The sequence below is a fragment of the Triturus cristatus genome, chromosome 7 (genome assembly GCF_964204655.1).
Source record: "Triturus cristatus chromosome 7, aTriCri1.1, whole genome shotgun sequence".
Classification (NCBI taxonomy): Eukaryota; Metazoa; Chordata; class Amphibia; order Caudata; family Salamandridae; genus Triturus; species Triturus cristatus.
In genome coordinates, this window is record NC_140590.1 from 135,874,688 (window position 1) to 135,946,776 (window position 72,089).

Genomic DNA, 72,089 nt, shown 5'->3' on the forward strand with positions numbered 1-72,089 from the left:
GATGAAATGAGAGATTGGGTGAAAGCAGGTTGTGCACCTAGAGAAAAGGATCATGTGTGGGTCTATAGGGATGGAAGACCAGTCATGCCAAACAGCATGTTGTCAACAATGGCAAGGATGTATCATGGCCAAGGACACCTGGGGAGGGATGCCATGATAAGAGCCTTTAAGCAAACCTGGTACAGTCCAAAGTTCAGACTGATAGCAGAAAGTCTCTGCCAGAGATGTCTGATATGTCAGCAATTCAATCCTGGAAAGAAAACAGTAGTAAGCCTAGGAACAATAGGCAGGGAAGGAGGACCCTTCACAAGAATGCAGATAGACTTCATTGAAATGCCCCCAGTCAACAGGTTGAGGTATGTCCTGGTGGTGGTCTGTTTGTTCTCAAGGTGGGTGGAGGCGTACCCAACAAGAAGAAATGATGGGATAACAGTGGCCAAATTACTGTTAAGAGAGTTCATCCCAAGGTACGGGTTCCCAGTAACCATTGAATCAGACAGAGGAGGACATTTTTATAATGAAATTATGGGTCTAATTTGTGAAGCATTGAGTGTACAGCAGAAGTTGCATTGTGCCTACCGACCAGAGGCTTCTGGGGTAGTTGAGCAGATGAATGGTACTAGCAAAAACAGAATTGGCAAAATGTGCTTAGCCACAGGAATGAAACGGCCCGATGTCTTGCCTCTAGTCCTGATGACCATTAGGTCTACTCCAGACAGAACAACAGGTTTGAGTCCACATGAAATTATCATGGGACGTGCTATGAGGCATGCATATGTACCAGTGAACAAGCTGATGACTATAACTGATGACATGATTTTGTATTACTGCAAAGGCCTGGCTGACGCAGTTCATTCTGTGTTTCACCAGGTTGGAGAAGACGCCACCACACTTGAAAAGAAACCAGCCCATGATCTGATCCCAGGGGACTGGGTAAGAATAAAAGTCCACAGAAGAAGGAATTGCCTGGTTCCAAGGTGGGGAAGGCCAAGACAAGTCATCTTGACCACAACGAATGCTGTGAAGTGCGCTGGTGTGAAAAATTGGATACATGCAAGCCACACACTGAGACTTCCAAATCCAAGAGAGGGTACTGGAAAAGAATACTTTGAAGAATCAGATTCCAGTGATGATGCAGACAGTGAGGCAGTAAGAAGGAGAAGAATCCTGAAAGTGGGGAAAGTGAGTCAAGAGAAGCTTTCATCCCACCAGAAGAGGTTCTGAAGAGAACAGTGCAAACTGCAGAAGTGAGCTCAGACTCAGAAGAATTGCCTGAGGTTCCAATTGACAGTGACCAACACAAAAAGAAAGAAAGAAAAGAAAAGAACATTCCAACAGAAGAGACACCTGAGTCACATGAAGGAATTGGACAAATTCCAGTTGAGATAAATATTGAAGAAAAAGGGACAGACAAAGACAGAGAGGGACAGATTGCGGAAAAACCCCGAGGAGGAGTAGGGAATATCTACAACAAGCTAGGTGAAGGGACAAGTAGACAGCAAGAAGATTGCGTGTCGGAGACCCGAGGAGGGACAGAATTAGGGAAATCTCAATTGGTGGAAAAAGAGACTGTTGGAGAAAAAGAAGTTGTTGGAGAAAAGAAAGCTGTTGATGAACAAGAAGCCATTGAAACAGAGTCTGATGAAAGTGACAATGAAATTCATGGAGGACGAGTTCTGAGAAAGAGAACTTGGCTTGGAGAAAGAAACAATAAAGAAGGAAAGCAAAAGAGAAATGCTAAAGGAGATCTTTGGCCAAATAAGATAAAGAGACTAAGGTACAGACTGACACAAGTTAACTCTTCGAAAGCTGAACAAGTGAACGAAGTGTCAAGTCAGAATCCTACCAAGGAAGAAGAAACAGAGATACCTGAGAGAACTAAAAGAGTAAGAAAACCAAACCAAAGATACAAGTCACCGGAATGGACGTATGTGGCACTGCCTGAAGAAGGAGAAGAGGCGGACAGCCAAGGAAGTCCAGAGGAGGCTTTACTGAAAGAGGTTGCTGAAGAAGAAGCTGTGGGAATCCTGAGAGTTATCTTGTCCGATATTGGAGAAGAGACGGATGTTCAGGACCTGATACAGTTTGATGATGATGAAGAGACAGTGAAAAGTGATGAAAATCCAAATTGAGCAAATCCAAGGAAAATCACTTGGAGAAGAGAAGGTACTTGCTGCCCTTAAAAGTTCCGTAGAAGAGTAGAAGAGGCTAAGTCAAAAGACACGGTCAAATTAACGAAATGGCTAACACTGAGAATAAAAGTAGATGTACCTTTCTGAAAAGATGGTGTAAAATGTGCTGCTGCTGTACAGGTTTATTAATGCTGCTTTGGAGCGTGCTTGCTCTACTGATTTCATTTAGAGTCACTATAGACACTTTAGAAGGTCATACTGAGAACAAGACTAATATAGGGAAGAGTCCATTAAAAATAGTTCCAACTAGAACTAGTAATATACATATACATAAAGATAGGTCAATTAACGATTTTTCTAGCAATGTTTTTTCTAAATTGTTGTACGAATACGTAAAGACAATGGAAGTAAGGGATTGCTACGTTTGCATGCAGTTACCTGCCTCTGTTTCGGAAGGAGTGACTTATCATCATCTTCCGGCTACGTATGGAATTTCCTGTAGTGTGTTGATTAGTATATTTTACCAGTTAGGAAAATTAGATTATAATGTGTCTAATGTAGATAATATTCTTGGGCAGTTGCCTATGAATAAAGCACTGAATCCTGCAAAAGAAGCTAACACTTTAGGAGAGATTTTTTTAGAAACCAAAGAATTAACATTAGAATATGTTTTTAGAAATAATTTAACTTGCAGTTTGAAAGGAGAAGAGAAGAATTTTCTAGACATGGTTGAGAGAAGAAGGTTGAACATGCACAAGAAAGCAGAAGGGCATAAAATGAGTGACACAATGTGGGATATTGAGAAAGAAAAGGAGTTGAAAAATGGAGCCAGTCCAACTATGGCTATAGATGCCCCACAGAAAGGAAAACTGTGCATTACCAGAAAGAGATCCCAATATGATTATTATTTCATAGGGACTAGTGAGTGCCATGATACATACTTTATTGCAACCGGATGGGGATTTAGAGGAGGAGAAGATCCAGTTTTCCCGGGAGTGTATTATACTTGTGGGAACAAGGCTTATTACCGTTTGCCTGACCATTGGTTTGGTACATGTTATGTTGGCCTGGTCTTTCCAAAGATTTTCCACATGGATAGAGTAGATGATGCTGAACATTCTAACACATTAACACGTTATAGAAGAGAAACATGGACAGAAATTGTAGGAGATATTTTTGGAGCTTTAATTCCAGCAGTGGGAATTTCTTTGAATGCATTTGGCATTCGGAAGCTGTCCACAGTGGTAGATCGCTAGTCAACAAGCACCGCTGGAGGCTTTCTTTTGGTTAATACAGAAATGGTTGCTTTGCGTGCTATGGCGATGCAAAATCGACTTGCCCTTGATATTCTTTTGGCAAAAGAGGGTGGAGTCTGCGGAATGCTGAAAGTTCAACATTGTTGCACTTACATTCCTGACGAAAGTAAAGATCTAAAAGTTTATATCAAAAATATTACTGATTTGCATGAAGAATTAGTAACTCTGGAAGCTGAAAGTATCTGGACTAAAATGGCTAATAAGATGATTGCTATTAAAAACTTTGTAGCTAAATTAGGTAGTACCATATTTGGTAAGATATTATTTCCATTAACTTGTGTAATAGTTGCATTATTGATCCTTAGATTAGGATGTATGTGTTGTAGATATAGAAGAAATAAAAAGAAAATCATAAAAGAAAATGTTAAAAAGAGACAAATGAAATCAGAAAGAGATCCACAAGAAATAGAACTAGAAGAGCTAAGAGAAAGCATGTATATAGAAACTAAAAAGGAAGATGAGATGGAAACTAGGGTCTAAAAGCAAGAACAAGAAGATATTTAAAATTCTTCCAAAAGGGGGAAACTAAATTGATTTTTGGGGTTTTGATTTTTGTGGTGATTATATATCACCAAATTGGGGATTGATGGAGCAGGGTTTTTACTCTAAAACCGAATATCTGTTTCATTTTCGCATGTTATGACTAAAAGTACTACTGATTAATTATTAAGTATTAAGAGTTTGTCAAATGTTGTCTAATCAACCTTATTAACAAGAGAATTACACGTGGGAATGCTATTGCATGGCTACAATAATAAGTAAACTAAGTTGGTGAGCAAATTGACAGAAATCGATGTTGCTTATGTGATGTTATTGTGTTTGCGCTTATAATTAATATGCATTAATGGCTTTTTGATGTCGCAAATGGCTAGATAAATACACACACATAAGGGTATTAGCAGGGGAATAACACTGTATAATCATTTCCGTGCAGTAATTCTGTTTTTTGTTTATTTTTGCTTAAGTTGTCCATTGTGGCCTGCCACAAAATGGCCACCACCCGCAGCCTGCATTGGAGTTGCTGGAAATTTACAGAAAGGCTTCGCTCTGCCTGTGACCTTGCACCTCCGATGAACTGAAAAGCCATAAGCATGATGACAAGTCTGGGACATTTGCCAAAAGCCCCTGAAAGACGGAAAAGTTGATACGAACTCAATGTGAACCCATTTTTGAAACAAATTCACCTAGTAGAGACATCCGAAAAAGTAGCAAATTAGTCATGGACGTTCAATTCTGCTATTCATTATTTGGGACAATCTATGCGTGAGAACATCCCGTAGAATATCGAAAAAGTACCAAGATGACATTATTTCCGCCATTCATCCGCTCTAATTAAAGAAATGTTACTTTATAGAATGTAAATTTTAGTATAAATAATAGTAGACTAGAGAGGTCTAGCGCCACTTCTTCCCGAGCTGATGATGCGAGGTCCCTATGCTGACGGAGAGGACGATGACTCTACATGACGGCAGAAAACTATAATTCTTCTACAGAGGACCGGTTCTGACTTAGGATCTGACATTTAGACAGAATAGGTAAATATGAGAGAAATGAATTTTGCATTTAATTGGCTTTTCTTGAAATTTTAGATAAATGAGCAATCTGTTTGAATTTCTCGGGTGATTATTTCTGGTCATATGTATTGATTTTATTGTGCATTCTTTGAAATGTATTTTGTTAGATCTATAGCAACTAGCTGGTCGCATTGACCTCAAAGTACAGGCAGATTAGATAGAGCATATGTGAAAGGTGTTTCTCCTTTACAGGGCACAGATAGAGTGATTTAGGGTGAATGTTGGTGTAATGGGCCCCACCAGCGTGTGATGTGTGTATGCGTGTGTGACTGTGAAATCATTCAGTCCGTGGAAGTAGAGGTGATTCGGAAACTCTGATCTGCACCAGGGTCATGGCCTGATGTTGGCCCCACTCTCTCTTGGTGCACCAGGGCGCCTCAGTTGCAGGCGCTCCTTTCACTTCCTGGTGCTACTCTTAGTCTGTGGGCAAGCGGTAGTGCAATGCGGGAGGGTCTTGGTGTCCTCTAGGAGGCTCCACGATCACCGCTTATCCCAAACATGAGACCGTTCCGCAGATGACAGCAGTGCTGAGGATGCTGGTATGGGGACGGACAGTGTTGGGGCTTTTCAGCCGTGTTTCTTCTTCCACTTTAACACCTGGGCCTCGGTGTGGGGGCAAGTCGCGGGAGCGCCGACATTCCTCCAATGCCATGCTACATGGTTTCTCCTGGGTGAGATCGCAGGCACTGACCTCCGATCCTTACGGCAGCAGTGTCCACTCCATTGCGCCGCTTGTTGCCTGGAGGGCCACAGTAGCCGTTCTGTTCCTGGCAGGAGACGGACCAGGAAGCATGGTCCCAGGTCTTGTTGCCAGGTCGTGATGCTTCTCTGTGCCAGCCTCCGCCACACACTCGCCCGGCCAGAGTCAGAGAGGGCTGTATAACGTCCTGCTCAGTGGGGTGGGACGGCTCTCCCTGGCGCCGCACGGTGAGGGTCACAGGGCCACTTGACTGCGGCAGTGACAGCCTGAGGGCGGCAGCGGGCACATTGCTGACATCGCCGGGGGCTCTCGCTCTCACCAGAATCGATGGGGCAGGAGACGGCCAGTCTCCGTTCACTCTTCCTTGACGGCAGAGGGTTGCATCACAGTGCCTAGCCGGATACTCTTTGCCCTCGCTGGAGGTTGCCCTGTAGGGAATGTCTTGTCCTTTGGTTAATTTCCTCCCCACAGAGATGAAGGAAGGGCTGTGCGGTGGGCACGTGGGGTCAGACCCACCTCGTCACCATTATGGTGTCTTGCGCCCTACGCCCACATGCTAGATGAAAGGACCACGCAGACACATTAGTAATATACTGGAACAGGCCCAGGGCACGTGCGCCCGGTCCCTTTTATTAACAGGGTCACCTGACTGGTGACGCCTGTGGTGGGTGGGTGTAGAGTGTCTTACATCACAGGCTAAACACTAGAATGTATCCAGCTGCCCGACAACTCTCTTTAGTAACATTGGGTGGGTACACAATAGACACATATTTACTGTTTTCACTTTTATTATTATTCCTTTCCTACTGATGCCCATCACAGCATGATTCTTCTGAGCGCTCAGCTCCCCAACAGTTCTCTTTAATAACATTGGGTGGGCACACACAAACATATTTTCCCTGCTTTCACTTTTATTAATAATCTAGTCCTGCCGATGCACATCACAGCACGAAACAAATCATCACAGAGACACTTTCTCCTCACATGGAAATGACTTCATAAGACCGGAAATATATATTTTCAGCTTGCCAACGTCACTGCCTTACTACCAGTGTGTAGGCAAGCGACCTACCTACATTCCTGAGTCACCTGAGCACTGTACTGGGAGCAGTCATCATTTCTGAAAGCCAGCTTTTAACAATTCATCTCATGGTAGCCATTTTACGGGTTTTCAGTCCAGTTCATTCCTTCACTGGAAACAGCCACCCACTCCTGCAAGCCAGCCATCTGTCTGCCAGGACCATGTGAGAACATTTACATTCATTTTGCCTGAACTACATGTTGTGAAAGAGGAGCTGCTGCTCGTGGGACAGTTGCTCTAAAACTCCATGGACCAGGTCAGAATGAAGAACTGGCAGCAGTTTATACAGAAAGTCAATGGAGTCTCTTCTCATATATGCAATCTCATGTCCAAAGCCTTCTGTCAAATGCAGGCATGAGAGTCTTGCAACTGAGGGAGGAGCTACAAGTTAAACTTGACTTGAGGAGCAGATTCACAACCTAATAAGCTTTACCAGTATTGAAGGCATACGGGGTGGGCTGAAGCAAGAGGGAAGGATAATCTATTTGAATGCCTCATATAATGTCACTATGCCTGTACTTGTGCCAACCAACACACTGCTAGTAAATAAATATGGCATGTGCATTAGGAAACACTAAAGTCACGGGCACATACTCACTTATGATAGCATAGTGATTCATGGGTAATACAAGCCCAAAACTGTAAAACAAAATATAATAAGTAGAACTTGGGATATGAAGTTTTGAAGATTAAACTGCAATATAGTGCTCAGAGTCATGAAGGGCCAGATGTATCAAGTGTTGTTCCCATTTGCAATTTGGCCAATTCGCAGAATCGGCCCATTTGCGAACAGGAAAAAGCCTTTTGGGACGTATCATCCCAAAAGGCATTCGCAAATTGGGAATCGCAAAAATTGCGATTTCCTATTTTGCGAATGCATTTAAGGAATCGCAATTTGCGATTCCTAAATGAAATTCAAGAAGCCAAAAAATGTTTCAACCTGACCTTAAGGAATCGCAAATTACCACCAACTTCAAGTTGGTGTTAATATGCGAATTCCATGAAAAATGCACTATTTTGCATTTTTCATGGTGCCATGTGGCGTACATACTTGCCCTTAGGGCATGTATGTACACCACATGTTCACACATGCATATTCCAGGGGTGCAACAGGGTGTCCATTTGGCACCCTTGCACCCTTGAAATTGCATGCGCAATTTGAGAATACCTATTGGGTACTCGCAAATTGCGCATGCAATTCCCATTCATTCCTATGGGCCTCTAGGGCCATGGAAATTAATGGGAAGCCATTCCTTATTTGTGACTCACAATTTGAGAGTCACAAATAAGGAATATGTAGAAATCGCAAATTTTTCACCGAAACCTTCATACAAAGCATTTTGCGATTCTGTTATAGCGAATCAGTAAAATTCACTATTATAGAATCGCAAAAGCAATTCTTGATACATCTGGCCCAAAGTGCCAACCGGGGACATCTGGGGGCCCTATAATGTATAGGGCACACTTTCCCTGTTTGCGCCCTTGCGCACGTTAAAGCAGGTGCACCGGGCGCAAACAGGGAAAGTGTGCCCTATTACATAGAATGCGCTGCCCCTGGGGAAAGCACATTCAAGTGACATATGGTGCGTCTTTGGAGCTGCTGCTCCGTGCTTCACTGTGCAGGCGGCAACCCACCTGCACTTTTAAGGGGGATTGGAGTTCCTCTTGCAGGCAGGTGCAACGAGTGAATGCACCCACATAGATGGAGGAAAAAGCCTCCCAAGCCCCTTCCTGCCCAAAAACAATCCTGCATGCAATGCAGGCACCCTTGCACAATGGTGCAAGGGTACCTGCATTGGCACTAGTCTGCAGAAACAGTGCCAGCACAGGGGGGAGCGTTAGAATGTGCTGTGTGCCATAGATACAGTGCATTTCTGCCCTTTCACTTTGACGTCGGGCAGCAAAACAAGGTGACTTGCTGGGCTGTCCTGAGCCCATTCCCACAGATATGCCCCAGGGTTTATGGTTGGCAGAGGTATGCACCCTATCCAAGCAGTAACCACAAAACTAGTCAGGGAAGGCCAGATACACTAAAAGATACCCTGTGCTCACCCTCTGGTACCTTGGCACAGAACAGTCAGGCTTTTCTAAAGAGGCAATGTGTAAAGTATTTGTGCAACAAAACACAGAGTAACACAATGAAAACACCTCAAAAAGACTCCACACCAGGTTAGAAAAATAGAAAGTAATTGTATACATTTGTTCCAGAGAGTGCCTGCTACATAAGGTTAAGCAAGGTAGCTTGCAGGGAGAGGGGTATGTGGGCACAAGACAATGAATAATGAAGGAAAAGTTCAAATTACAACCTGGAATGTGAACGGGTTGAGATCTAGGCGGAAGCTAGCAATTGTGGGGGAGTATCTTAGAAATAGTGGGGCACACATTACAATTCTTCAGGAGACTCATGTGGAGCGGGAGGAGTGCAGGTCCTGATTTAGTAAATTAAGGTGGGTCCAGGATGTAGTGTGCTCAGATCATAGAGGCCATGTCTGAACTGGGGTGGCAGAGTGGGCTAAAGAACGGTGATGGATTAAACCCAGATCAGTTGACTGGGGGTGAGTGCTTGCAATGTTCAACACTCCGTCCATCATTTCCTTTGGTTTTGCTCAGATCATAGAGGAAGCACCAGATGGGTGACGTTAGTCATAAGAAATAAATCAGGAATAAAGTTACTGAAATATGATTTAGACCTACTATGGCCCAAATAGTGATATGCCAGACACACTCAGGAAGTTGCAATTCAGTCTTTTGGAGGTTACGATTCCCATCATCCTTGGAGTGGATTTTAACATTATCCTAAATCATTACTTGGATAGAACATCAAGGGCAACGCATACAAGCTCCCCTAAGACATCCCGTAGGTTAAGGTGCATGATGGTCAAAATACATTTATTAGACATCTGGCACAGTAGGATGGGGCAGCTAGAGGTTTTACCTTCTATAGTAAAAAGTATGACCATCATTTACACTTAGACTACTTTTTTGTTGACCAGGCTCTAAACGATGAGGTGTAGTCAATTGTCCATGTCCCCGCGGTACTTTCGGATCACTCCCCGGTGGTCTTATGTTTAAATGACAGTAAACAGCTGGGGCAGAGAAGGTGGACCCTTGATAGAACCATACTGTTGGATGAGGAGGTGGTTGTAGGCTTGGCAGATAAAACTGCTGATTTTTTCCTTATTAACAGAGATTCTGCCAGTGGAAAGATGGTGTCCACCATGTCGGCCAATTGAGCGCTCGCAACTGATCATTGTCCCCACACCCCACTTGAGCACAGCGGAATGCTTCGGGGCTGGTGCCTCAGCCAATTCCAATGAATAGAAGATAACGCTTAACCCCCTTTGGTAAAGAAAGAAATGCTGAGGGATATACATATATTCTAGTGGTGTGTGGTCCCACTTACCCGGCTGGCGCTGAGCCTCCACCGTGGTTTCCATCTGCTCCCGGCTGAAACACAGCGTGTCCCAACAGCTATGCGGGCAAAGAACGCCCGAGGGGCCAAGATGCATATGGCTGGAGACTCTTTCGGTTTAGGAAAAGCCCCGAAAGAGAAACAAGAGAAACAACGATCGGGAGCGGCTACTGCTGGTGAGAATGGGCTGGGTCATGAAAAAACCCGGATTGCTGGGCCGTCGAAGAAAATCACTCCTGCAATCTTCCTCTCTTCCAGGAAAGGAAAGCGCACCATCACTAAACAGGAGGAGCGGCTGCTGGAAGAGGCTGCCGGGGATGCTCGGCTGAATGAGGTGAGCTGAGACAACCCGGGTGACTTTGGTCTTGAGGCGGATGCTAATTGTGCATCTAATAGTAATGTTGGGCAGGAGATGGCACAGGAGGGTAGGACTCAATAACTATTAAACCCTCAATGCCAACTCCAGGGGGGACTGGTTTGCTTGGGGTGGCAAACACCTTGGGCACAGATAGTACTCGGGGAGAAATTCCATTAATTAATAGCCGCTAGTCCAATTGTGGAGACCACTAAGTCAGATAGGGGTGAGTATCAGTCAATGGATGGGCAAGCTATTAACTCTGTGATTCAGGTCGAGATCGATGCTGGTGAGCACTTTTTTTTCCTTATCAGACCCCTCCAATTCTTCGAAAGATGAGTCATTGCAAATGCCGAAACTATCCTGGGGGGGGTCACCAAATAGTCCATGGAGTGAGACTAGCAGCGTGCAATTGGATGAGGAAGTGCCAGGAAATCCAACTGTGGGGTCGTGTACCGGCACTGTACGGACAAAGATATCAATATCTGACCCCGGGGAGCAAGGGGATACAGCTGCGGCACTTTTATGGGACTACTCCTGTTCTTCCAACCTGGGAACAGACCCTGGGGATACAACGGGACACAAAGAATCAAAGAAGAGTGGACCACTTGTCCTGTGTGGCCAGGGTCTTTTCGCTCTTGGTTCATTCATAAAAGAACCCTCATAACTATACACAGGTGCGAAGGCGGCATAGACTGGGTTACCGCTTATGTGTATTAGTACAGCATCATCATCGGGTCTTTTTTAGAATGTATGCTGCCCTCCACCCGGAGGAAGACCAACTGGTTATACAGTAGCGTCCAGACATAAACATTAGGAAGGGTGTGAGAAGGTTTGTATCAAGTGTAGTTAAAAATCTCTAAATCATTTTTTCTGTTGTGACTTTATTCTGGGAATCTTGATAAGAGATGAATAAAAAAGTTCGAGTGCGGGAAATGACCGAGTTACTGGTCTACCGTACTTATCAAATAACGAGGGTCAACATGTTTCAGCCTTCTGTCATAGTCTAAAGGCTTTCATCAGGACCGGTATGAAGGAAAGCGCATTATGGCTCCTTATATAGTGAAGGTTCTCCACTAATCTTGTTTATGTGGCCAGATCCGTGGTATCTGTACCTAGTTGAGATAGAAAAAACAATAGCATTCGGGTTTTCTAGGTGTGTCAAAAGATCATGAATTTCTGTTTCATGGATTCATTTGTGGAGCTACTGTTGTATTAGGAGAAGTGGGGTTAATGGCTAAGTGGACTATTTAGAGATAACATAAGGGTAAAAATGGCGGGACAACCATCAGCCCATCCAGAAAATATCTCCCTCTCTGTCATATACGAGACCATAATGACACACAGAGAAGAAACCCGAGTGGAAAGCAAAAAAATACAAGGCACCTGCCGCAAGTTCTAAAACTCATTATGCCAGTGGCTAAATCCTGCTCGGAATTTGCCAAAAGTATAACCGAAGCAGAGAACAGAATTTCCATATTAGAAGATGAGATGATTGTTCAGAAAGCCACCACTGATACTTTGGTGCTACAGAAGAACAATATGGCATGGAAGCTTGAGGACATGGATAATCGCCTCCGCCGCAACAACATAGGAGTACTTGGCCTACCGGAGGGCTCGGAAGGCTCAGACCCCCTCAAATTCATTGTGGAACTCTTTGCAGAAGCCTTTCCTGAACTTTCACAATGGACCAGGCTCACCGGTTTCCTTTCCGGTAGAACACTCGCTCTGGATCTAGCCACTCCGCCCCCAGTCCCAGAGCTGTCTTGATCTGCTTATCCAATTTTTTGTCTAGATAGGGCCTGTGTGATCTGGCGCGGCCAAATAGGAAGAGAAGGGAGAAAGGGTTTGAGTTCTTTTTTCGGCCAGATTATTGTCACATGAATGTTGAATAAAGGTGGCAGCTGTGACAGTTGATTACTCCATTTCAGACCAAGGGAGCTCAAGATTTTCTTCTCAACCCTGCCAAACTTAACATCAGATACAGAGATAAAACCCAATGTTTCACCTCCGAGGCCAAAGTCAAAGAATTTGTACAGGGTATTAAATCTTAGGAAACTGATTAATATTAAAAAAGATCAGGAGGGGCACAGGTAATGGAAGATGAGGCTGGATGTGGTATTGCTGTCTGTGGTTGTATTCTTCTCTTTTTGTTTTTGGGGGTAATTTCCTTTTTTTCCTTTATTCCTCTTTGCGTTGTGCTGTGCTCTTTCTTTTGCTATTACACATACTGGGTTGGGTGAATTTGGGAGGAAGGGGGGATATTATCTGGTGTTGTGCAGCTCTCTATAACCCGAGGCCTATGGGTCTATTCACCACTATTATTGGGGTGGGAGTGGGGGCTTCCTCTGGCAGAGGAAGCGCTGGGGCAGGTTGGGTGGGTTTTCTGTGAGGGGTGAGGCTGCTGTGGGGTTGTGTGGGGGTGAAATTGAAAATAAGCCAATAAATGTAGTAGATCAAACAGAACCTAAGGATTGTCTCTACATATATGTGATGTTCAATTGGATGGGGTAGAGTCTACCCTCAGAGCAATTTAAGGTGGGATGGCGGTGGATAGACTGTCTATCTGTTCTTTTAACATATTTGGCCTCAACGACAGGGCTAAACAGCAAAGAGTGGCGCAGGAAATAAGAAGGATGTGTCCAGATTTTGTGTGCCTCCAAGAGATACATATACTTTGGGGGAAACACAAAGTGATATCTGAGATAGGGTATACGCTTGTAGCTTGTACAATGCAAGGTTCTACTATAAGAAGTGTGGCCATCCTCGCTAAATCCAATATTCAATCCACCGGTAGAGTTCTTGCTGGCACATATGGCCGGTGGGCGATAGCTGAATGCTTAGCTGGCAATAGAACATTTTTAATATGCTCTGTGTATGGTTCTAATCTTGACGAAGCACAGACATTAGACTATCTCAATTTAGAGCTGGCTTCTTGGCCCTCCCCATTGATACTGTGTTGAGATTTCAACATCCAGCTAGAAGATGTTACTCTATCTGCCGGCAGAGATATACCTACTGGTCGAAAACCTAAGGTTTTCAAGGCCCTCCAACAACTTTTATATAATCATTGTTTAGCTGATGTCTGGGCAAAATTAAAACATCCAGATCCTGGGTAAACACACTACTCATGTCCACACCAAAAGCTCGCTCGATTAGATCATTGTTTTGTAACCAAAACACATACAGTGAATGCGTATATACAGGTTTTCCCCAGAGTCACATCGGATCATAATCCCTTGCTGTTAAAATTTGCAATGCATGGCTTGGTACGATCCTATGGGTCATTCTCATTTGATAGGAAATTACTGCTACAGTTTATAAGTCACATTCAGCAGTGGCTGAACCAATTTCTCTCTATTAATTGGAATTCCAGCACCCACATTATAGTCTGGGATGCACTAAAAGCAGGGCTTCGGGGGGGGGGGGGGAATTCTCAGGTTTGGCCTATATATTAAAAAACTCAGAGGCAATTAATTCAGGGTTTATATGAGGACCTTCAGAAGGCAGAGTATAGTCCTATGCAAGCTCTGCAGGGAAAACTGGATATAACTCAGGTGCAAACTGAGATGGCCCGCTGTAAGGCCACGATAAATGTGCAATGGACTATGGATAATGCAAACAAATATCATCTTTTTGGAAGGGAATGCTATGAATATGGGGACTCAACTGTCAGATGCGTGGCAAAGAAGATTAGATGTAAGGAGGCTAAAAGTGAAATTATTGCGGTTGAAGATCCAGCTGGGAGATTAGTCGAAACACCAGTGGAGATCCTAGAAGTTTTTAGGGCTTTCTATGAAGAATTATATACTGAGGACCAAAGTGGCTATGAGAGACATGAGTCCTTCTTTAAGGATTCACATAGAAGGACTCTGAGTTTAGAAGATCGCAGGTATTTGGAAGAGCCCATAATGCTAGAGGAGCTTGTGGAGGTTGTCAACTCTCTAGCTGCAGGCAGGGCTGCCGGCCCAGGGAAACTCCAGCTAGAATTTTATAAAACCTTCTTCTCGGAGTTAAAATTAGATATGCTTACTACGTTCCAGGAAGCACAAAAAGGGTATGCCCATGCATCCTGGGATGTAGCTAATATCATCATTTAAATAAATAAATAAATAAGCCCCCCACACTACCCGGGCCCTGTCGACCTATTTCGCTTTTAAACTGTGATGGGAAAATATGCACAAAATTCTAGCTACGTGACTCAAGATTATTTCATTAGTCTCTGCCCATCAACATGGTTTTATCCCAGGAAGAGCCACGGTCAACCACATCAGCAGGGCAGTAACCCTGCTAGACTCAGCCAATGTGAAGCAAGCTCCATGTGGAGTAGTGCTATTTGATGCTGAAAAAGCATTTGACCGTGTCTCTTGGGAATTTTTGTGGGCAACTATACACTGGCAAGGCTTTGGATGTGGCTTTGTCAGGGCAGTTAGAACCATGTATAAATCACCCGTGGCTCAAATATGTGCGCTTGAGTTTGAATCTGATTTAGTGTCAATATCAAGAGGGAATAGACAAGGCTGTCCATGCTCGCCTATATTATTGTCTCTTTATATTAATCCTTTTTTGAATTTACTGGAGAACAGTTTAAGTATACAACTGGTGCAGTATGGACGGGAGAAGTTCAAAGTCCTAGGAGATGCTGACAAAATAGCTGTTGTCTGCCCGGACCCAGCCCTTGCACTGTCAGAGATTGAACGCTTATCAACTTTATTTGGGCAAGATTCTGGCTACACATTAAACATAGCTAAAACTCACATTATATGTACAAACCAAGCATCTTTCAGCTATCCTAGGGTTACAGAAGAGGCAACATATCTGGGTGTCCGAATTAGTGCATGCCTGGACAAAATGGTACTTGCTAACTAGGATCCCATGCTGCGGAAAATTAAAAGAGAGCTCGATAGAATAGAAGACTTGCATCTCTCAATGGTTAGAAGATGCAATGTTCCAAAGATGAATGTTTTGCCCAAGGTTTTGTACTACTTTAGATCAGTTCCCTAGGAACTTAGTTGGAAGCAACTTCAGAAACTGCAATCTATTTGCAACAGCTTTATCTGGGCACAAGGTAAACCCTGACGAGCAATGAAATATATGAATTTACCACCATCGCGCGGGGGCTGGGCAGTACCTAACTTTATGTTTTACTACTGGGCATGTCTACTCCAGCACATGAGAATTTTATTGGTGGGTGAAGGAGAAACTGAGGTAGCTGAGAGGGGCTTTTTTAAAAATCTAGAACCTAGTTACTATAAGGTAACCTGTTTCAAGGTAGTCCATGCTATGTAAAAGGTATGGCAGCAGGTTCGGAGGCGCCTGCAGATTGGTAGGATCAGCCATTATACGCCCACCTCTGCCTCAGCATTATTCCCATCCATTTTTTGGGACGTCACTATGTCTGGATGGAGATGACAGGGTATAGCCACCTTGGGGAATCTAGTGGATAATAGTCTTGTCCTGTTTTATACCTCTGTGGCCGAGGAATTTGAACTGCCCAAATCGGACTTCTTTAAATATTTACAGATTTGGGATTACTTACAAAAGAAAACAGATTTAGAATGTTTAGCCCAAAAAATAACCTGATAGAGGCAGTTAGGGGGCACGGGAAGATTGGTGTCTTATATCTAGCTCTTATTGAAGTACATTTAATAAACAAAAGTGATTCTACCCTATCATGGAGTGAAAAAAGTGATTATAAAATGTTAATTTTTAATTTTTAATTTTGATTTATAATTTATAATTTACGTAATGATAAGTAAAGTGAGTTTAGAGTGATCCATGAGAAGTCACGGAAAACACTATGTGTTTTTAAAATACCCCTCACACACTATGAATCCCATAGTGTCATGCTTCATCATGGGGGTCTTCCCGTCCCTCTACGGGCGGGCGTGCTACTACCTACGACTACGTGGGAGCACTGTTGTTATGATGATAAGGCTTATGTGTAGTGCAAGGGATGTGAGTGTTTAGAATTATGTGTGAAATATAAAGATTAAAAGGACCCTGGCTAGTAGAAAAAACAATTTTATTCTGTTCTCTAGCTGGGAGCGTTAAAAATGGGGAAGAAAGTAGGAGATATCACAAATTAGTGGCTACCTACTGGGTCAACATGTTTCGTAAGCAGTCCCCACTGCTTTACTCATCAGGACCAGTAAATAACCCCTTAAACACTTGAGGGATATTATATCCAGGTTTGTATGCCTATTTGTTTCTTTTGACAGACTTTAATGAAGTCTGCGCCCAAGGGTACACTGACCCCAATGAAAAATAAGACCAATTTGGTATCTGAAAAAAAGGAAGAGAAAACACCAATAATACAAGGCTGTTTCATCCTTGTAGGGTATAAACACATCACCATACTTCAAAGCTGAGAATTCAGTTGATATCGTTTTCGTGATATATTTTTCTAAATATATATTTTTCATTCTATATCTGAGTGGGTAAGGTAAATTTTACTCATCACCCGAATTGTTTTGGAAAAACGAAAAAAGGAAAAAAAGGAAAAAAGGTAGTTAGACACAGAGGACAGACTATACGTGACATTACCACAAGAACAAACATATAGGTATTATACTATGAGGATTCACTGGCTGTATACATATATATAGTATAATACGCTTGATGGCCCATTGTCATTCGCTACATGTAAAAATCGTAATGTACATACTTTAATTAGGCGTAATGTTCAGGCTTCATGAGCACGCAGGGATGGATAATTCATGGTTCACTTCTTGATATGATGTATGTCAAGCAGTATCCATTATTTGTTTGTTTTTCTCTGTGCTGGGTGAGGCAATAGTTGACACATCGCCGTCGTTGTGGCAGGAGACCACGGGGCGCAAACTGATCGTAGGTGCATCATCGAACATTAAACATTAAACCAGGCGCCCTCCCCTCCAGTGCGTGCTCATGAAGCCCTGGTGGCCACTCAAACCATATACTAAAATAGTGGTATAAGTACCACGAACAGGAAAGGGAAAAGGCCTAGGGCCTCTAGAATCGCTGGGCCTACAAGGTGCTAACTTCAGTTAGTGACCAGGAGGTCCACGGGTCGCGTGTGCAGTGAGGAAAGTTACACGCGTGCTCCCATAGGTTTTCAATGGGTGCGTAAAAGTTTAAAAGTTACTGCAGAAAGGGTCTTCTGGGTGGACTACGATCTTAAGATTCAAAACACAGACACTAGAGATGTTTCTCTACACTTGGGCACCGGAGTGCCAGCTTTACCTCACCCACAGGAAGCGGGTGCATAGGTCTCGAAGTGCGTCGGGTTTCTTCTATCGATTCAATGGAGCCTGATGACAAAGTTGCTGCAGGCGGTCGGTCCAGAAGAGATGCGGTGGATCCAAGAGTGGATCGGAGTTTTAGAAGACCTGAAAGCAGAGGGGACAGTGTTCACAGTCACTAGCCAGTGACCGGCGTGGCACCAGGTAGGTACCAGGCGATGTCGGGTGCAAACAGGTGGTTAGGTGTAGCTTGTCTCTGCAGCCACGTGGTCCCTGAAGGTCGACGACATCCAGGAGTCGAGTCACGAGCTGTCCCACGCAGGCTCTCGCTGTCGGCGGTGTCGGCAACTCGAAAGAAGCAAACAAGCCTTGGCAAAGGCAGGAGTCGTGGAAGTACAAGAAAGCTGATTGTTCTGACCAGCAAGGTCAGAGGGGCTGCTCTTTTGGAAAGCAGCTAGGGCCAGTCTGGAGCAACCAGACCAGCGTCGTTGATTTCAAAATAGGTCGCCAAAATGGCCACTAGCCAACGGGCCAGGGTCCGGGCAGGCGCGTCAAGATGCAAAGTGCAGAGGGGCCCCATGCAGTTCGTGGAGATGCTGAAGGGCTCACCTTTGGTGCAGATGCTACTCGGTGGTTGGGCTTCTCAGGACCCAAAGCACAACTTGGAGGGAGCCTCTGTCATTGCGCTTGCAGCTTGTCGTTGGTCTTCCAAGATGGCTGGCTCCACGTGTCTCGGTGCCTCCACGGGTTCCTTCTTTTCAGGGACTGTGGATCGGGCTGTGAGAGGTCTGGAGGTCCAGGTCTTGTTGGGCTCTGGGCTCGGGCTCCGGCAGGAGGCGGCGGCAAAGCAGATGTTGGATAGCTGGTTGGTGCTTGCGTTAGCAAGATGGTCACTCCCTGACCATAGGGGAGATTTCCTTCAGTCCTCTGTGCAGCAGAGCGTCGAAGATCCCGTCTTCTTCTTTGTAGTAAGTTGATTCCAGGATGTCTGAAGTCTTAGGACACAGCTCCTACCTTTAAGCGGATTCTAGGGGCCGGATTACCTGCTAGGTCCCTCGCTAAGGGTGGGACCAGGAAGGGGGGTGGTTACACCCCCAATCCTTTGTCCAGCTCGCCCCAGGTCCGGGGGTGGTGTGCCCCAGGACCGGTTTGAACTGGCATATGCACCGAGGCTCCTTGTGAGCCTTAGGCATGTCTGATTCCTTTCAAGCCCTACCTGTCCAATACACAAAATCCTGTCTGGGGTGGTGCTCGCACCTCCCCTGGCAGGAAACCCTTTGTCCACATCTCCCAAGCTGGAAGGACTCCCAGCAGCAGGAGGGCAGACTTGTGTCTGTGGTGGCAGCATCCATTTTGTGGAGCTGAGGCTTTGTCTGATTTTACCCGGGTTTCATGTACTGTACATGTCGTGTCCCTCTAGAAGGGTGGAATGCTAACCCCGTCGCCAGAATTGGCGAGGGGTTAGTTTTCCAATTCGTATGACACCTTTACTCGACATGTTTTGATAAAGCCAAACCAAAGATAGCATTTAACCGCGAGGTTCATAATGCACTTAAGAGTATATGGTATGACGATATCTGGAAACGGTAGAAGGAAGTTGTTCCGACCACTGCAGACAGGCTCAGCTCATGCCAGAGCACCATCTCACATGGAACCAAGCACTCTGCCTTCAGGATTGTCAAGGCCTGCCATAGGAGTGACTTATAGGTTAACATGTGTCCCATTTAAGGTTAGGTATAGGTATACTACACCTAAGTAAGAGGTGGTTACACCAACTTACCCCAGCTGAGTGATCAGCCAGTTGTGTCAAATTGCTAGGCCAGGCCAGGGGTGGCATAATACATGGTTCAGCCCCTGGTAGGCCTTAGATACACCAATGCCCTGGGTACCTAGTGTACACTGGTACAGGGGCTCACAGGGTGATCCAATTCCAATTGGTTATGCACCTAGGGTGCATAGTGTCAATTTAGTTAGAGAGAACAGCAGGCTGGGGGTCTGATTAGCAGGCCCACAGCCTCAATATGTCAAAAACCAGTGAAGCAAAAAGCAAACATTTTGGGGTGACCATAGGATAGCAGACCCTACTCTCCTACATGGGCCAAAACACATTGACCAAAAAAAGAGGAGAAGTTCAAGGAATTAAAATATTTATATAGTAATGTAATGTAATGTAATATAAATAGGTACTTGTAAAGCGTGCGCCTACTCCACTGAGTGTCCCGGCGCTGAAAGGACCACGAGACAGACAGTTTGCATTAAAACACATAGTCCTAGATCTAGAGTTGGAATAACCAGGTTTTTAGTTGCCTCCTAAAGGCGAGGAGATCTTGCACCCGTCTAAGAGAAAGTGGTGGGCTGCTCCATAGCCGAGAGGCCATCACTTGGAAGGAGCGACCACCGATGCGGGAGCGGGAGAACTTAGGGATGGTCGTCAAAAACTGTACTGAGGACATCAACGCCCGTTTCAGGACATAGTGCTGAATCCTTTTCCTAATGTAGGAAGCACCCCTATTATGTAGGGCCTTAAAGGCCAGGACCAGGGCTTTAAAATGGATGTTCTTCTGGACCAGTAGCCAGTGGGGAGATATTAGCTCTCTGGGACCCGCCATGAGTATAGCTCTGGCCGCCGCATTCTGGACCACCTGCAAGCGACCTAGTAGATAGTCAGGGAGGCCCAGGTACAGGACGTTGATGTAGTCTAGCCTTGATACAATCAGGGCCTGGACTACAGTCTTCCTGTGTGAAACCGAAAGCAGGGGAAGAAAATTCTTTAACATTTTCATCAGCCCGAAGCAGGTGCCGGCAACAGTTTTAATCTGAGCCTTCATGGACATGTCATTGTCTAACTTGACCCCAAGGTTCTTCACGGTGCTTACTGAGGTTACAATGGGGGGACATATCCTGGGGCCACTATTGACACAATGCTTCACAAGGATTAGGATAGAAAAACATAATCTCCGATTCCTCCATATTGCACTTTAATTGGTTACGTCTTAGCCAGGAAAACACCTCCATCAAACAGGCGTTTATCTCACTGCCTCTAAAATCGGCACCCTTGTCACAGTTGAACAGCATAGCGTGTCATCGGTGTATGATGCTATTTTTGCACCTTGTTCCTCAGCTAGGAGCGCAAGGGGGTCATATACACATTAAAAAGTGTCGGGCTCAGGATCGAGCCCTGTGGTACCCCTACCTTCATAGGGGGGATGAGAGCCACAAAGGGAGGGGACCAGATTGTTTGCTGACGGTCTCTTTAAAAGTAGGTGAACCACCTTAGTACCGTGCCACCAATGCCGCAGTCCTGGAGTCTACGCAAGAGTTGGTCGTGGGGCACGGTATCAAAGGCCGCGGAGAGGTCCAGCAATACCAGTACCGCGTTACCCCCTTTATCTAGTGTTGCTTTAATAGTTTCAGAGACTTCTAATAAGGCTGTTTCGGTACTGAAGTTAGCTCTGAAACCCGACTGACTGTGGTGAAGTATATCGTTGGCTTCCATATATTCCGTAGTAACTGAATTTACAATATTTTTCCAAAGCCTTGGCAAAGAAGGGCAGCAATGATATCAGCCTATAATTACCGGCCACCAGTGGGTCTGCCACGGGTTTCTTTAGTAGCTGGAGAGTTTTTGCGTTCTTCCAGCTCTCAGGCATTTGCCCCTCTTGCAGAGAGGTATTCAGAACCAGGTTGACGGCTGGGTTAATCACCTCGGCAATAGATGACAGTACTTTTGCTGGGCATAGGTCTGAGGGTGAGCCGGACTTAAGCGCTTTCATTATCTCAAGAGACTTATCCAAAGGGATAGAAGGAAACTGAGTGAGGGAAAAACCTATTTTAGGGTTGGCGGGGGGAAGAGGTCCAGTGTTTAGTTCCATTGCCTGGGGCAGCGCCTTGAAAGAATCTTGGCTAATTATGATTTTGTCATAGACATAGCAAGATGGTTAGTCTAATCATTGGTAGGGGTAAAAGGGCTGTTCATTGCATTAGGAGACGAGAAGTCTTTTACGATTTTAAAGAGTTCTTTACTTTTATTCCTGGCCCGTTCGATTTTAAAAGAGAAGAAAAATTTATTTTCTTCTTGGACTTTACTGTAGTAGACTTTCAGGGCCAGTTTGTAAGTGGTTTTGTCCACGGGATTGAAATTATACCACCACGCTCTCTCAAGGCGTTTGCAGGCACTTTTGCGCTTTCTGAGGGCCTCCATAAATCAAGGGACCGAGGCTCTGCTGGCTTTTGCTGCCAAAGTGGTAGGCGGGGCAAGCTCCAAAGAGTGGAGCTGTAGCCAGTTCTCCAAAGAGAGCAAATCACTCTCGAGGTTTCCACTGTGAGGGATTGGGTTTAGCGGGTGTGCACTAAACAATATCTCCGGGTTGAACTGATGAAAGGATCTAAAACTGATGGGGCGAGGCTTGCAATATGATTGAGAGCTACCTGATTCCTTACAGACTCTAAACCCGAGCAGAAAATGGTCAGACCGTATTATAGGAAGGGGGCGTCCATCTCTATCTTGGCATTAGAGAAGATCTGGTCTAAAATGTGACCCCTTTCATGGGTAGGAAGGAGGACATAGGGGACTAAATTGAATATGCATTGAGATTCACACAGCCCAGTATGCTCAAGTTCCGCTGAATTGTCCATGTGAATATTAAAATCCCCAAGTACCAGGCAGTGTCTATATTTAGTGGCATTAGGGGTGATAGCGTGGCTAATGGACTCAGTGAACTCTCCGGTCGGACCAGGAGGCCGGTATTTTACTACGCCCACAACAGGTTGGTGGGCAAATACAGCGACAAGAAAGCCAGTCCCTCTGCCCCCTCAACCTCCACAGTAGGTAGCGTGGAGCAAGTAAAAGTGTTTTTGAAAATTATAGCCACACCTCCACCCCTGCACCCTGGCTGATCCTTTCTTAGGCTCTGGTAGCATGGGGATAGCACATGCAATGGTGGGATTAGAGCCTTCGTTTAACCACTTTTCAGTTAGAAACATAATATCGGGCGTTAAGTCGATTAGAAGGTCATAAAGCTGAAGCTCGTGTTTTTTTACCAACCGGGTGTTTAGTAGGAAAGCCCTCAATTGGCTCCCTGCCCCGTGCTTCTGATCTAAGTGGGCTGCCAGGGTTGTACTTCACTTTAGTTCCCACACGCGTCTCACTGTAGGGGGGAAAAGCCACCCAACTGCAGTGTTTCCAGACAAGGAAGTTGGCATCTGGCTGAAGAGAAAGGTGGGAGCGGCAGCTCACACACTTGCTGAGGTCAAATAGCCTTGCTCTGCAGTAACTTATGCGATTAATGTCGTTTAGTGGACAACCGGCAGCACTTCCGGCACCAGCCGCATCCGGGACGCTGACGGCGCAGACGGGCTTGCCTTAGGTGCGCCTTTGGCGGGCCAGCTGCGCGTTCACGCAGTGTCCCGTTTTATATTGCCCAGTTTTACCAACTAGACTGCAGTCAGTGAAAATGGTGGTTTCAGGTTTTCAACTCGGATGCCTCCCACTCAGGGTTCGATTCCCGCCTCCCCACCACACAACAAATTCAAAACAGAGCAAATATTTAAAAAGGAAGAGTAAAAGCAGGACATATTTCATTAAAACGTAACTGGTGCTGATTCAATTCTGTGCAAAGTAAGCAAAATAGCAGCTAGACATACGAGCAGAGGTGAGGCTGACTGCACTGTCTCGGGGCCGAGCGTGTTCGCGCAGCGTCCCATTTTATATTGCCCAGTTTCAACAACTAGACCGCACAGTCAGTGAAAATGACGGTTTCAGGTTTTCAAGTAATGTAATAACACACACAATAAATGGACGGAGTAGAGGGGGAGTTTCTCTCTAGTTTGTTTTGTAGAAAGGACTACCTCCCCTCTGATTGCCTATATATATGTGTTGTGTTGCAACTGGGTTAAAATGGATGGATATGGAAAGGTTTAGGAGTTTTTTTGGATTATTGAGTTTTGTATGTACAATGTTTTTTGTGTCATGAAAAGATCTATATATTTATATAAAAAAGAGATAAAAAAGAGACGTGAAAGAATTAAGGAAGGCTCAGTGAGTGGGGAAATTGTTCTTAAGTAAAACCAGGGGACTAGGCTCCCACGTAGGGGAAAATATATAATTTTTTCCTTTGTGAAATAATTGCTTTTTATCAATACCCATAATTCATTCTGTTGTCACTTTTGTATGCTTCTTCCCAGATGTGTTGGGGGGATTAGGACATAAACTGTGTTTTGTTTGGACACTTTCTAAAAAAAGGTATTTCCAAAATAGTAATGTTAGTTCCAGATTTACCAATAAAGAGGATTTATCATTACCACTCCAAAGATATAACACATGACAGTGCTACTCCTTTCTAATCAGGAATTGCAGCTTAAAAGTTTAATAAGAAATTCCCAATGTTAACTGATGAGAGGAGTAGGCATCACAGTAGTGAAAAACGAATTTAGGTGTTTTTCGCGAGCAGGACATGCAAAACTTAAAAGAACGGGTCCTACCTTTTACCTACACAGCACCTTTCCCTGTGGGATACCTAGGGCCTACCTTAAGGGTGACCTGTGTGTAACAAAATGGGAGTTTAATGCTTGGCAAAGGCATTTAAATGCCAAGTAGAAGGGGAAGTAAAACTGCACACACAGGCTGTGCAGTGGCAGGCCTGAGAGATGTTGATAGGGCTACTTGTGTGGATGACACAATGAGTGCTGCAGGCCCACTAGTAGCATTTAATTTACAGGTGTTGGGGGGAAGATTTATTAAGGGTCAAGGGGGCAGGGGGCTGAGCACAGAGCTCTGGGAGCCTTCACGGAGTGAGCGAGGGAGTGAGTTAGGGACAAAAGGGGCACCTTAATTTGAGCCGGGGTGTCTAGGAACGCTCGCTCTAAAAATGAAGGAAACAGACATGTGAGCCATGGAATTTAAGGTAAAGGACATTGGCAGTGTAATGAGAAGGTACAACTTCAAAGAAACTGCAAGACTAAGGCATAAAATACAAAATACAGAATCCAGATAGTCACATGGATTAGATGGTATTTCCGTATCTAAACTATTGTACTGTCAGAGAGAGGGGGAAGAGAGACTAAATCTAAAAAACACATTTATAAATGCACCATGAAAACAGCATAAATGAAGTAAAATATGTCTCGGCATACATAACACTATTACCTAGGAACACTCACGTTTACCGAAGAGTGAGCAATCCTGCAATTACAATATAAAACATTTTAAATGCAAAAGTGAAGAGAACAATGTTTAAACTTAACATGACATTTCATATAGGTAAAATAGAACAAATACTTTAAGCAAAGCAGAACAAGACACATCTCACGCCACTTCTACCTACGTCAGTCTGCCCTAAAAGCTTGGTCTGCAGTTTTTATCAGACGTCTAGACTAGGTGAAAAGGTCAGTTTCTCAGGCCAAACGCTCGTCGTAAATTGCACAGGGAAAGCAGAATAATGGGCATTGTAAAGGGATTCTATATATACATATATAAATCTCCTGTGTTCCTTAGCTTGACACATCTGCGGTGGCTACTTCCTTAGAAGTATGTACCAGCCCAGGAAGTATGTACCAGCCCAGGATGCAGCCTACTGTATGTCGAAAGATTCAGGGGCATGTTGAACTTTGAGATAGTGAATTTAGCACATGGGTAGGGTGGGGCTCTTAGTTTGGAGCAGGAGGCCTTGCAGAAAGAGGAGCTGGATATGATTTGGGTCAGACCTGTCTTCAGCCTGCTATACAGTAAAATGGCAGAACTATGGTCAACTTAACAAAGAGGCCTACATATTGAACAGAAGGGCCTACACAGGAGTTTCATGCTTGCCGAGTGGTAGGGATGTCTCAGGGTATTTATATGGGAAAATCGGTCCCTTTCTCACAGGCCCTGGGTATATGGTATACCACTTTCCAAGGGACTTACAAGCAAATTAAATATACCAATTGTGTATAAACTAATGCCACCATGTTTAGGGGCGAAGCACATGCACTTTAGTTCTGGCCAACAAAGATAATCAGCAAAAAGAGGTGGTAACGTTTGGAGTAGTCCACTCTAAGGATGCCAGGTCTAACACATGCTGCCTGCCCTCCCATGCTGACATTGGGGAGAGCTACCCAGCCTCCAGGGAGTTCTCTCATCACTAAGGTGGAAAGACCTTGATAGACCATCAGCATTGCCGTAGTCTACACCTGGTCTGTGTTCCACCCTGAAGTCCATATCCGGTAGGGAAATGGACCACTGCAGCAGTTTTGGATTCTCACTACACAGTTGCGTGAGGGGCCTAGGGTCAGTCTGAATCAGTAAACGAGTCCCAATACAGGCATGGTCTCAACTTCTTTAATGCCCAGACCACAGCAAAAACTCTCAATACCACTCCACTTTTGTTCCCTGTGAAGTAACCTCCTGGAGATGAAGGCTAAAGGATGGTATAAGCACTCTAAATTGTGTTGTGAAAGTACTGCCCCTATACCATGCTCTGAGGCCTCTCTCTATACAACAAATTCTCTGGAAAAATCCGGGGCCCTAAACATAGGGGCTGTGCACATGGTCTGCTTTATGGAGTCACGTGCTTTTTGCCATGCATCTGTCCATATCACATTTCTGGACTGCTTCTTAGAAGTCAGCTCTGTCAATGGGGCAACAATGGTGTCATATCCCTTGATAGACCTTGGCCTGGTGGGGCTGCACCTTATCCCTGCCCACCAGGTGTCAGGTGTCCGAAGTACACCACAGACCCCTGCCCTATCTTGCACTTACTGGCCTTGATAGTCAGGCCTGCCTGTTGCAGAGCCTGAAGCACTTCCTGGAAGTGAAGAAGTGGTCCTTCCAGCTTCTAATGGAGACTGCAATGTCATCCAAGTATGCAGCCATGAAGTACTCCATAACAGCCACCTCTGGAAATTGCTCCCTCTGTTAGGTCAATCTGCCTGTACCCTGATGTAGGATCAAAGATACTTAAGTACTGGGTGTGAGAAAGTGCCCTCTTTGTGCATGGTTGCCCCCACCTTTTGCTGTATTGCTGATGTACTTTGACTGATTGTGCCCTGGGCTCCTGCTAATTAGGTACCCAGGGCCTATGTTCTTTCCCTAAAACTGCATTAAAGCCTGACCCAAGTGGCATCTCTGGCCACAGGTCCGCCCCTGGTAAATGGTACTACAGGTACCCAGGGCACTGTGACCAGAGAAGGCCTCTAAGGTTCTGCAGCACTTATTGTGTCACCCCTAGAGGTCCAGAACCCTGACACTCACACACTGCCTTTGCAGGCTGTGTGCCTTGGTGCAGAACAAAGTCAACATGGCACACATCCCTGTGTGCCATGCCTACAAACCACTGCCCTGGCATAGATCAGTCACCCCTCTAGCTGGGTGCACTATACCAGTGACGAGGGTACAGGTGCATGAGCCCTGTACCCCTACAGTGTCTAAGTCCATTCTTAGACATTGTAAATGCAGTGCTGCCATTAAGAGTGTCTGGTGCTGGCAGTTTGTCATTACGAACTCCACAGTACCATAATGGCTACACTGAAAATTGAGAAGTTTGGTACCAAACTTCTCAGCACATTAAACCCACACTGATGCCAGTGTGGGATTTAATGACAAATGCAAACAGAGGGCATCTTAGGGATGCCCCCTGAAAACGAACCCACCACTAGCATCCAGGCTGAGTGGCTGCTTTCATCTGCCACCACCAGACATATTTCTGGACCCCTGGGCTGAGAGCCTGCTGCTTTCTGGGGCCTGAAACAATGCACATCCTGGAAAGAGGTGCAAAGCCTCCTCCCCCAGGATGGGCAGGGTTCACAGAGGGTGAGCTTCCCCAGGTCAATTGCTGCTTTCAGCAACTGGTTCCCCACTGATTCTGACCCCCACTTTGGGTGGGAGAACTGGTGGGAAAAACAAGTGAGGAAGAGAGGTGTGCCCACCTCTGCCAACTCCGCCCCCACAGGTGGGGGAGGCGAGGTGAAGCACAACTCTCAGTCCATGCCATCTTCTAGATGGGGGAGTCAGCCAACCAGGGACAGGCACATGCCCCCCTCCCATTGGAGGGTGGCATCATAGGGGGTGTACCCACCCCAGGGAAGGGACCCATTAGTCCCTGCCTTTTACTTACCTGTAATGCTCCTAAATCTAGTATTTAGGGGCACCCCGGAAGCTTGCTTCCTCAGATCCAGACAAGAAACAAGAAGAAAAGAAGAAGAAAGACCAAACAGCCGTGCAGCAGCTAACAAGAGAAAGACGCCCACTGACTTGGCCCCAGCTCTACCGGCCTGTCTCCTTCTCGAACCTGCTCCTGCACAATACCGGTGTGTCCTGCAGCCAGCAACCTCAAAAACACAGGAGGACCTGCCTGCCTTCACTTCCAAAGACTGCTTCTCCCGTGAACACCGGATTTGTTCAACTGCAACCTCTGGCAGCAGCCAGGAACCGTGCATCCGCCCCACTCTGCACCCGCTGTCCACTGCACCAGCTCGAGTGGGCCAGGGGGCATAGTGCTAGCAATGATGGGATTAGAGCCTTCGTTTAACCACGTTTCAGTTAGAAACATAATATCGGACGTTAACTCGATTAGGTCATAGAGCTGAAGCTTGTGTTTTTTTACCGACCGGGTGTTTAGTAGGAAAGCCCTCAATTGACTCCCTTCCCCGTTATGTTATGTTATATGGTATGTTATAATGGGTTTTATACCGCGCTCAAATAATCAAGAGTGTCCTGGCGCACACAGTTACCAAAGCCTAGTGGAGCAAAATGTTTAAGTCATCTGGTTAAAAAGGAAGGTTTTAAGTTGTTTTTTAAAAAGTCTGATATCCTGAATATGCCGTAGTTCCACCGGAAGGGAGTTCCATGCTGTAGCTGCTTTAACGGAGACAGACTGACCCCACAGCCGCATCCTGCGGAATCGGGGGATCATCATCCGTCGTTGGGTGACTGAGCGCAAAGATCTACTGGGGTCATAGAAAGCAAAATGCTTCCTAATGTACATTGGCCCAAGACCATGCAGGGCTCTGTGGGCCAAAGTGAGAGCTTTAAATTGCACTCTTTGGGCCACAGGGAGCCAGTGCAGATCTCGTAAATGCTGTCTTACGCTAGATCTTCCAGAGATGTTAAGCAGAAGTCTAGCTGCGTCATTTTGTATAGTCTGCAGTTTTTTTAACAGGTAACCAGGGATGCCAATGTACAAAGCATTGGCATAATCAATGCGGGAAAGAATGAGAGCGCGGGCGACCATTTCTTTGGCTGGCCTTGGAAGCATGGGGAAGAACCTTCTTAATGATTTAAGAGTACCAAAGCAAACTCCGGTAAGTTTCTTAATTTGCACCGAAAACCAAAGGTCTTCTCCAAACCAGACCCCCAAATTCTTTGCTGGAACGCCCTCTGAGTTGGGTCGAGGAAAGTCTGGTGGCCACAAAGTTTCTCTGAAGGCAGGTGGAAACTGGCCATACAGAAGGACCTCTGACTTGTCCTCATTGCACTTCAGTTGGGCAAGTGCAAGCCACTGAAACACAGACGAGAGACAATTCTGAGCAGTTTCAGTCGACAAGTCGGAGTCCTTCCAGGTAAATAGGAGCTGGGTGTCATCGGCATAAGCTATTATTTTTGCCCCCAGCTCCTCCGCCAGAAAAATCAAAGGCGTCAGATAGATATTAAAGAGCAAAGGGCTCAAGGTAGAACCCTGTGGGACTCCAGTAGACATTTTCCTGGCAGCCGATGAAAAAGGTGGCATCCAGACCTGCTGACTGCGTTCTTCCAGAAAGGATTTAATCCAATCCCAGGCAGGGCTAATGATGCCAATGTCTGAGAGTCGAGTGAGAAGTAATTGATGGGGCACCGTATCGAAGGCGGCAGAGAGGTCAAGCAAAATCAAGGCCGCCCTGCCGCCCGCATCCAGACATTCCCTAATCGCCTCCGCCATTTCCACCAGTGCGGTCTCGGTGCTATATGACGCCCTAAAACCGGATTGCGCCAGGTGAAGAGCACCGGATGCTTCAACATAAGCCTCAAGCTGTCGAAAAACCACCTTTTCACAAACCTTAGTCAGTGCCGGAAGGAGAGAGATGGGGCGATAACTAGCAAGTTTCGTCAGATCCAAAGAGGTTTTTTTTAAAAGTGGCAAAAGCTTTGCCTGCTTCCAATTCAAAGGTACCACAGCAGTCTCTAAAGATAAATTGATAATTGTGGTTACTTCTGGGTAGACCACCTCAGCGACTCCAGACAGAACTCTAGCTGGACAGGGGTCTGTCAGGGAACCCGACTTAAGTGATTTGAGGATGGCCAATGTATCCGACCCAACTATGGGCAAGAACCACGTAAATGGAGAGGTCACTGGGGAAGGAGTTAAAAGGGGCAGAGGAAAGGGATCCCTCGGAACCCGGGACCCTGTCCCCAAACTATCTTGAAAGGTCTGTATCTTTTCAATAAAAAAAGAAGGCAGCTCCTCACACAATTGCGATGAAGCGGGAAGGGCTGCTTGTTCGGTGCAGGGTGCCAGAAAACTTCTGACAATGGAGAAAATCTCCTTGCTATTGTTATTAGCTTTGGCAATCCGTTCCGCATAAAAACTACTTTTCGCCACCCTAATGGCTGCATAGTACTCTCTCTGGGCTTTGCAAAATCTGTTTTGGCCAGGGGACAATACTCCCGATGCCAACATCGTTCAAGTTTTTTACATCCCAGTTTAAGCTCTCTAAGAGCGCCAGAGTACCAAGGTTGAGATGGAATAAGTCTCAATCGCCTATTCAAAAGGAGTTGAGAAGCGGAACCGCCCCCTTGACTGATCCAGGTGGGAAAGCTATCTACCGCCCATTCAAGATCATGGGATGCCAACATGCGTGACAGTAAAAGGGCCTTAGAAAGGGCCGGGATATCAATCTTCCGTAAAGGCTTGCTTTGGGCCAAACCAATAGAGGGAGGGGACTTCCCTATAGTCCAGAAAAACTGGACCAAGAAATGATCAGACCAAGTGACCTGAATGGGGTCAATAACGGACAAGGCAAAGTTGGAGCATACCAGGTCGATCGTATGTCCTCCTTTATGAGAGGGAGACTTGATCCACTGGGTCAGTTGTGCCAGATCAAACAAATCCATTAATTCCCTGGCACCCCGTGCTTCTGATCTAAGTGGGTGCCAGGGTTGTACTTCATTTCACTCCCCGCACGCGTCTCACTGTAGGGGGGAAAATCCGCCCAACTGCAGTGTTTGCAGGGAAGGCAGTCGGCATCTGGCTGAAGAGAAAATTGGAAGCGGCAGCACACACACTTGCCGATGTCAAATAGCCTTGCTCTGCAGTAACTTATGTGATTAATGTGGTTTAGTGGACCTCAAAAACCCCGGAGGACCTGCCTGCCTTCACTTCCAAAGACTGCTTCTCCCGTGAACACCGGATTTGTTCAACTGCAACCTCTGGCAGCAGCCGGAAACCGTGAATCCACCCCACTCTGCACCTGCCGTCAACGTCACGAGCTCGAGTGGGTAAACTCCACGAGGAGGTCACCGGCAACCCCTGACCTGCCTCAAGCCTCCAGCTGACGCCTGCAGTCTAAATCCAGAAGGCCCCCTAACCTCGACCAGGAGCTGGTAAGAAGATCCAACCCCAAAAGGCATCCCTGCACCCGATGCCCCATGGCCTTGTGTGCCCAAACCAACGGTGCCTAACTAACCCACAACTTCCCAACTTACCTCTTGAAGTGGTGGTCGCACCCAAAAGTCCTTTGTCTCCCTGCCTGCAGAGCTTTTGCAAACCGGAGGTTCTCCATTGGAAACAACAGCCCATCCGACCTCGAAACAGCACCCTGCACCCAGCCACCCTCGTTTGTTTCCCCTTTTGCCCTGAGCTAAAGTCCAGGAGCTTTGCTCCCACAACCCAGTGGCCTGCTTGCCAGCAGCCACCAACCGGAGACCCTCTATCCCCCATTGGCTAACATTGGGCCTCAGCACTCTGCACCCGGCCGCCCTAGTGCCGCTGAGAGGGTAACAAGAGTGACCCTGGGGGAACCCTTCTTCTAACCCCAGAACCTTAACTCCAAAGACTGATTACTTACCTAAAAACCGATAACCATATGTTCCTCCATAGGATAAGATTGACACTTTTTCCTGAAAAAGTTTTTAAGTGTGGAGTTTTGACACCTAAAGAGATTCTATAAAATTGTACGATTTAACAAAAACGCTTTTACTCACCTGTTTACTGGAAATGTCGCAGTGCTGCATCCAGGCATACAAAACTAAGAAAAGTAATCCAAAAGTAACTTACCTGATATTTTACTGAAAATCCCATTCAAGTCTATGTACTGTATTTACAAGTGATTGCATTTCTCTGAAACAATACTGTAAGTCAAACCATAGCACATTTACAATTGCAATTGAACTGTTTTACAATCAGCATTTATTACTGTAAAGTATGTATTGCTTACCTGTGCCAGGCTTGCGTGGTTCTAGAAATAAAATAACTAAAAGAATATTTTTATACAATATTGTGTGAATTAATTTACTGACTGAGTGTGTACAACAAATGCTTAACACTGTCCTCTGATACTGCCTTACTGCTTGATCACCCTACCACAAAGAGAGAGTAAGGTTCTACCTAATTTAACCTCTGCCTACCTTTGGGGTTCCACTGGACTCTGTGATCACTATATCACACTTTGGTATAGTATATACAGAGCCAGCTTCCTACACTGGGCAGCCTCTAACTGGTCAATCAGCTCATCTGCCAGGGGATGGGATAAACATCAGTCTGGTAACTGAATTGCCCCCCTGTAGTCCACACAAAACCTGAGTTCAGATGTGGTGCCCATAGGACTGAACCAAGGGCTACTGGAGAGTCCTATCACCCTCAATTCCAACATTTTGGAAATCTCTTTCTTAATGCTTGCCCTCACCTTGTCAGACAGTCTGTAAGATGTGTTCTTCTTAGGAATGCTGCCTCCTGTGTCCACATCATGGGTACACAGGTGGGTAGTCCCAGGGATGAGGAAACACATAGAGGAGTACAGCCCCAGCATTTGGTGGCAGTCTCTCTACTGTTCAGGAGTCAGAATGGGTGTAAGGATCACTCTTTTCTCTGGGCCATCTTTCTCCTTAAAGGCTAAGAGGTCAGGGAGAGGTTCACTCTCCTCTTCCTCCTCGCCATCTGTCACCAACAGCATGTTGAGGTCAGACCTCTCAAAATGGGGTATGAGGCAGTTGACATGGAGAACCCTGTGGGGGTGCATAGGGGTCTTGAGGTCCACCAAGTAGATGGCCTCGCCCTTCCCTCTAATTAACCCATACGGCCCAGCCCTATCGTCCTATAGGGCCCTGGGTTCCAGGGTTCCATCACCCACATTTTCTGCACAGGCTGCAATTCTACAGTGGTAGAAATCTGGTTGTACCACTGCTTCATTACTTCCTAACTGGCTTCTAAATTGCCTGTAGTTTGCTACCATAACTTAACAATTTGGCTTCCGAAGGCCAGCATGTAGAATCTTGGGGAATCTTCCTGGGAGCATGCCCCCACCCTTCTTTCATAAAGCTCAGAGGTTCTCTTAAAGAGTGCCCCTACAGAAAATCAAAGGGGCCAAAAGCCCACTCCATTCTGTGGCATCACTCTGTCGTAAAAGAGAAGGCATGGCAAGAGAATGTCCTACTTACACCTCAAGGCATCAGACAGGCTTAGATTTTCAAATATTTTTTTTGAGAAATTTGCCACGCTTGATCACCTGAGTTCATTCTATTCTGCTGCAGCCTTGCCATGGAGCAACTGGCTATGTCCTTCACACAAAGCAGGATACACCATATGTGTCTCAGATGCAAAATAATTCAGGTCTAAAATCACTGCCTTGTGAATGTGCTCTGCCCCCTGTCAACCTGCGCAAGGACTGCTGATCAACAGACCAGTGGTAACAATGTATGGGATAAGAAATAAGATGAAACCAGGCGGCACCCACAAGGAGGTCAAGTCATCGCCAACTGATGGCGGTGTTTTTCTGAAGGTCACTAGTGTGTATGATGGAGGTCTGTGGAAATCTTGCAGAGTTTTTAGGTAACTCCATGGAATTCCATTGAATAAAACTCTGCGAGCTCCGCCCACTATTAGTAAATATCCTCATTAGGGTCATAGACACTGCAGGTGCAGTCATGGTCCTCAGAGGGATGGCTTCTGGGTATCTAGTTGAATGATCCACCAGAACCAGGATAAAAATGTTGCCTGAAGCAGTCTGAGGATCAATAGGACTAACAATGGTGATTCCCACCCTCTTAAAGGGTGTGCCAATGAGAGTCAAGTGATTAAGGGTGGCTTTCAGCCTCTGCTCTGTCTTTCCACTGGCCTGGCAGGTCAAACAAATCCTACAGAATGCATCTGACAAAGTCTTGATCCAAGGCCAATAAAAGTGGGGGACAAGCCTTGCAAAGGTCTTGTTTTGTCCCTGATGTCCTGCCAGGGGTATCTCGTGAGCTAGCTACAGTAGGAAGGCCCTGTAGCATTAGGGTATTTGTATACAAATGTGTACTTAGTGCTCAGTTTTCATGATACTTGTGGCGGGTCATATAATGCAGGACACAACCAGACTCAATTTTCTTGATTGAGGCCATATAACTCATGAATGCCCTGCGGTCCCAAACAACTTCTAACCATTGATGCCAAGCTGTTGGGATTACTAGATTCCAGCTCCAACTGATTTGCATAGTGCTTGCTAAGAGCTGTTTCTTTAAATACTCTTAATACTTGCTTGATTTGAGAGCGAGGAAGCCACAAAACTCTATGTTGTGTGACAATTCACTAGTTAACAGGGTAAACAAGGGTTTAGAGCAGCATGAATCTCAAATCTAATGGGGAAAAGAACTTGAAAGAGAATGGTCCAAAACCCCAAAATAAGGGCGAGAACAATTCCCAAAGTTTAAGTCAAAGACCGAAGACTAAGGGGAACTGGGATCTAGTCCAAAACAGAGAGGAGGAAGTCAAAGGTGAAGAGAGATGCTTTCGGTGTCACAGAGAGGGAAATTAATTTAAGGATTATCCTATTAAGTATCCTTCAGTTTCCTTACAAGCTGCACCCATGATAATATACTTTCTTTGGGAGCAGGAAAACTCAAACTATTATCAAAGGTCACATTGGCGAGAGATCCAGAATCTCTCAAACACGTTCACCCAAATACCTATGATAGGAATGTTCCTACCCTGAGTGATACGGTGCTTCAGAAATATTTATGTGAGGAAGTATGTTAACAAGTGATTGTTTTAGTGGCATTGGCCTAGTTGTCAATGGAGATGACAAGGAGTACCCTCTTGCCAAGTTTAAAGTAGAAGTCAACAAAAAGATGGCCCTGGTCAATGTGTCAATGCAAGAGAAATAGGATTCTGAATTACCTCATTGTGCCTGGATTAATACCAGTGCCTGAAGCCTACATAGCTTGAACCACGTCAGCTGTGCATGCCAGGGCACATGCTGCAGATCAGGTTGCACCATGGAATAATGACTAAGGAATAATGTGATACCTTAATATTGTAGCCTAAATATTGAGGAAAAAATGCTGCAAGGTAAGTGCATATAGGGACGTATAGATTTGCTATTCTTAAGTGCACATCTACATACTTTGAAGATATGGAGTTAGGTATTGAAATCTTTACACACATCTGTCCTCAAAATGCTGTCTGTCATTTTAAGGCACTGCAGTTTCCTACTCGATATTGTGCACCAAACCTTAACATCAGCCTCAGTAGGAGGCTGTGATCACTTCACTGGTGCAAGGGGCAAAACTATGGCACTGTTGGTGCTACTACTTGGGGTGCAAATGTAAACCTTGTATTAGGACCATAACACCCTTGCTTTCAGTGGCAGGGGCTGCCCATCTACAGTTGTTAAATGGTAGCGGCAGTTTCAGTCGATAACCCTTCAAGTATTGCCCGGCGGTAATCGCCTCTCATACCATTCGATAATTTACCAATGAAAGAGGCAGGCGCCGGAGACTGGAAGGCAGGAAACAAAGTTTTATTCCGTCGGAGCAGAACACATCAGATCAGACAGCAAGGTATCGTCACGAGGTGCTCTAACTGCATCTCTGAGGCCTGGCCTCTTATACACAGGTTTATGACTTTATTGCAGGTTTATTGTACATGGCACATTCTTGAGATTACTTTGATGTATAAAAGAACGTCTTCAGAATCCCCACTTCGAACTCGTTCCCACACATATCTTCAGTGGAAGTCCCCACCCCATCTACAGTAGGAGATGGCTATCACGCAGCTGGACATTCCGCCAATTCCCGGGGATGTGTGCAACCGGCCGCGTCTCAGGGGGTAGGGGCTTTGATCCACTGTAATCCCTTTGATGTGGGGTGTTTCCCTTACAGTAGGGGCAATATACTGCATCCGCAGGGCTAGGTGATGGCCTGGGACCGGTTCGGATAATTGGGGCGCAGAGGAAGGGGGTTATCAAAGAGATGCATGACCATGTATGGGATGTCGGTCGGGCGTGGGATGTGGTTCCATGGCAGGGTCGCGCAGAAGGAGAGGGTTTATGGCCCGTGTATGAGAGAGCGGGGGTGGCCGGTGCGCGGGGGGTGTTTGCAGCGTCAGGGGAACGCGCTGGCGATCGACAATGAGCGGGGGAGAGAGTGGGGTGTCTAAAATGATTGTCGTGTGCTCGCTGTGTGTGGCGCTCGGGAGAGGCAAGATGGCGCAGATAATGTTCAGTTTGCAAGCTAAATTTCCACAGTCCTCCCTTTTAACATATCTCGCCAGCTTGCCTGGCCGACATTTACCTTCGTTAACCTTCAGCTATAATATCGTTAATGTCTGTCGTACATTCCTTAAAGATACAGAGTTTTTTTTAGGGCAGGCAGGAGTAATCTGACACATTTGTACATAGTTACATACAGGTGATAAAGTAGGCGAGGAGGTAGTACATACAAAGTTACATCAGCTGCGCCGCATGTCAGGCCCAAGGGTAGGAGGGGGGAGCTTGTTTGAGCACAAATAGGATACTGTAAAGCAAAAAAAATGTTTCTGGCAAAGCAAGGGATATTTCGCACATTACATAAGGCCCAGACTTTGTGTGGATCAAAAAGATAGTCAGTATAGTCGTGTGCATGGCTGGCGTTGTATGAATGTCATCATACAAAGTTAGATTTTCTAAACTTCTCAGTTTGCAGTCGGAAGTGACTGATGCAACATCATGAAAACTCGATAGGAAGATAGTTAATAAAAAGGTGGTTGGGAGAGGATTTTCAACTTAACATAGGTTCTTCTTTCCAGTGTCCTATTACAAAGAGCCATCACTGGTAAGCTCTTATTGTTGTTCTTCTTTCGTTGGCACTGTTGAGCACCGGCGGTGGAGCTAAGGTCCAGCTCAAATCCAATTTCTCACGTGGCGGAGTGTGATCATTCGCCGTTCTCCAATCACAGTCCTGTTCCCTAACACAGTTCATCATAGGTACTTCGAGGCAGTGTACCCGCTTTTTGTTCTTCTGTAGTTAGGTCAAATTCATAATCCATATAAAAGAGGGAGAGAGAAAGAAGGGTGTGACGTGCGTCGGGATGCCGAGGGAAGAGGGGGTGGAGTGGGATCGGATCAAAATGCGGACCAAGGAGAGCAGGATCTTCCAGCACTGGGCCCATCAATCGGACCCGACGGGTTGAGACTTCAGATACGCTGGTCAGTGAGCAGGGGGCCTCGATGTAGCCCTTCGCGCTTATCATCCTGATAATGGTGTCTCGTCTCATGCCCCTTTTGCTTCGTAGCTTCCCCCTTGGTCGATGTCATAGATGTTCCATGGTCTGCAGCCAGGCTGTGCGTCACGTCCGACCCCTCCCTTCCGATGGCAGCACGTTATCTTTAAATGAGTACAAGAAACAAAATCTTATAGAGTTGGCAGGGAAGACATTTACATACTTCATCCTCTCTCCCAACCACCGAGTAGTTGCGGACATGCTTTTATCGGTTGCTGTATGATTGGTGTCTATTAACTCTGATGTTAGTGTGTGCGTTACTAATCTATTAATCATTGCTGTGGTGCAAGTTTCTGTGGGTGTCCCTGTCCATCGTCTGGCCCTCTAGGTGCCGATTCCTGCGCCCGATACTGGTTGCAGGAAGCCTGACATCTGTCAACCTTCTAGTCTATTAAAAATTCGAACCGGCTTCTCTGGCAGAGACTCGTTCGTCTCAACACAAGTTTTGTTAATACATATTTCCTTCCGAGGACTGCTAAGTTTATGAAATGAGTGCAAGGCGCTACTGTCATGGGTTCACAGGTATCTATTTCGGGGAAATTGGGTGGGGGCAATTCTGGGCGGTGGAGATGGTGTTGTTAAAGCTCTGAAAAAACGGAAACCACTGACATATAGTCCCCGTGATGAGGGCCAAATTGGGAGACATCAGTCGTCTTACCTGTCCTTTCTTTTCTCAGCCAATTAAGCTCAATATTTGTAGAAAGGAGAGGTAGTAACGTGGCAAAGTACGGTCGTTTTGTTTCAGTCAATTTGTTCGAACACCACCGTGCTCCAGGCCAATTATACACTTACCGAGGAGGTATGTGTCGTTAATTTATTCAAAAAGAAAGAGGGCAAGAAGGCTTTTTAGTGAGGGAGGGAGTGAGAGAGAGAGAGAGAGAGAGAGAGAGAGAGAGAGAGAGAGAGAGAGAGAGAGAGAGAGAGAGAGCGAGAGAGAGAGAGAGAGAGAGAGAAAGCCGTGTGCATCAAGTAGGCTATTTGGCATATGTACGACACAAAACGAGAGAGAGAGAGACATGGGTACGAAAATAGGCCACTTGGTGCACACACAACATGGAGTAGCATGGGTCTGTTCTATGTAAGGAAACACAAGCGGGGGAAAGACATAAATTCGGTGATCACGTACACACAAATACCGGATAGGGTGTGACAGCACATGCATTAAGCGTAGAAACTTAAGACGGAGACTTTGGACTACGTTGAGTGCGGGGACTTCTCCTTTCCTGTCCTCTTTCCTATGCATGCTGCGTATTTTCAGTATTTTGTAGTTTATCTTGGGGAGGGGGGGTGTCGGACCTTCTACTCTCCTCCCTTTGATCGATGGACGAGTACTTAAATCATATGGTGACGCTCTCTTCAAGTGACCCAAGCATGTAATGCATACATATTCACATCGTATAATCGCAGTACGCACGCACAATCACACCATACAGTTTTTCATGTCCCCAAGGGTGGTCTGCACTTTATGTACTATCCCACAACGTTTGTCTATGTTTTTCCTGATATTGAACAAGGTGCGGTCCATGTCCACTTCATTCTTCAGTCGGAGCTTCGTCGTGACCTATAGAGGGGAAAAAGAGGGGAGGGGATGTGCAGTATTCAAAGTACCTTAGCGCGTGTAGACACGAAAAAGTTCTATTTACCTCGTACTAGGCTAGCCGCAGGAGTGGGTAATACCCCAGACCTCTTATTCTTTTTGTCCGAGACGAAGATGCTCTAAGTTATTCATTTCCTAAATTCGGGTTCCCTTGTCATACATGCATTTCTCAATCGGTCGTGTATTAAGGTGCAAGATACCATACCTTGCGTTCGGCATATATCTTAAGCTATGGTTGACCATTGTTTGACAACTCTTGGAAAAAGGTAGGTGTGATGGGTACAAATTCCGTTAATCAAAAAGATTCAGGCAAATGGGGACTGCATTATCTGTTTTCTATTGCTTGGGAGTAACAATCATTTATTCAAAAGAAGAAATCTTTATCAACCTATGTGATTAGTCATGACACTGATTCCGTAATTCTTTCAAGAGGCCCTTTATTTAAAACAATGTCAGTATACAAGATACGGGCCTACAGCCGTTCAGGCTGGCCACGGCGTGAGAGGCGTCGAGTATCATGAGCAACACTATTTTAGCATCTAAGAATAAGAACGCTAAATAAAAATGGGTAGGTCAGTAATCAGTAAGATTGTACGTACGTTCGGTCAGTACCCTTCCCGTCCCTCTGCTCATCATGTGTGGAAATATCACATACATATCCTTTTGACACAAATGTCACGTGACTGGAATGCCACAAGGAGTTGTAGGCCTCTCCTACATCGGCGCCATTCTGGGGCGGGTTGGGCCAGTATACAGTCTAAGTCTTTCCATGAATTAGCCGTTGGACCAGAATTCCTTTCGGTAGTTCGAGAACTTTCGTTAGCGTCAACTTGCGTCAGCATGGCGCCACCGCGATCCTGTAGCAATGTCGTGGCCCGTTCTTGGGGCGGGGCAGCAGGCGGGTTCTTCCGCCGATGTCTTGAATCAGTCTTTCTAACTGCACCAAGCGGAGGCAAGGTGGCTGCTGTCCGGTGCAAAGGACGATGGCGGCGGTTTGTCCTTACCGGAAGTCCGCGGAGTCGAGTGCCAATGACTCCCGCAGACCCTGCAAAGCTGAGGGGGCGTCTTGTCAAGGGTGGGGCCCACGCCCGAGCAAACAAGCTTTCGAGTCCAGAATCGCCTCACGGTGGGCTAGGCCTGGATCCGTAGAACCGACCGCCGGAGTCCAAAGGCAGCAGCAGTAGCAGCTCTTCGGTACAGCCACCGGGTGGGTCCAGTAGCAGCGACAGCAGAAGTTCGGATGGTATCGCCACCGGGGTGATTCCAGTAGCAGCAACGACAGCAGTTTGGATGGTATCGCCACCGGGGTGGGTCCAGTAGCAGCAACGACAGCAGTTTGGATGGTATCGCCACCGGGGTGGGTCCCCGATTACTTGGCTGCGGGGGCCCACTCCTCGCATCGGGCGCTAGTGGCGATCCTGGTGAACCCGTGCTTGGGCGGTTGTCCAGTGGTCGCGTGCAGCGGCAGGGTGCAGCTCAGTTGGCCGGCGAATTAAAGACGATTGGGTGCAGCTCAGCTGGCCGGCGAATTAAGACGGTTGGGGTGCCCTCGTCTGCTGGCGAGCCTCCACCTGGGGAGGTGGGGGAGGCCTGTCCGCGGCGCTTCCCCCGGCCAGGGCACCCCTTCGTTATTGAAGAAAGAAGAAAAGAATGGGAAGATCCGCCCAGCGTGGCAGACTCCATCTTGGCGCTGTCAGAGCTTTGGCGCTTCGTATAGCCTCCGGCCTATTCGCACAATCGTCCGCCACTGATGTCGATGGATTTGGCATGGTTTTTATAGCCCAGAGCTGACTAAAAGGACCGCCCAAAACAGGCCAATGTTGCAATTTCATGGAAGGAGAGGCGAGGACGGTGTCACGTGGACGTTAAGGCTTTGAGATGGAGGTTGCAGCAGACTGTCATGTAAATAGTTGTTTAAAAACCTGTTTACCCTGTTGGTGTGTTTGTTATATCTATAAGTTATTAAAATGTTATAACTATACTACTTCGTTGGAGTGTTTGTACATATTTGCAATCTGGCGACGAGCACTGCGTAATCGGAAAAATAACATAACCCAATTGTGCGCGATCTAGCCCTAGTTTGGTGACGTCGATGGTGTCAGGTTCTTACCGGATAGGATTCTGCAGGAGCGCCACCGAGTCCCCACGCTGCTGTTGCGAGGTGTAGAAGCTAATTCCCAACCGTCCCTTCTCACACCGTGTGGCTATCAAACCCTAGAACACACGGGTAAGGAGGGAAAGAGGGGAGACAAAACAAGGAAAGGAGGGTAGCATCCAGAGAACTGCCTTCTTGGTTGTCACTGTGGTTTTGAGAGAGCGGACGTCTGAAAAAGGCACAAAGAACATATGTTAATGAGAAGTGAGGTGAATGTCCCTAAAAGCCCCCTCCACCTGTCCTGGCTACCAATAGGAGGCTCGCCTACCTAGTGGACTGGTTGTGAAGGTTGTGAAGGGAATCCTAAGAAGTTTACTGGAACTGCCCCTGATGTTATGGGAGACACATCTTTGATTAGGATCTATGAAATCATAAAAGGAACAGGATAAGGATGAAATGCTCGTAATATGGGAACTAACACCCCCACCCTCAATGCTCCCCCAGCACAGTACCTTGAGTTGTGAAGAAAGGAGCCTTGTATGTAGTCCCAACTGCCAACTGTAGTGAATATGGCCAGCTCTCCAAGTAAGGAAACACAGGAAAGTGGGTCTCTGGAGGATGGGGCAGATAATGAGCGAAACGAGAGAGGAAGCGTGGAAGGACAAGGGTGCAGGAGCAGTTAAACCCGGCCGGCCCACGGGACAAGATCCGGTAAGGTGGGCGGAGTACACTACTGCCTGCTGAAGTATGCTCGACAGAGCAAAGGAACAAGGCGCCAAACGGCGCGAGACAAAAAGGAGCCCCCGAGCCGGAGGAACCAGGCTCGGGTGTCAGAGCTCTGACAAAGAGGGTTGCTGTAAAAATAGAGCAACTGTGGAATCCTCGGAAGAGAATGGGCGAAGGACACGGGAACAGAACGACTACCGAGGTAGTCCAGGAAACTCAGAACGCTGGAGAACAATTATCGCAACAGCCTGAGGAGCCCCACTGGAACGCGAAGCTCCGAGTAAACCGGAAGTCAGGCTTTTCAACTCGCCTGACCATGTTGCGCCTGCGCACTCAGGAGCGGCCATCTTGGACAGGGAACGGAGTCATCTGGGGGCTGGAATCGGCAGGCGTGACAGTATACTCCCCCTAGAACCCCTCCCACAGGTTTGGGCTTGTGAGGATGACGTCTATGGAAAAGACGGAGTAATCGAGGGGCGTGAACCTGACTAGCGGGTTCCCATGTACGTTCCTCTATACCGTAGCCTTTCCAGTGTATCAGATACTGCAATCGCCGTCTGTTTCTTCGTGAATCGATAATGGCTTCCACTTCATATTCGTCCTCTCCCTCTATGGACACTGGAGCAGGTTTTGGGGGAAGCCGGGTCTCAGGTTCCATGGGCTTTAACAACGAAACATGGAAGACAGGGTGTACCTTGAATGACACTGGCAACTGCAGTTCCATAGCTACGGGGTTGATTACTCTTTTGATTTTATAAGGCCCAAGGTACTTAGGTTTGAATTTACAAGGACCTCTTAGAGGTATATATTTTGATGATAGCCATACCTCGTCCCCGGGTTGATACAAAGGTTCTGTCTGTCTGTGAGCATCCGCCCCTTTTTTATACTGTGCCTTAGCCTGGTCTAGATTGTCCCGTGTGACCTTGTGTATATCTTGAATGTTATGAATGAAGTCACTGACCGCTGGGACAACACAGTCCGCGATGGTCACTGAAGGAAGGGTCTTTGGGTGGAAACCGTAAGAACAGTAGAAGGGTGTGTTTTTTGTGGATGCATGTTGACTGTTGTTGTATGCATACTCTGCCGTCCATACCATCTTGTCCCACTCTGTTCTGGAATGTAGTGACTGGCTTCTTATGTATTGTTCGAAGCACTGGTTTACCCTCTCAGTCTGGCCATCGGTTTGGGGATGATGACTTGAGGACAATCTGACTTCTATTTGTAGCAGGGAGCACATTTTCCGCCAAAACCGAGAAACAAACTGAGCGCCTCTGTCTGAAATGACCACTGAGGGAAACCCGTGTAACCTGACTACATGATGGAGGAAGATTGTAGCTAGTTCAGCCGCCGTAGGGAGGCCTGGTAATGGAACAAAATGGGCCATCTTAGTGAATAGATCTACAACCACCAATAAGGTAGTGTGGCCACTGGTCGTAAGAGGTAATTCCACTACGAAGTCCATGGACACTGTATGCCACGGCATCGGGGGGTAGGGAGAGGCTGGAGTAACCCCATGGGCCTCTGTATGGATGTTTTACTTTGGGCACACACGTGACATGTTTTCACAAATAGTTCTACATCCTTTCCTAGATTTGGCCACCAAAACCACCTTCTGACTGAGGCAAGAGTTTTCTTTATTCCAGGGTGTCCGGCCAGAGGATGAGCATGACACCATTCTAGAGCCTGTCTTTGCAAATCCAAAGTAGGAAGAACCAGGCCTTCCTGTACATACAGGAACCCCTTTCTGGTAACGTGTTCCACTGACTCTACCATCTCTTGTCCGCTCCCTGTCTGTTGTTCTGTCCTTACTTTAGTGTAGAAATCCTCCTCTGACAGTCCTCCCACTATTCTATGTTGTGGTATGATGTGGGGTGGATTTACCGGTTCTTCAGGCATCTCAAATCCTAACCGAGACAACGCATCAGCCTTACCATTCTGTCTGCCTGCTCTGTATTGAATAGTAAAATCGAATTCACTAAAGAATTGGGCCCACCGTAATTGCCTCATGGATAGGGCCTTGGCTGATTTTAGAAATTGCAAGTTACGGTGATCTGTGAATACCATAACGGTATGTCTGGCTCCTAACAGGTACTGACGCCACTCCTCAAAGGCCTTCTTAATGGCTAACAGTTCCTTGTCTCCAACTGCATAGTTTAGTTCCGCGGGTGTGAATTTATGGGAAAAAAATGCCACTGGATGTAATTCGCCTGTAATGTGGTCTGCCTGGGATAGCACCCCCCCCCACCGCGGCCTGCGATGCATCCGCCTCCACTATGAATGGATACCTGGGATCCGGATGTTGGAGTACAGGTGCTTGGGTGAAAGCTGTCTTTAGTGTTTGAAATGCTGTCTCGGCTTCTGTTGTCCAAACAAAGGGAACCCCTTTTTTCAGTAGTTTGGTAATAGGCGCTATCGTCTTGGAAAAACCCGAGATAAAACGCCTATAAAAATTGGCGAAGCCGAGGAAACTTTGTATCTCTTTCACCTTTTGAGGAGTGGACCAACGATGGATAGCTTCAACCTTTTGGGGATCCATACGCAACCCTGTTGGAGTTATAATGAAACCCAAAAAGGGGACCTCCTGGACATGAAACATACATTTCTCAAGTTTACAGTAGAGATGGTTGTCCCTTAGTCGCTGCAACACATTTCTGACGTGGTGTACATGTTCTTGCGGGGAAGAGGAGTAGATAAGCAGGTCATCAATATAGGCAATGACGTAGACCTCCAGCATTTCCTTAAGAACCTCATTTATAAAGAATTGGAATGCTGAGGGGGCATTACACAGCCCAAAGGGCATTACAAGATACTCATAGAGGCCATATTTCGTACAAAAGGCCGTCTTCCATTCATCTCCCTCAGCTACCCTGACCAAGTGATAAGCACCCCGTAAATCTAGTTTAGTAAATATTTGGGCATTTCTCACCTGATCAAGGAGAGAGGAGATGAGCGGAAGAGGATACCTATTTTTGGTCGTAATCTTGTTCAGAGACCTATAGTCAATGCAACATCGTAAGCCCCCTTCCCGCTTCGGTATGAAAAACAGCGAAGATGAGGCTGGGGAGCGGGAAGGACGTATAAATCCCATGGCCAGCATGGAATCCAGATATTCCCTTAAATACAGGTTTTCTTTCTCCGTGAGGGAGTAAACCCGGCTACAGGGTATTTTAGCTCCGTTCTGTAGCTCAATCCGACAATCATACGGTCGGTGAGGGGGAAGACTAGTGGCCTCTTCCTCGTTAAAAATGGCTTTCAAGTCTTGATATTCCTGTGGTAAAGAGTTCTCCTCCTCCACCCTTGGTACCTTACTGATCTGACTAGACATTACCGTATGAGCCAAACAGTCTTCAGAATTGAACTGGATTGTTGCCTTTTTCCAATCTATCAACGGGTTATGCAACCTCAACCAAGGGAGGCCCAACAAGACCGGGAATTGAGGGGATTGGATCAAGTCAAATACTATCACTTCTGTATGATTAGGCTCTAAGAGGACTTGTATGGCCTCCGTCTGATGTGTGATGGGACCTGATTTTAAGATGCTTCCATCAATCGTGGTGACATTTTCTATGTAACCCTTGTTATAAGCTTGTACGCCATGATCCTCAGCCCAGTTCTTGTCTACAAAATTCCCTGAAGCGCCCGAATCTATCATGATTTGAATCTCTGTCTTTCCTTGGTTCCAGATTAATTTGGCGGCGACAAAAAAATGACTGGGGTGAGCCATACTAGGGTTAGCTGAAGAGACACTTAAACCAGAATAACCCGGAGTCCTGGTCTCACTAGGCCCCGGGTTTTCTAGTTTTCCGACTTCTTGGTTACTACTGGTTTGGTAGGACAATTTCTGAGAAAATGACCCGCCTTCCCACAATAAAGACACAGCTGATTGTCTCGCCTTCTGCGTCTTTCTTCAGAGGTTAAAGGCCCACGTAATGTCCCTATCTGCATAGGTTCCACTTCGTCAGCTGCAGAAGCGGCTTCTGTTCTTTTCTCCCGAAGAATCACTGTTCTATTCTCGATCTTTCCTTTTTCCCGCTTTCGTTCTTGAAGACGATGGTCTATTTTGACCGCTAGGTCAATAAGTTCTTTACAATCCCTGGGGAGATCTACAATCTGTGATAAAGAATCTTTGATGTCGTCTCTAAGGCCCCGATAAAATAAAGTACTGCGTTTTTCTTCTGGCCACTCAGCCTCAACCACCAACCTCTGAAATGAGGTGATATAGCTAATCAGATCTGTCGTCCCTTGTTTGAGAGCTAGTAACTCTGTATCTGCAGACTGGGTATAAGTGTGTTTGTCAAACAGTTTTTTGAATTCTCTTTGGAATGCCCTATAGTCCTGTAATAAAGGGTCGTCCCGTTCTATCAACGGAATCGCCCATTTTGCTGCTGAACCACCTAGATAAGAAATCATAAAAGCCACCTTTGCCTGGTCGGTAGGGAAACATTGTGCTTTACATGTGAATTGTAGTTGACACTGGCTAATAAAAGTGGAACATTTTGTAGAGTCGCCTGAAAATCTTTCGGGTGGTGCAAGAGGAATAGACGGAGGAGTAGTTACTTGTATAACCTGTGCTGAGCCCCTAGCACCGCCCTCCCCAGGTCTCTCTCTCTGTAGGGTATTTACTCGAGCGGTCAAGGCCTGTGTTTCTAACTGCAAATTCCCTATCATATTAGCTAAGTCCGTCATTGTAACCTGAGGTAAGTCCATGGCGCCCGGGCAGAACAAACCACTAGGGCTTCGCGTTCTGTCAGGTTCTTACCGGATAGGATTCTGCAGGAGCGCCACCGAGTCCCCACGCTGCTGTTGCGAGGTGTAGAAGCTAATTCCCAACCGTCCCTTCTCACACCGTGTGGCTATCAAACCCTAGAACACACGGGTAAGGAGGGAAAGAGGGGAGACAAAACAAGGAAAGGAGGGTAGCATCCAGAGAACTGCCTTCTTGGTTGTCACTGTGGTTTTGAGAGAGCGGACGTCTGAAAAAGGCACAAAGAACATATGTTAATGAGAAGTGAGGTGAATGTCCCTAAAAGCCCCCTCCACCTGTCCTGGCTACCAATAGGAGGCTCGCCTACCTAGTGGACTGGTTGTGAAGGTTGTGAAGGGAATCCTAAGAAGTTTACTGGAACTGCCCCTGATGTTATGGGAGACACATCTTTGATTAGGATCTATGAAATCATAAAAGGAACATGATAAGGATGAAATGCTCGTAATATGGGAACTAACACCCCCACCCTCAATGCTCCCCCAGCACAGTACCTTGAGTTGTGAAGAAAGGAGCCTTGTATGTAGTCCCAACTGCCAACTGTAGTGAATATGGCCAGCTCTCCAAGTAAGGTAACACAGGAAAGTGGGTCTCTGGAGGATGGGGCAGATAATGAGCGAAACGAGAGAGGAAGCGTGGAAGGACAAGGGTGCAGGAGCAGTTAAACCCGGCCGGCCCACGGGACAAGATCCGGTAAGGTGGGCGGAGTACACTACTGCCTGCTGAAGTATGCTCGACAGAGCAAAGGAACAAGGCGCCAAACGGCGCGAGACAAAAAGGAGCCCCCGAGCCGGAGGAACCAGGCTCGGGTGTCAGAGCTCTGACAAAGAGGGTTGCTGTAAAAATAGAGCAACTGTGGAATCCTCGGAAGAGAATGGGCGAAGGACACGGGAACAGAACGACTACCGAGGTAGTCCAGGAAACTCAGAACGCTGGAGAACAATTATCGCAACAGCCTGAGGAGCCCCACTGGAACGCGAAGCTCCGAGTAAACCGGAAGTCAGGCTTTTCAACTCGCCTGACCATGTTGCGCCTGCGCACTCAGGAGCGGCCATCTTGGACAGGGAACGGAGTCATCTGGGGGCTGGAATCGGCAGGCGTGACAGATGGTGGGTGTCAGCAGGCTTCCGTTTGTGCAGGACTTTGTCATGCTTATTGGGCGGGGTGGGCAGTGGGGCAGACATGTTTAGGTAGCGAGAGTAATTGAGTCGGGCTACCTCGTGGCCGTCTCGACCGTGAGCTTGGCTCCTTCCCTTGGTTTCATATATCCCACAAAGGGCTATCTTCTAGCGTTACTTTAGTTTTGTAAGGTCAAAAAGGATCCCACCAGTGCCTTTACTATTTTGTCGATTCCTGCTCGTTCATCCTTCGTTAGTCGATTAATTCTGGTGGAATCTTTCTTTCTTATCTCAGGGTCATCCAACGTCATTGCAGACGTTGTGTTCAGTACAAGAGGCTCGGCCGGCGCGGAGGCCGTGAGGACCGAGGCCCCTGTACTGCTTTCGCTCGTGTTTGGGGGTTGTGGGTGTTGCACTACCGATTGGGAGGGTGCGTATGGAGGGGGCATGTAAATGATTGGGGGACCTAATAGTAATTCGTCATTCGTTCGTTGCTTAGAGGACAACTCAGGGTAGAGCATAGAGGGGGTCCTAACAGCGTACTGGCCTGAGGTTTCGGGCTCCTGTCTTAGTTTAGTTTCCCTTCTCTCCTTTATTTCTTCTTCTAACTTTCTAGCGGCAAGGTGAGCTGCCTTTCGTAATTCCTTTTCTGCCTTTACTTCTTCCCTCTTTTTCCGTTGCGTTACTTCTTTGCGCCACATGCCGATACTGTCAAGCATAGTAGGCGTCGTCTTATTGCTACGCAGAGCCATTTCTAGCACTTCTATCTTATGGTCGACGAAGGATCCCATCAGTGGCCACTGACTCTCGGGGTCCTTCCTGGTATATTTATGCCATAGCTTGCTATAAGCTACGGCGACTAGTCCATATTTAGTGAACATGTCCTTATTAGGGGTGCCTTCCAGTGGAGCCGGATGGTCCACCTCTAATAAGCGGTCCGGGCAGAACCAACTACCAATCAGTGGGGAGAAGATAGGCATGACGGGTTTCAATGGGGACAAAAGTCAGCACTACCTATCTTTTCACTGCTTGCAAAGACTAGACAGAATATCTCTATTCCTCGTTATTTGTAAGCAGAGAATACCTCCAAAGAACCAATATCGAACAACTAGTGTTCGGACAATCAATCAATCAATCAATGGGGAGATAAAGATAGGCACGACGGGTTACAACAGGGACAAAAGTCTGCGTTACCTACCCTTCACTATTTGCAAAGACTAGACAGAATATTTCTATTCTACGTTATTTGCAAACAGAGAATATCTCAAAGAGCACTATTCTTCAAAACAATCAATGTTCGGACAATCAATCAGTGGGGAGATAAAGATAGGCACGACGGGTTTCAACGGGGACAAAAGTCTGCGTTACCTACCCTTCACTATCTGCAAAGGGAGAGAGAGAGAGAGTATTTCTACTCCTCCCCGTTTGTAGACAGCGAATATCTCAAAGAGAACAATCAATGAGCAATACTAGTATTTTCAAAACTTCAAACAATCAATCAATTATTTCGCAATTTGTCGTGTATCACGACCTTACCCGGACCGCGTGGACAGTTTCTCGTCTTCCGCCTCCAGCGCCCGATCGTCCTCTACTCTCCGTTATTGCTGTGGCACTCCTGATGGTTCCCAGTCAGGACCGTAGATCACTCGAGAGAGGTCTGCTCGGAACCAGTGAAGTTCGGATGATCGGCTGCCAGACGAGGGTCTATTGGGCAGGAGCTCTCCCGATCGTTGCAGTCGTTCACTCTGTCGTCAGGACCTCTCCCACTGGATCCACGTGTCTCTGATGGGCCCCACGCTTGGGACGCCAATTGTTAAATGGTAGCGGCAGTTTCAGTCGATAACCCTTCAAGTATTGCCCGGCGGTAATCGCCTCTCATACCATTCGATAATTTACCAATGAAAGAGGCAGGCGCCGGAGACTGGAAGGCAGGAAACAAAGTTTTATTCCGTCGGAGCAGAACACATCAGATCAGACAGCAAGGTATCGTCACGAGGTGCTCTAACTGCATCTCTGAGGCCTGGCCTCTTATACACAGGTTTATGACTTTATTGCAGGTTTATTGTACATGGCACATTCTTGAGATTACTTTGATGTATAAAAGAACGTCTTCAGAATCCCCACTTCGAACTCGTTCCCACACATATCTACAGTGGAAGTCCCCACCCCATCTACAGTAGGAGATGGCTATCACGCAGCTGGACATTCCGCCAATTCCCGGGGATGTGTGCAACCGGCCGGGTCTCAGGGGGTAGGGGCTTTGATCCACTGTAATCCCTTTGATGTGGGGTGTTTCCCTTACAGTAGGGGCAATAAACTGCATCCGCAGGGCTAGGTGATGGCCTGGGACCGGATCGGATAATTGGGGCGCAGAGGAAGGGGGTTATCAAAGAGATGCATGACCATGTATGGGATGTCGGTCGGGCGTGGGATGTGGTTCCATGGCAGGGTCGCGCAGAAGGAGAGGGTTTATGGCCCGTGTATGAGAGAGCGGGGGTGGCCGGTGCGCGGGGGGTGTTTGCAGCGTCAGGGGAACGCGCTGGCGATCGACAATGAGCGGGGGAGAGAGTGGGGTGTCTAAAATGATTGTCGTGTGCTCGCTGTGCGTGGCGCTGGGGAGAGGCAAGATGGCGCAGATAATGTTCAGTTTGCAAGCTAAATTTCCACACAGTGGCAGGGTGGCTGTGGGGGAGGATAATATGTGGGGGAAGAAATAACATAAAAGTAAAAAAACTAAAATACTTACCTGCCACTCCCATCTGCTGAGGGGTTCTCGCTTGTTCTCTCACAGGGCCGGAAGAGGATGGCCCTCAGGGCACAGGCTCCATACCCAATTCAGACACTGCTCTCATAGCATGAGAGCAGCGCCGGGATTGGTCTGAGTGACCTCATTTTCCGCTCAGACAGTGAATTGGAGCCTATGGCTTTTCACTAAGCCGGCTGTGTAATACAGCTGGGCTGGAGAAACATAAGTGTGTATGTGTATTTGGCTGGTCAAATGCACATGCGCTTATAAATGCACAGTACTCCTCTCTAACATGCTCAGGCCTACCCCATCCTATTCTAATTGCGTGCCTCAGACAGACAGTATAAATAAAATGGTAATAACGTTATGTTATTATCATTTTATTAATCACCTGCTGGCGCGGGCTGTGGGGCTACACTCCTCCATCAATTACGGAGGAGCTGCCCCTGCTTGCTTTGCTACTGAATATTTGTGTACAGTAAAATCGAAGCTCAATACAGTAACACAAACATGCAAATCAGATGTACTATGAAATGCTACCTAAGCAAAAATACAGTGGTAAATTATCCCATCTATTTGTACAGTTTACAACTGTTCATGATGACTAAATAATTGCAAACACTAGAAAAGTCCAGGAAGAGATACAATTATTACACAGCACTATAGAGACTCATCGTCTGCAATGAGGGGTCATCAACCTTGCTGACGTAGGAAAGAAGATCTCTTGTTGACCCATAGAAACAAAGGATTAGTGTGTCGAAATAAACACAAGGGCTTTCGCTGGAATCACTTATGCCCATCTTGGTATCTTCTTCATCTGGCTGGCCCCAGGCCAACCAGGTGCTGGACCTGTGTACAAAATGTCTAGGTGCAAGGGTAATAAAAGTAATAAACTTTGATGAACGGAGGGAGTGTATTTTTAGGCAATCATCACTCAGCTGAATTGCACATGTAGATGGTGGTTCATGGAGCAACCCTTCTGTAGCCTCTATTGTCAAAATGAAAGGCATATAGGCACTATATCCACATCTTTTGACTCTGTGGTCTGATTGTGGACTTGCACACAGGTAATTTGGCGGCATGCTGGGTGAAGGGAGCTTAAGCAGGGTCTTCAAGCTTATTTGTAATAGCCAGCACTCAGCTCCACATTTTGAAGGCACCTCAGCATAGTTCAGAGACATTTGTTCAGGTGCGTTGGTGTGAAGAAGAACCTTTTTATAAGTCCAGCTTTTAATTTCCGCAAATCATGTTAAGGCAGAGTGCTATCTGATTGTGGCACACTGTGTTTAGTGCCCTAATGCCACCTGCCGCGCACTATCTCCTAGGGCCTACTCATGCAAAAATCTATGGGTCAAATGTATCAAAGTGTTTTAACCATTCTGTGTCTATGGGAAAATGTGTTTGTACATATGGCCCTATATATATTCCACAATGAGAGGACCTTAGATAGAGATTTGTGGATAGGAGGTAGTTGGGTCCATGGATTTCTCCCATAGTGGTGGTACCCCAAAAGGACAGTGAAAGAGCTGTGCATATCTGTGTGGATATGCATCAGGCGAACAGGGCAATTGGAAAGCGAATTACATCTCGGTCCTCATCATTTCTACATGATAAAACAATTGAAAGGTGCGAAGGTATTCTCTCAGCTTGATCTGAATAAAGGATATCATAAAATGGAACTCGAAGAGAATTGCGGATACATTACAACGTTTTATACACATGTTGGTTTGTTCCGTTACAAAAGACTGCATTTTGGTGTGTCATCAGTTGCAGAGCTACTTCAAGATGTCATTAGACGTATCATGCAGCCTATCATGAATGCTTTCAATTATAGTGATGACATATTGGTTTTTGGAGCTACACAGAAGGAGCACGACAAAGCTCGCACGCAAGTGTGTCATTTGCTTGCTGATTCTGGTTTAACTTTGAATTTCCGAGAAATATGAGGTCCATAAGACAAAGTTAAAATTCTTTGGCCATATCTTTTTTGATGGGGGCCTGACACCTGCTCCAGCTAAAGTGCAAGTGCTGTCAACTGCCAGTTCCCACAAAAGATTTCCATGTATGTTCATTCCTTGGCATTGCCAGCTATTGCTCTGGATACATACAAGACTTTGCTACTGTCAGTGCACCATTAGGAGACAAAAAATAATATTTCTGCTCTTTGGTCAAATGAATGTGAGCAAAGCTTCCAGAAAATCAAAGAAGCCACTGAAATGGCATACTTTGATCCAAAGCTTCATACTGAGGCTGTTGTTAAAGCTAGCCCTGTCAGGTTAGGCGCCATCCTTGCACAGCACAGCGGACACCCAAATGTTTAAAGACATATTGTGGTATATAGAATTCAAAGTTTGTCCCAAACTGTACATGCTTATACACAACCTGAGCTTAGTAGTGGTGTGGGCTTATTAACTTTTCCACCTAGTCTTGTACAGGAAGCCCTTCACCCTTGTGATACATCATCAAACATTGTTGACTATCTATGGCAATCTAAATGCAAAAATGCCTTCTCACATTGAATGTTGGAGCCTGTGATTGCAAGAATACAACTACACAATTGTGCATCCTCCAGGGAAAGATCATAACTCTGTTGACTACTTCTCAAAAGTGCCTGTAAAGTGAGCTGGCACCCATTCTAAGATGTAATGTAATGTAATGTTACAGTTGTATAGCGCAACTGTCACTCCGAGGAGCATCATGGCGCTAAACGGAACCCAGATATGGAAGCAAAAAAGCCTGGTTGATGGCTAACAGTAAGAACAGTGGATCAGAGTTTTGCAGAGAGTGTCCGCTGCACTGAAGACCCAGGTGTTTAGGACCTTCCTAAACAGGGACTCGGACGTGATCTGGGGGAGTTGAGAGGAAGTTTGTTCTATGCCTTTGAGCCTATCACTGTGAGCGATTTTCCTCCTTTCGATGTCAATCTGAAAGCTGGTATTTTCAACAGATTGGCATTTGCTGATCTTAAACTTCGGGAGGGAAAGTAACGCTTGAATTGTGTTCGGAGATATTGAGGGCCCAAGGAATGGAAGTCCCTAAAAGTGTTAATGAGGACTTTAAACAGGACACGTTTATGGATTGGCAGCCAGTGAAGTATGTCTAGTGCCGCCGATGCAGATGACCCCCTCGGCCACTTCGGTACTCACCGTGCTGCAGCATGCTGGACCATTTGTAGCCTGTGTAGGACCGACTTGTTGGTACCTGCGTAGAGGCTATTACAATAATCTAGCCTAGATGTAATTAGGGCGATAACAATGTTTGCCTTGCTGAAATGGGAATCAGATTGTAAACTTTCTTTAGGCTTTTTATGATGTGAAAGCAGGTGCCGGCAACTGCCAAAGATTGCTGTTTAAATGATAGAGTGGTATGACATTTTATTCCCAAGTTCCTGACCATGTTTACTGTGTTTGGAGGAGGGGTGGTGTTCGCTGGCCACCAGGGTTTGGGCGAGTAAGAGTTTTCTTGGCCTAAAGATAGAATTTCCATTTTTTCGGAATTACACTTCAGGTGGTTAGTCTTAATCCAACTGGGTGGTGTTATTTTCCAGGACCAGAATTAGCTGCGTATCGTCTGCATATAATATGGTATCTCTATTAAAGGACGATATCAGCTAAAACCTACATAAACTTCATCATGAAATCAAGCACCCCAGCTGCCATCTCATTGGAACAAATTGTCACTGCCACAAGTCAAGACACTGAGATGTCTGTGTATATAAATGCTATGCTTAAAATTCGTGTTATTTGGAAAAGGCTGTATTTTTTTAAACCCTACAGATATATTCAAGCACATTATGACATCACGCATTAGTTAACGTTTTGTTAGTATGCCCAATTTATACATGTAGTTTGTAAAAAAAAATCTACACATGTGGAAATATTTAAGTGTTTACTGAAGGAGATGCCACAATAGTTAAGGAGTTCATTTCACAGTAAATAGACATGCCCTGCTCAAATGCTCTGTTTTCAGTTTTCAGTAAAAGTGGTCTCCTTGACATGCTAATGAGGACAGGGCTGTGAGCAGGGGCATAGCTTGGTCAGTAGGATTAGGGGGCTGTGATCTTCAGATTTTCCGACAATCACACTGGCATGTCATGTTAATCGTTGTAATAGAAGCAGCACTTGAGTGGTGTTTAAGAGCCAGTGGACAGAGAAAAGAGTAGGGAAGGAGAGAGAGAGAGAGTGAGAGAGAGAGCGAGAGAGAGAGAGAGATGCTGTGACTGTCTCTGTGTGTGTGTCCAGGTAAAATTGAAAGTCCCTCTATCCAACTACTTTTTAAAATAATACATTCATTAGGGGGGTGTAACAGCCCAAACTCCCCCCCCCCCTAAAGCTACACCCCTGGCTGTGAACAAGAGTCCAAGCAAATGGTAACGACCTTCAAGAAAGCTGAATTCTTGTTAGAGACCCCGTTGACATTTATCGATGTCATCCTTCGATTTGGATCCATATTGCAGTAAAGAACAAAATACCATCGTACCATTTGTACCATTTGTATCCAGTAACAACCTTAATAATTTTTCCCCAATTATCTGCCACCCTTCCCACCCCATGCCCATCCTCCTCTTCCACACCTCAGAACTCCCCCGTGAGCCTTCCTACCCCCGGCAGATAAGGAATTGCCCGCCTTACCATCTGACTGCCCCCCACGTGTACCTCTGAATCCGGTGCCATGTTATTGCACCCTAATGTGACCCCTCACCTCGTCCCGCCCCAAAAAAAGAAAAAGAGAGAGAAGAGAGATAGGAAGAAAAAAGGGGGGGAAAAAAATGAACTAAAACCCAATGTCCATCATGACGAATAGGCCAGTCTCTTTTTACTTCTCTTTAGTAATTGTTTGTAACAGTTCCTGGGCTTCATCAATGCTAGTGAGCATATGAAACTTTCCTCGGACCAAAAAGCCTAGTTTCTATTGTTGGGCAATGGCTGATTGACCCCCTGCGCTTTAAACAAGTATAGGAGCTTGACAAACTCCTTCCGACTGAGGAAATATGAATTTTTATGATCAATTGTGTCCCCTATCTTAGACCCCAACGGCTCCATGTACATGCTACAAGTACATGTATGTTCCCTCCACTTCCAGCTCTGAAGACGCAAATACATATGCGTCCAACGTTAACATGTCCTCTTTCAGATCCACCATGAATGGGTCGAATATTCCGTTCCTAAGTATGCCTTGCCACCGTCTTTATATAGAGTACCTTTCACGTTTTTCAGCTCTGGCAAGTTAGGCCCTGAATTCTGCCATCGAGCTTTTCCTGCTTTCTGCCTCTGAATGCTCCAGCCTGGACCTGCATCTGTATCCATGACCTTTGTCTTACTTCCTGCGCGGCTAACGGTGCCTGGCCCGGCCTGTTGCCTGCCAAGACTGTATTCAGCCTTCAAGTTATCTGCTCCGCTCCTCGAGAAATGCATTCCTGTCTAGTAGTTTAGGTAAACATCCACCCAGCTACAGAGCAAAGGGCCCGGCCTTACTGTCTCCGTGCAAGTAATTCATAGCTCCTGTTACCATGGTAGGCCCATGCCCCCTCGCATCTCATGTAGACACGTAGACACTTATACACGCACTAGCAGTCAGTATAGGATAGCCTCTGCCCGAGAGACCTTTCCTTCCAGATAATACAGTTCCTTAAACACAAGATATTAGATACGATTTGGGATTAGGTTGTTCTGACATCCCAGACTTCTGTCTCCTCACGTAGGGCTAAATGTCAAGTCCCCTTCACCCTCCAGTTATACGTCAATCACATGTCATGCTGCTGCACGCGCATCTCTGCCATGTATTTCTGCTGACATTGCAGGATTCTCTTATGGATCCACCCACCTGTGACATCCTCATAATGACGTTTCTAAGTACACGCCCATTGTAACGCCTTTTTCATTACGTATGTGTACTCTTATCTCTCCTCTCAACTGTTACGCCTTCTGCACCTGCCCTACTGAAATGCATTGACTATATATATGATAACCTGTCAATAAAGTATGCGTTATCCCTTCCCGAACCTTCGTGGTGACGGAATCCGATTGCCTGGTTCGAACCAATTCCTTTGTAAGGAATAAAACCCCTTTTAAAACCTCTAATATCACGGATTCTGCCTCTTATTTATTCTGAGTTATCCTTATTGAACTTTACCGCATAAATTAAGTACAGGTAATTAAAATTTACCACACGACGACACGCTGCAACTGCACTCATATCTAAAAAAATGCGGCAGTTAGGGACATCTCGAGAGGAAAATTGTCTCTTCTGGATCGATCTGGTCAAAATCTGCTCCCTTACTCGATAGTCCTCAAAGTTCACTAAGATCGTTCTGGGTAATTTAGAATTAGGGAATGGCTGTGAAGGAACTCTATGTGCCCGTGTAATCGTGAGATCACCTGAGAACTCAGGGAGGATGTTCTCTTTAATAAAAGATTCGACCCCCTGGAGTGCTTGTGATCCTTCGCAACCTTCGGGGACTCCAACTACTCGCAGATTTGAACGTCGGGAATAATTTTACAGTTCTTCTATCTTGGTTTCCAATAGATTTTCCTGCTTTTTATCTATTGAGACCTGCGGCTGCATCACAGTCAATTGATCTTCCAGGAGTGAGATTCTTGATTCAACCTCCTGCATTCTTGCCGGATAGGATGCAACTACCTCTTCGATTTTTGATAAACGTACATGAAGCGCAGCTATCTTGGTTGCTTGAGTGGCTTTTGTTTCTCTTATCTCATCAAGAATGATGTTGAGCAAAGCTTTTATATTGCACTGAAAGGTAGTCCCTGTCTCCAAATGCTGAGTTTGACTTGAAACCAAAATTCCACCGGCCACATCAGATGACAATGATGATAATGATGGATTCTCCAATGGTCGAAAGAGTAGAGGGGGTTCCTGCATAGCTGGCTCAAGACAGGATTGAGACTGCATAATATGGTTGGTTGATTAGATGGCTTACGTCTTTTTCTCCTCGGATCTTGTATCTTCAAGAGACCCACCTAAAAACGAATACTCCTAAAATTCATATACCTAAATATTACTCTAGAGCACTTTTTGCCTCTGCAGGGCTCGCTGTGAGGGGGGTAGCCATTTATTTTGCCCAAAGAATCAATTGTGAGATACATCAAGTAACGAGAGATCCTCAAGGGAGGTGGATTTGGGTTACTGCTAGGGTAAACAGGGCACTGTTTAATTTCGTTAATTACTATGCCCCAATTAATGATGATCCAACTCCCCTTAAAAAGATTAATGAGCTGGTTAGAGGCAAAGAGGGCCCGATAGTCCTAGAAGAAGATTTTAATGTTATTCAGGATTTGAAAAAGGATACTTCTAATAAAGGGGAAAAAACAGTTAAAACTGAGCACAACAGGGATTTTAGGCTCTATGAAACAAGATTATTTGTTGATCGATCCATGGCGGGAGCTACATCTAGGCGACACACAGATTACCTGTTCCTCCCAGCGGTATAAGTCATCCTCACGCATAGACTTCTTTTTGATTCCTCGTTATGTTAATTGTATGAATGCTGAAATTAAAGCCAATTCCTTTTCAGATCATTCCATGCTTATTATTGAGATTAGACTAGAGGGAGCGAGATGGGAGAAATCCAGGTGGCAGATGGATTGGCTCCTCCTCTCGAACCCTAAATGGGTAGAAGAGATGAAGGAATGGATCAAGGTATTTTTTTCAGGAAAATAAGTGCACGGCGACTCTTTTCTCAATCCGGTGGGTGTTTAAGGCTACAGCAAGGGGCCAGATGATAGCTGTCTCGGCATCACAATCTAAGGTGATGAGGGATCGAATAATTAAACTACAACATGCTGTAGATTTAGCCTTAATGCAGAGAGATAGCCACAAGGGAGAACACCAAGAACTAGAACAGCAACTAATAAGAACAAAACAGGAATTAAGGGAATTTTTTTATTTTTGAGGAAATAGCCAGCTCCAGAACATATCAACAGCGTGTATATGAGGAGTGTCAGTTAGTGGGAAAACTCCTTGCCTGGTCAAGTAAAGCTAAGCAGGAATCAATGTTAATTACAGAACTGATAGAGCCGGAAACCGGGGCACTGATTATAGATAAAGAAAAAATAGCACAAGTGTTTCTCAGGTATTATCACAAGCTGTATGCAACTGAGTTTATGGTATCTAATGAGGCAATAACCCAATATTTGGGGGACATTGATCTTCCATGTATGACAACGGATCAGGGAGTTGAGGTATATGCGGAAATTACCTCAAAAGAAATTAGGGAAGCCCTTGCTTCAATGCCGGGAGGCAAGTCCTCTGGAAAAGACGACTTACCCACACAGTTTTATAAGATATCTTCACAAGAATTAACACCTTTCTTGCTAGAGTTATTTAATTTTGTAAGAGTGGGGGGGGGGAGTTCCTTCTACTTTCAGAGAGTGAACAATAATAAGTTTTGTTAAAAAAGATAAGTGCCCTAATACCGTTAATTCATACAGGCCAGTTAGCTTGTTGCATGCTGACTATAAAATCCTAATGAAGATTTGGGCAAATCGTTTTTCTCCTATGGCGCAGAAGATTATCCATAAAGTTCAGACGGGGTTCGTCTCTGGCAGACATATGTCATCTAATACTGGGTTTCTGGTCCAAGAGCTTGATTTTTTCAATTCAAATAAACTACCTATTCTTATAATGACGGTTGACGCTGAAAAAGCATTTGACTTAGTTAATTGGGAAACTCTTTTTTTAATTCTTACAGAGGTCAGGTTCCCAATCCATACTACACAAATGCTGGTGAATCTATATCAAGGGGCTCAGGCGCAAGTTATAATAAATTTGCAGATAGCAGGAAGAGTGCCTATAAGGTGAGGAACCCGTCAGGGATGTCCTCTATCACCTGCTTTATTTGCTTTCTTTATTGAACCCCTAGCGGCACAAATGAGAGCTAACCTACAGATTCAAGCGCCTCTGGAAGGAATGCCAAAACTACAATTATTCGCTGATGACATAATTCTTTATCTCAAGCCAGAGGAACAGAATATCAGGACAACCTTAACTGAATTTCAGCAGTTCGAAGCTATCGGAGGCTATAAAATTAGTCATAATAAAATGAAAATGATATTACTTAATGCCAGTAGTCAAAATCTCCCTGAGTTTTTGCAACAGCAAGCCCAATCTTCAATGCCAATTCGTTATTTGGGGATTTATGCAACAAAGAGCTATGAGGAACTTTTTAAATTGAACTACTTAGCAACGGTTACAAAAATTAGAAACTTATTAGATAGGTGGACCCTTCTACCACTCACAATAATTGGTAGAGTAGCACTTATAAAAATGTCCATCTTACAATTATTAATATTTTTATTTTCGAATGTTCATATAAAAATCCATACTATATATTTCAAGCAGTTAGATGTTATGATCCGTCAATTTATTTGGAATAAAAAAAGTCTCAAGGGTAAGATTTACAGTCCTCCAGCTAGATCTCAGACAAGGGGGTCTTGCACTTCCAGAGTTTTGGACCTACTACGAGGCAACTCTGCTCGATATAATGGTTAGAATGCTAGATGGTAAGGAATCTCTGGATAGCTTTTTTATGGATAAGATGCTTCAGGAAGCAGAATCATGTACCTCAGTCTTTATTAAAACAGCTAAATTACCGAAAAAGACTCCCCACAAGACATTGCAGGGGCTAGGAGCAAGAATACGTTTGTTTTACCATACTAGGGTGAGTACAGGGAGTCATGAATTTCTGAAACTCATGGAGTGTAAAACATTGGGCCTTTATATTAGAAATAGTCAGATAAGATTTTGGGAAAGTAAAGGTTTTAAGGAGCTAGGCAATTTTCTGGTTGTAGGGATGTCCATAAAATGGGAGGAGATTCAGTTTAGATGTGGAACCAGTTGTAATTTGTATTTTTTAGCTTTCTTCAGATCATGAAATTGGTGAAGAAATTCTGTTTTCCATAGAGCCCCTCGGCCTCTCTATTGCTATCCCTTTTTAGTGTTAAATTAAGGGGTTTTGGGAACTGGTATAGATTATTGCGGGACCAACGGGGAAATCCAGTGGTAACAAGGTTTCTAGACAAAGTTTCCCGAGAAACTCAATGTACGTTCCAGAATTAGAGTGGCAAGAGATCTCATTACAGGGCAACAAACTATTAAGAGCTGCTAATTTTAAAAGAATGGCTTTTTTATCCCGCTGGATGGCCTATTATACACCTGCCACCCTACATAAGATGCACCCCGAGTTAGAGGATAGGTGTTTTTTGTTGTCAACAGTCGGGGTTGAGGGGCTGGCTCAATATCTTTTTTACTTGTCCATCTTAAACCCAGTTTTGGGAGGAGGTATTCTCCGATGTTAATGAAAATTTATGGAGAACACTTAAACCAGAATCAGAAATAGCTCTATTTGGGTTTATAAAACAAAGATCGAATACTCCAATCCCTAGAAGTGAGAAATATTTTGTTGCGATCTCTGCTTTTGTGGCCCGCTCCCTGATTGTTTAGAATTGGAAGTCAACGAAAATCCCAACCCTATTGGATTGGTATAGAAAAATGCAACATACTAAAATCTTTGAGGAAACCTATGCAAAGAGGGTAGGGGCCACTAGGAAATATTTAGCAGGTTAGAAATTTCTGGACTAAAAAAATGGGTTGTAGTTGGCCCAGTGCTTTAGAATTTTTTTCATGTCTTACAGTTGTAACGTTATTATGCACCACACTTTATGCAATGTATATAGGGGCTAGCTCCTCTTCTTTGGGAATAACGGTATCTAGCTATTTGATGATGGTAAAATGTTATTATGCACAGCACTTTATTTTCTCATGTATCTATAATGTGAAGGGTTATGGTACAATGGTTCCATACAGCACGTTACCCATTACTTTGTACATTTTACCATCTTTGTTAGGTATGCAATGAAAAATCTATAGGGGATGAGAAATGAGGGGAAGGGATCTTTGACATAAGTTAAGAGGATAGATCGTATTTTATCTATTTAAATCAATTAAAACTGTTGGAATGGTTAAGGTTATGTATTGTAACTTTTTATTCTGCTCAATAAATATATTAAAAAAAAGAAAGCTGAATTGTTGGCTCTCACTTGTCTGTAGCTGTACAAGTCCCTTCACCCACAGCAGTAGGAACACCATGAAAAGACTGTCACATTAGCATACCTATAGGCAGGCGCACACCATCCATCCCCCACAGACTTTCAGAAGAACCCGCTCTGTCTGCGGGAGCAATCCATGCTGAAGTTTACGGGGCAGGTGTATCTGGCTATGCAGAACTTGAGGGAGCGCACAATATAGGGACTTAGGGACCTGGGTGTCAAAGAGCTTGGAACTATGAAAAAATACATGTTTTATTGCAGTATAGAATTATATTTAAAAAGTGCCCTCTTCGCAGCATAGTGAATGTACGTTTTGAGTGGCTGTGTGCAAGGGCTTTAAAACAGGGAAGTTACCTGACATTGAGATTCGGCTAGCTGCCCAGTCGATCACTTTTTATTGTTTGCCTGCCTGGATAATATTCAATATTTTGGAGTTTTGAGGGATAGAAATTATTTCGTTATGTTGCCCAGCAGCAATGTGCCCACCATTGACAATTGATTGGCAAGCTTGGCAAGAACTGTCTGGAGGACGCCCAGTCTGAAAACAAACAGAAACATGTTTGTTTTAGTGACCGTGAGCCTAAAATTGAGTCCTAGTGAGTGCATGTAGCCCAATAGAGGTAAAAATGTGTGATGAAAGCTGTCTTGTTTATGTTATGTTTTATGCGGTCTATTTTCTAAATTCTTATGCAACGGAGCACATCAGCCAAAAATGCTGGGCTGCATTGCATGAGCAGGTCGATGTATATCTACAGAGATAAGGCACTATCCTGCTCTCTCCCTTGCACACAATCATGCTGCCAGCGTCGGTGCACGATCAGGCTGCCAAGCACTGCGCTCACAGCTTTGCGCCATAGTTCAAAGGTCTATGCATGAATCTAGGATAGGTTTTGTTCTGAAAAGGTGCTCTTTCATACAAAATATTATGCTTAGACTCACTTTAAACATATTCCTACTTTGTATATGTGCTGTAAAGTTGGAAAAGAAAGGAGATATAAAAGTATTTCTCCTTGATAGTGCCTATTTCAAATGGGTGTTATTTTTGATGCATCACCTTGTCTACTTTTCATAGTAGATAGAAACTTGCATCAAAACCCATGGGTACAACCATGCACCACCCATGGCATGCCCCCTCGGTGCTAAGTAATGCAAAGCAGCTCTAGGCTTTGCACTACTTTCAAGTGAATTTCCAGCACAAAACAAGTTTTGCACTGTAAAGTAAATTGGGAAAAAAGATTTTGCAGTTATTTTAATTGAAAGCTGATCTTTCAACAGGTGTGCCAAGAAATGGTCCTTAAATATTGGTAGGTAGTTAGAATGGTTGGTTTGATCAATAACAGAAACGTTTTATGTCAGCAGTTCTGACTATGCTTGGCAATGTTCCAGTCACTAAGGAGTGACTGATGATGCCTGGGTATGAACTGCAAAGGAGCTAGGAAGAGAATTTGCAAGAATACATCAGCCAGACACGTCTGCAAGTGACCTGGATAAGCCACATGCTTTCACGGTGGTGAAGAAATCTTCAAGAATTCAACTTTAATAGAGAAGATGATAGATTTATAGAGAAATACTTAATTTGGGAGTTCAAGATTAAGGTATATCCCTTTATTATTGTTGACTTGCCTAATTTCAAAAGTAGGAAAAGGGCGTGAGATAAAAAAGGATACAGGGAGGTCTCATACCATCTCCGATAACTCTAATAGTGATAATTAACTCCCTCACCTTAATATAGCCTAAAGGAGGTGGGAGAAATATTAAGCATCATGTAGGCAAAGGATAGAGTCTGTATGCTGAATGTCTAAAAAGCAACTAAAGAATGGATAACAGAAGAGATATGAGGTAGAAGAGCAGAGATGGAGGAGAGAACAATAGTTCAGTTGAAGCTGAGGTGTTGGGAGAGAGGCGTGAACTGGAAAAAACACAAAACAGGCATGGGTTCAATCAGAGTGACAAAGGGAGGAAATAAAGATATCCTTTTTAAAGATAGCGCCAATAAACACGATAATTGAATTGGTCAGAGTAGGATTGTAGGCCAAGTAAAAATGTAGGGTCTGATTACAACTTGGCGGTTCTGCGCCAGCTCTCCGCTGACACAGCACCGACAAAGCCACGCAAAGACCGCCCGCCTTATTACGAGTTGAACTCGTGTAAGGAGGACGGTCCTTTGTCTTTCCCATCGCAGTGCCTGGAAAACAGGCACCCCCATGGGAACAGCAGAAATGTTCCAGCAGGGCATGGACAGTGACATCTTACATTGTGGCGCAGCTCCGCCACCTCCAGAGAACGACAGTCCCTGGCACAGCCGGAGGTCCTCTGCCGCAACAACTTTTAAAGTCTTAATATGGCGGACGGACCACCTCCAGCGCGAGTGCAGCGGTCTTACAAGCTAATCAGGCCATTAGCTCTTAAGAGATACAATAATGGACAGGAATTTGAACTCTAGTTAAGGTAAAGAGATGCGCACCCCGGTGTGGGAGGTTGTAGCGTGTAGTATCAAAATGATGATTGAAGGACAGTGGACAGGGTGAAAGAGATAGAGATCAGCCTTAGGAATTATTGGCCGTCTGATATTAGGAAGGTCATCTACCGCCAGGCTGGAATGTGCTCAGTGCTAGTCTACCTCAGTGCTAGTTCAAAAGAGAACCGCAGACCAGGCTGCAGAAGCTCTTAAATTGAAGCGATGGAGGATTTACACAGATTTATGTGGCAAGGATAATACTCCATGTGAAACCGCAGGCCCACAACAGCCGGCCAAATGTAGATTTACTGGATTGAGATGCCCCGTGGTAAGTCACTGACTGGTGCGAAGATAATAGCTAAGCCATAAAGTGGGTCTAATAATCCACACTAAGAGTGAATAGTGCAACAAAAGGCTGCGTGTGTGTGCCAAAGGCATCCATGCAAGGCAATATCAAATGGAGACTCACAGTAAGGTATCCAAGGGGCATATTAACAAGGACTTTATCTCCGCTTTTTTGGCTTTAAAAGCCAAAGAAGCGGAGATAAAAATATCGCCCTATCAACAACAGGGTGCTAACATGCAAAATCGCATGTTAGCACCCGTTTTCACTACGCTTCCCTTTGCATCTCTAATAAGATGCAGAGTGGGCGTTCCAGAGCAAAATAATAGGAGAAATGTCGCTAAGCGACATTTCTCCTATTATCAAGCTTCACGCTAACCCTGTTAGAGACAAAAAAAGCAGCGCTAACCACGGTTAACGCTGCTTTTTTACGTCTGCTAATTTTCAGATTTAGCCATGTAATCCAATGGGAGGTGGATTACATGGCTGAATCCACCATGGGCTATCCACAAGGATATCCCTATCCTTGTAGTTTTGTCTCTGCATTACCAGCGATAACCTCCCAAAATACTGCTATCGCTGAATTTTTTATCGCCTAGGCGGTTAGCGTTGTTAATAACGCGATAACCAGGCGATATTATCCAGCGATAGCAGGCGTTAAAAAAATTAACGCTAAGCGCCCCTAGCGTTAATTTTCCTTGTTCCTTGTTAATATGCCCCCAAGTGAGGTAAATGAGAAATAAGGAGACACCACTGATATAGAAGAGCAAAGTCCTGATAGGAAATGTGATGGTCTTACATGATAAGCCTTAAAGCACAGCAGAAAGAAGGGACAACACAGCCCACAATTTAAAAGTTTCTGCTTTGGGTCACTAACATGGTGTAAGAGAAGCTGTTATTCTTCCACAGAGCTGACCTACAACTCAGCATAAAGAGAGACTACAGCAAATTCAACTTTCAGAATGAGGTCACAAAAGAAGATATGAGAACAGGAAAGACATTCAAGCCATCACACGGAATTAAATCAGCTGCAATGTTGGACGCATTGAGCCTTTAACAAGTGCTTGGGGTGCAACACAGGAGAAAGGCAGCGTCAAGTCAATTCAAAAATAAAGTTTATTTAGACGATTGGTCTTTAAACTGCATAAAAGCATGACATTAGAAAGATAGGGTGTAAAAACTGTTTCCGCTGAGCTAACAATTTTTGGCAGTCCATTAGGATATGTAAACTATTACATTTCATACCCATCCAACATGTGCATTTGCCATCAGGTTGCATCAATTCTGTTTTTATTTTACCATTTGACATAGCATGATTGATACCAATTCTTAACCTTAGTCCTTCCAATCTAATCCATTGGTTAGGTAGTGTGTCTAGATAGGGGTACCAGATTTCTTTCACTCAGCTATTTCTCAGAAACTTCACAAATTCTTTTTTTCTCCGGTACTCCATATCGTCCTATCTAGACGTTTCCTTCCCTAAAGATCTGAGTACGCTCTTTGTTTCATCTATATGCAGAGTCTGCGGATCAATTATTACCTTTAAATTTTCACAAATGGTATAAAGTTTCTTTCTTGTCGCTTTGGCCCATTTTATTTCACTATACTGAATCTCCTTCTTACACCTTGTGACACTTTCGTATCTTCTCCTGTCCCCAAATGTTTCCAAAATCTAAGTAGGCCCACTTGCACCTGTACATTCCATGAAGTCGTGTCCAACTCTAATCTAATTGCCTGTATAATAGATTAGCTAGGCAATGACATTATTGATTTTAAGCATTTTCCTTCCTCGCTATCCCAGTTACTTTTACCACTTAGGCAGAGAATTTCTTCTCCATACTGAGTTGCGGGGGTATCACTGCATTGTAGGCCTTCAACAATGGTCTATGGGACATATCACCATAACTGCAATTACATTTTTTTAGCCCACACACAGATTCTTGGGCTTTTACTTTCTGTGCCTCTAAGTGCGTACACCACTTTAGAGACTTGTCAAACCATATACTGAGATATTTGTGCTCATTGTCAATATCTAATTTGGTTTGTCACAAATACCAATTGAACTTCTGATCTCTCTTCCCAAAACACAAGATTTTAGTTTTATCCATGTTTACTGTTAGTCGTTTTGCTGCACAATATATGCTAAATGCATTTAGTTTCCTTTGTAAGCCCATCTCTGTCTGATCAAGAATTATTAAATCGTCGGCATACAGTAAACGGGATAGTTGCTTCCCATTCACTTTTAGCCTAGCACCAAAATAGATGCCAGATCTGCTAAGAATGTGACAAACGGTAGCGGGCCAGTACACAACCCTGTCTTAGGCCATTATTAATTGCTATTTCAGGTGTCAAACCCCCCGTTCTGTCTTTAATAACCTGGGCCCAATTCTGGCTACGCAACTCCTGTATCACTATTAGGAGATCTTCAGGGACGTCATATCTACTCAGGGTTTACCATAGACCTTTTCTATTCACCAGGTCAAAGGCCGTTCTGAAGTCTACAAAGCAGCAGTGCAACCTACCTTGCTGCTCCATAGACTTCCGCGCCACAGTCCATAAGGCGAAGCAGTGGTCAATCGTAGAATGTCCCTTCTTAAATCCTCCTTGTTACACTGGCACAATTGCCCGCTGCTCCACCCAATACTTCAATCTGCAAAGGATTATTTTGGAAAAAACCTTCTCACCAATGTCCAACAGATTGATCCATCTGTAGTTCTTTGGGGCCTTCCTATCACCTTTCTTGTGTATTGGTCTAATTACTTCCCCCCTCCAGGATTTAGGGATTTAGGGATATGACAGGATTTAGGGATATGACCAGAGCCTAATATGTCTGAGAACATATGGGATAGTAATTCTGTCCACCAGTTTAGCTGTGATTAAATTATGATGGCAGGTACATTGTTGGGTCCTGCTGCACAAGTTACATTTAACTTCCCAATTGTATCCTTTATTTTTTCTACTACAAATAATGTTTGTAGCTCTTCTACAGTGCCTCCCCAATGAGAATATTTTAACTTATTACGGGCACTTTACTTGCCTCATATAATTCTCCTAAATACTCCTCCCAGGCTGCCTCATCCACTACGCAGCTCATGGTTCCTGGGGTCCGACTGGAAGCATCCTGTATCAGCTTCTAAAAACCTTTTTACATTTTTTGCTTCTATTGTTTCCAGCAGGTTTTCCATCAATCAGTCAATCAATCAATCAGGTGTTTGTTAAGAGGGACTACTCACCCGTAAGGGTCTCAAGGCACTGGGAGGGGGGTCGCAGGTTCCAGTCCATCAAGCAGGGGGTCTGTCGAAGAGCCAGGTTTTGAGGTTTCTTGCAAAGATGGGGAGCGATGTTGTCTGTCTGAGGTTGAGGGAAAGGTCGTTCCAGGCTCTGGCCGCGAGGAAGGAGAAGGAGCAGCCTCCCAATCTGGTCATTCTGGCGCGGGGCACCACGGCATAGGAGAGCTGAGCTGATTGTAGTGTCCTTTGGGGTGCGTGGAATTTGAGTCGGCTGTTCGGGTATGCTGGTCCAGTGTGGTAGAGGGCCTTGTGAGCGTGGGTTAGCATCTTGAAGGTGACTCTTCGAAGCTTCGATGGGGAGCCAGTGGAGTGTGCGCAGGTGCTGGAAGATGTGGCAGTTTCTTGGCAGGTGGAGGACCAGTCTTGCAGCAGCGTTTTGGATGTTCTGTAGTGCAGGTGAGGTTTTTGTTTATTCCGGAGTAGAGTGCGTTGCCATAGTCGAGTCTGCTGGTGACCAGAGCGCGAGTTACGGTCTTTCTGTGTTCAAGGGGGATCCATTTGAAGGTCTTATGTAGGAGGTGGAGGGTGTGGAAGCAGGAGGACAAGACAGAGTTGATCTGGTGGTCCATTTTAGCTCAGAAATCCAGGATGATTCCAAGGTTGTGTGCGTGGTCAGTGGGGGTGAGCGGGCTTCCGAGGGCGGGGGCCACCAAATGTCGTTCCAGGTGTCAGAGTTTGGGCCCATGATGAGTGCTTCTGTTTTGTTGGTGTTTAGTTGTAGGCAGCTGTTTTTCATCCATTTGGCGACGGCTTCCATGCCTTCTTGTGTCTGGCGGTGTTGGGTTTGTTGGATACGGAGAGGATGAGTTGGGTGTCGTCTGCGTATGACACAATGTTGAGTCCGTAGGTTCTGACGATGGGGGCGAGCAGAGCCATATAAATGTTGAAGAGCATAGGGCTGAGGGAGGACCCTTGGGGGACTCCGCAGGTGGTAGGTGTAGGGTCCGAGAGGAAAGGGGTGAGTCTGACCCGCTGCATTCTGCCAGAGAGGAAGGAGCGGATCCAGTCGAGGGCCTTGTCTTGGATCCCTGCGTCATGGAGTCTGCATATTATGGTGCGGTGAGAGACTGTATAGAATGCTGCAGAGAGGTCGAGGAGGATGAGGGCTGCTGTTTCTCCTTTGTCCAGTAGGGTGCGGATGTCGTCTGTTGCGGTGAGGAGGGCGGCTTCCATACTGTGTTTTTTTCTGAAGCCGGATTGGGAGTGAAGGATGTTGTGCTCTTCGATGAATGTGGCGAGTTTTTGAGGTCTGTGGGGTCCGCCGAGGGTTTCTTCAGGAGGGGGTTGATCTCGGCGTGTTTCCAGTTGTTGGAGAACAAGGCGGTTGCCAGGGAGTGTTTGATGGTGTGGCAGAGCATGGGAGCGATGGTGTTGGTGGCTCTGTTGAAAATGTGGTGAGGGCCAGGGTGCGTGGGGGCCCCGGAGTGGAGTGACTTAATCATCTTCAAAGTGTTTTCTGTGGTAAGGGCAGTCCAGTTGTCAATCGTTGGCTTCAGGGTGTCGGGTGTGGTTGGTGAGGGTTCAGTGTGTTGGTTGTCTTCGTCGACAGCTGAAGGGTTCGTAGGTGTCGGCTGGTGATGCTAGCTTGCAGTTGTTGTTGTGGCCTGAGTTGAGAGCGTGGAGTGCCACTAGGTCGTAGCGTTGGCGGTGCAGAGATCCAAGGTTCCTGGCACTGGATGCGGTCCGCCCCTGGTCGGGTCGCGGACGGGAGCAGATGGGCTTACCTTTGACGCGCCTTCAGCGCAGCAGCGGCGCGCGTCCGCTAAGCTGCCGCACAGCGGCCGCTATTAAGTAGGAGTCGGGGATGGCTGGACAGCTGGGAGGCGGGGAGGGGAGCTGGATTGGGCCGGTCGCACTGGGGGGAGCAGCCGCAGGGGCAGCAGCTGCGTGGTAGTGGTTGGGAAAGGGAAAGGAGGTAAAGGTAGGAATAAAGGATAAAGGGGGTAAAGTGAAAATAAAGCAGAAAAGTGCAGAAGTGCAGAAGAGGGCAGAAAGGAAGCTGAAATTGAGGGTAGAAAAATGAGTGAAAAAAACGAGGAGAAGGTGGAACAAGAGAAAGGAGACAGAGGTGCACTGGACCACCATGGATGAGGTGCAGGCAAACCTGTGGGTGGAAGAAGGACTTGATCACCAACACACAAGAGTGCAAGTGCAGGAGCAGGCCTCACTTAATAGTGCAGCTGCGAGGGAGGGGGAGCAATTTCACTGACAATGAGTCAGTGGTCTTGCTTGCCTGTCCCTGCAGGGGCTGCCATTAAGTAGGGGTCGGGGAGGGCTCGACAGCTGGGACACGGGAGCGGGGAGGGGAGCTGGATTTGGCCGGTTGCTCTGGGGGGAGGGGCCGTGGGGGCAGCAGCGGCCTGGAAGCGGGCGGGAAAGGAAAAGGAGGGAAAGGGAGGAATGAAGGAGAAAGGGAGTAAAGTGAAAATAGAGCAGAAAAGTGCAGAAATGCAGAGTAGTGCAGAAAGGAGGCTGAAATGGAGGCTAGAAAAACGAGTGAAAAAAACAAGTAAAAGGTGGAGCGAGAAAAAGAAGAGAGAGGTCCACTGGACCACCAGGGATGAGACGCAGTTAAACCTGCGGGTGGAAGAGGGCCTCGATCACCAACACACGAGAGTACAAGTGCAGGGGCAGGCCTCACTTAATGGTGGAGCTGCGAGGGAGGGGGGAGCAATTTCACTGACAATGAGACCCAAAATATTTCTTTAAAAAGCCTCTTCTGATTCCTCACTAGCGTTTTATATTCTTTCCTCAGTTTAATCAGGTTAGCCAGTGTATCCTGGTCATACATTATCCTCAGGCATCTCTCTTCTCTCCGTATTAACCTTTACTCTAGATTGAACCACCTTAATTGCCTTCCTTGTCTAGATTGTGTGTCTGAGGTGCCATTTTTCTTACTTTTTAGATTTACTCTAAGGTATTGTACAACCTGTTCTATTTTTTCCACAAACCATGCTACTTTCTGATCCTTAGCACATTCCATATTTAATTTTTGTTGAAAACTTGCCGGTTTCTCCAAACATTCGTCTGTTAGTTTTGTAGTCTGGCGTTTAGGGTATACCATTTGTTGGGGAAGGACTATTTCACGATGACTTATTGGCCCCCTTAATAATTCACAGTACAGGGCTTTATGATCACTGTCTTTACTGGAACCCTTTTACTAAGGGGTAGTTCCAGGCGTGTATAAACACATAGTCAATGGGGCAGTATTGTGTAACTATCCTAAAGGTCTGTTTAGCTGGGGGGTCGGGTTCCATCCTGCCATTCAAGCTAAATAACCCCTTTGATCCTAAGAATTTCCCTGGTGCTTTATCTTGTCTAGTGGGGGTGCAAATGGAGAAGTCAGCTGGCATTATATCGTATGAGCTCAGTATTTCTTCGAACCAGGGATCTTGTTTTTTGGGATTTCGTTTATGGTTAAAATCTCCCAATATGACCATCAGATCATTTTCATACTTTTCACCCAGAACATTCATGTTCTGGGTAAAAAGCCCCATTTCCACCTCGTACTCCTCTTGAGAACCCCATTGTATGTAAATATTCACGAGTATCAAGTGGTCAGTCTTAATTTTTGTAACTAGTTAGGGATACCTTCCAACCAACAGCAATTTACCTGATGTATTTATTACTTTACTTTTTTCGCAATCCTGGTTGAGGTAAGTGTCATGATCCCCCCGGACGGTCGTCCAAATCTTTTTCTTCTAGCAGGTTTATGAAGTTGGACAACGCCTTCAATTACAGAGGTATTGTTGCATAGCCATGTTTACTGCAAACAAATGATCTTGGCACACTCTGCTAAGCGATTTCTACTTTCAACTTTTGTTTGCCCTCCAAATCCATTTATGTTCCATGATATCATTATCAGGCTATACGACAACCCATTTCTCTAATCAATATTGTTAAGGTGACCAGACTCATTCTGATACCACTGGGGTGTGCCTAGATAGGTATTTTCTGGGCTCCTATTACCCCAGCTTTTACTAGGCTCCGGGTTCTCGACCACTATATTGATGTTTACTCTTTCCCCGCATGCCCCAGCTATCGGTCTTACTTGCCTTCTCCCTAAACATGCATGACATTTTAAAAAGGTACTACCTTGCTGGATTCTCCCCTCCAATTCTACTTCTGGCATTATCCTTATCCCTTCTTTTAATATCTACTTTTCAGCTTTTAGAATTGCCGCATTTACCAGCCCTGAGTAAACTTTGACATTGGTAATTTCCTTGCCTTTGTTATTGGGTGTAAATCCTACCTGCCTCAGATCTTTTGTCACAATTTCTCTCAGGCTTGTGCATTTTGAAAATGAGAATAAAAGCTGGGAACGATCTAGAGGTGTGATCTTTCTTGATTGTTTCCTCCCTTTCTCTATTTCGGAGGGTTCAAATTATAGCCACATTTTACCGCTGGCTTCTATTACTT